Source organism: Rattus rattus, chromosome 2 (genome assembly GCF_011064425.1).
Source record: "Rattus rattus isolate New Zealand chromosome 2, Rrattus_CSIRO_v1, whole genome shotgun sequence".
NCBI lineage: Eukaryota > Metazoa > Chordata > Mammalia > Rodentia > Muridae > Rattus > Rattus rattus.
Genome location: NC_046155.1, coordinates 182266496 through 182338584, shown reverse-complemented (window position 1 = coordinate 182338584; position 72089 = coordinate 182266496). Strand labels below are relative to the sequence as shown.

General features: G+C 37.6%; 1 protein-coding gene across 1 annotated transcript; it reads left to right on the top strand.

The window, feature by feature from the left end:
* The first annotated feature begins 19614 nt into the window (after window positions 1-19614).
* Window positions 19615-53340, top strand: LOC116894606 (vomeronasal type-2 receptor 116-like). The gene is made up of 5 exons (XM_032896323.1): window positions 19615-19904; window positions 20241-21032; window positions 26835-27050; window positions 29350-29473; window positions 52412-53340. Exons 1-5 carry the CDS (start codon window positions 19749-19751, stop codon window positions 53338-53340), a joined length of 2217 nt encoding a protein of 738 aa, XP_032752214.1. The 5' UTR covers window positions 19615-19748.
* Window positions 53341-72089: the final 18749 nt, after the last annotated feature.

The window sequence follows — 72089 nt, the reverse complement described above, 5'->3', positions numbered from 1 at the left end:
ATTGAAAAATTAATTCCTGATATGACATACTAACTTGCTTTATACTTAACTACTCTTAACCCCTTTAACAGGGGCAGAACAAAACTAATGAGTAGAAAAAGAGATTTTAAAGGTATTGGTAAGAACTTACTTTGACAAACTATAAATGCTATAGCTGCTATAAATGATCTGGGTCCAAAGTTAATATTATAATTAGATGCAATTTGTATTGATGGCCTAGTAAATACCAGGTCAGACGTAGTGATAGTTTCACAAGACACTTGGAATTCAACTTGGCCACCTCAAAAAGTATTTATACTTCTGCTGGGAACTGGTACATTGTCTCAGATTTAAAAAATGGATGACTAAATGGAGAGACTAAAATGGATGAAATGTATTGTATCAAAAGGCCAGATATTGAAATGAAAGCTATATGTGGGAGATATGGCCTTGGGATCATGTGGAATGAATCTATTATAATAGTGAAAAATACAGACTAATATTTCTTCAAATTCATGAAGAAGCTACAAAGTAGGGCATTGTCTGGGGCCACCAGGCCTGATTATGCTTTTCTTTGCCTGAGCTAGGTGTTTTTCACTTCAAGGGCCCTTGTTTTCAAGTAGCATACACGGGGGTTACCACCAGCCAAGAATACTGGAGTCTTCCTGGTAGCTTGTTTCTGCACAAGAATGAGTTTCACTCTATTGTTAGTTAGAAAGTTTAGGAAATTGAAACTTATTGTAGGTAAGAAGTTTTTGGGAAATCAAAACTTATGCCATTGGTTTCTGATGTGACATATATTTATTGTTACCCTGACTACCAGTTTGTATTGTGGGATTTTTCTGCTTATAAGCAAGTGCTTTTTGCTAGATTAAATGAGACTTGATCAGAATACTTTCTTGTCTCCATTTCTCACGCCTCTTGTCCCATCCATCCCACTCCTCTCTCCAGAGTCTCCACTGATTTTCCAGCAGGCTGGGAAAGGGCATGCTCCTAAAAATGATTGAAAAATGTTATAAAAAACAATTAAATACAGACCACTAGCAGGAAAATAGCATGTATTCACTCTCTTAAATGCATGAAGTGTGTCACTGCCCTCTGCCATTAAAATGGTTGTGTAGAGGATCCTCCCGGTTTCTTCTTGAACATGGAGCTGACCCAGTCCCACAACTCTCTGTACCCAAATCTTATGGGTGAGGTAATTGGACTCTGTGAAGTGCTGACAATCCTGAGAGCTCAGGGAGACCAATACTCCTGCTCATATACCAGGCCCAAGAGGAAACTGACTAGAGCCCTTTGTACACAGGAACTCAGGAGCAGTCAAGGAGAGGATCCTTCCAGTCTTTGCCTGTGCACAGAGCTGAAAGCCAGTTGCCAGGAGCACTGACACACTTGAGAGCAGATGCAAGACCAAGTCTTCAGCTTCAGCCAACTTGCCTGGAGCCCTTAGTGACATACAAACCCAGGAGCAGTCTGGAACCAGATCCTTCCAGTTTCTGAATGTGCCCAGAGCTGACGAGGTCTCACAGTTCTCTGTATTCAGATCCCACTGGGAGAAAACAGTTCTATAGCAGTGCTGACACACAGGCTTACAGGAGGGTCAAGATACTGTCAGAGTCAGAAAGACCAGCTAACACCAAAGACAAGCTGATGGCCAGAAGCAAGCAGAGGAATCTAAGCAACAGAAACGAAGACTACTTGGCATCATCAGAGCTCAGTTTTCACAGTAAATCAAGTACTGGATATTGCAACACACCAGAAAAATAAGATTGGACTTAAAATTACATATCATGGTTATGATAGAGGACTTTAAGAAGGACATAAATACCTCCCTTAAAAAATACAGGACAACACAGGTAAAAAAAAAAGTAGAAGTCATTAAAGAGGAAACACAAAAAGTCCATTAAAGAATTATAGGAAAACACAACCAAAAAGGTGAAGGTATTGTACAAAACCATTCAGGATCTAAAAATTGAAATAGAAACAGTAAATAATCACAGAGGGAGACAACCCTGGAGATAGAAAACCTAAGAAAGAGATCAAGAGTCATAGTTGCAAGCATTACCAACAGAATACAATAGATAGAAGAGAGAATGCCAAGGCAAAAGATACCATGGAAAACATTGACACAGCCATCAAAGAAAATGTAAAATGCGAAAAGCTCCTAATACAAAGCATCCTGGAAATCCAGGACTCAATGAGAAGATCAAACCTAAGGATAATAGATATAGAAGAAAGCAAAGACTCCCAACTTAAAGGGCCAGTAAATATATTTGACAAAATTATAGAAGAAAACTTCCCTAACCTAAAGAAAGAGATGCCCACAAACAAGAAGCCTACAGAACTCCAAATAGTTTGAACCAGAAAAGAGATTCCTCCCATCACATAATAGTCAAAACACAAAATGCACAGAACAAAGAATATTAAAAGCAGTAAGGTAAACAGGTCAAGTAACAGATGAAAACAGACCTATCAGAATCACACAAGACTTCTCACCAGAGACTATGAAAGCCAGAAGATCCTGGGCAGATGTCGTGCAGACCCTAAGAGAACACAAACTGCAGCCTAGGCTACTATGTTCAGCAAAGCTCTCAATTAACATAGATGGAGAAAAAAAGATATTCCATGACAAAATCCAATTTACACAGCATATTTCTACAAGCCCAGCCCTACAAAGGATAATAGATGCAAAACCCCAACACAAAGAGGGAAACAAGAAAAAGCAAGAAAGTAATCTTCGTGCAACAATCCCAAAAGAAGAGAGCCACAAAAGCATAATTCTACCTCTAACAACAAAATAACAGGAATAGCAACAATCATCAATATTCCTTAATATCTCCTAACATCGATGGACTTAATTCCCCAATTAAAAGACATAAACTAACAGACTAGATATGTAAAGAGGACCGAGTATAAGAAACATACCTCAGTGACCAAAACAGACACTAACTCAGAGTAAAAGACTGGAAAACAATTTTTCAAGCAATAGTCCCAAGAAACAAGCTGGAGTAGCCACTCTAATATTTAATAAAATCAACTTTCAACCAAAAATTATCAAAAAAAGTAAGGAAGGACACTTCAAATTCATCAAAGGAAAAATCCACCAATATGACCTCTCAATCCTGAATATCTATGCTCCCAATGCAAGGGTACCTACATTCACAAAAGAAACTATACTAAAGCTCAACACACACATTACAAACTTAAACAATAATAGTGGTGGATTTCAACAAACCACTCGTGTCAATGGACAGATCATAGAAACAGAAACTAAACAGAGACATAGAGAAACTAACAGCAGTTATGAACCAAATGGATTTAACAGATATTTATAGAACATTTCATCCTAAAACAAAAGAATATACCTTCTTCTCAGAATCTCATGGTACTTTCTCCAAAACTGACCATATATAATCAGTCACAAAACAGGCATCAACAGATACTAGAGGATTGAAATAATCCCATGCATCCTATCAAATCACCTTGTACTAAGACTAGTCTTCAATAACAACAAAAACAGCAGAAAGCCCACAAACACATGGAAGTTGAAGAATGCTGGACTAAATGATATCTTGGTCAAGGGAAAAAGAAAGAAAGAAAGTTAAGACTTTTTAGAATTTAATAGAAATGAAGGCACAACATACCCAAACTTATGGGACACAATGAAAGCAGTGCTAATAAGAAAACTCATAGCTCTGAGTGTTTCCAATAAAAAAAAAAGCAGTGAACATACATTAGCAACTTGACAGCTCATCTAAAAGCTCTAGAACAAAAGGAAGCAAGCACACCCAAGAGGAGGAAAGGGCAGGAAACAATTAAATTCAGGTCTGAAATCAACTTAGAAGAAACAGAAAGAACTATAGAAAGAATCAACAAAACCAGAAGGTGGTTCTTTAGGAAAAATCAAGGAGATAGAAAAACCCTTAGTCAGACAAACCAGAGGGCACACATTTAGTATCCAAGCTAACAAAATCAGAAAGAAAAAAGATACATAACAAAAGAATTTGAGGAAAATAAAAAACTTAGCAGATATTTCCACAAAAGCCTATATTCAACAAAAGTGGAAAATCTGGATGAAATGAAAATTTTCTAGACCGGTACTAGGAAACAAATTCAATCAGGATCAGACAAAACATTTAAATAGTTCCATAACTCCTAAAGAAAAAGAAGTATAGAAATAGTCATTAATAGTCTCCCAACCAAAAAAAATAATAATACAGAATAAAAAAGCCCAGGACTAGATGATTTCAGTGCAGAATTCTATCAGTCAAAGAAGACCTAATATTAATACTCTTCAAATTATTCTTCAAAATAAGCCACAATATGAAGCCACAATTATGCTTATAAGTAATCCACACAAAGACCCTACAAAGAAAGAGAACTTCAACCTGAATTCCCTCATGAAAATGCACAAATACTCATAAAATTTTAAAAAACTGAATCTAAGAACTCATCAAACAAGTGATCATCAATCATAATAAAAAAGGCTTTATCCCAGGGATGCAGGGATGGTTCAATATTCAGAAATCCATCAATGTAATTCACTACATAAACTCAAAGAAGAAAACCACTTGATCATCTAACTAGATGCTAAAAAAACATTTGTCAAAATTCAACCATTCATGGTAAAATTCTTGGAAAGATCAGGAATCTTAGTCCCATACCTAAACATAGCAAAAGCAATATACATCAAACCAGTAGCCAACATCAAACTAAATGGAGGGAAACTTGAAGCAAACTCACTAAAATCAGGGACTAGACAAGGCTGCCCACTCTCTCCATACCTGTTGAATATACACTTGAAGTCCTAGACAGAGAAATCAGACAACAAAAGGAGGTCAAAATATCTGGAAAGGAAGAAGTCAAAATATCACTATTGGCAGATAATGTGATAGTATACTTAAGTGACTTAAATAAAAATTCCTGGAGACAATTCCTTCAGTCACAACTTCAGGAAAGTGGTTGGATACAAAACAGTCACATTTGGATGTATGGAGACAAAGTGTGGAGCATAGACTGAAGTAAAGTCCATCCAGAGATTCCCACATATGAGGATCCACCCCATATACATTCACCAAGTCCTTACTGACAGGAGCCTGATATATCTTATCTGCTTTCTGTGAGGCTCTGCCAGAGCCTGAGAAATACAGAGGCAGATGCTAGCAGCCAAGCATTGGAATGAGCACGGGGTTCCCAATTGAGGAGATAGAGAAAGGACTGATGTAACTGAGGGGTTTTGCAACTACATAGGGAAGAACAACAACATCAACCAACCAGATAACCTAGAGCTTCCAGGAACCAAACCTCCAACCAATGAATTTACATGGAGAGACCCATGGTGGCAGCCGCATATGTAGCAGAGAATGGGCCTTGTTGGGCATTAATATGAGGAAGGCAATTGGCCTTAGAAGGCTTGATGCCGCAATGTAGGGGAATGCCAGGGCAGGGAGGTGAGAGGGAGTAGGTGTGTAGGTGGATGAGCACGCTCACGGAGACAGAGCATGAGGGGATGGAATGGGGGGTTTCCAGAAAAGAAAGTGGGAGAGGGGATAGCATTTGAAATGTAAATAAAAATATTTTGTAAATTCTGTAACAATTATAGAGGTGGGTTTTCCTCAGGGTTGGGTAATGCCAGAATGCTGAAGTAGGAGTTGGAGTGCCTTCACAGAAGCAGGGGTGGGCTGGAGGGGAAATAGAAGATGGGGGTAAAGGAGATAAAAATTTTCAATTTAAATACATAAAGTATCTTATATATAAAAATAAAATTTTATATAAAAATAAAAAGTTAAAAAAGAGAAAAACAGGAAAAACAACCAACAACTAATGGTTCTAAACCATTTTGTCTTCATGCAATTAAAGGATAAACCATTCCTAGAAGAAGCATACAGATACCTACATTGGAAATGGAAAGGCAGGAGGTCACCCACTGCAATGCTTCAAAGGACCCTGCACTGAAAACTGCCCTCCTCCAAAGTATATTGTAAATAAAGAAAATATCTAAGAAAAGAAAAGAAAAATAGAAAAAAGAAAAGTACTCTTTGCTGGGCCCGCATGCGACAATAAAATATCCTCCAAAAAGATATCAATGAAATGATATGCATAAGGAATTTTAAAGAGCCTCTCATTTTTCAATAATTTTTAAAACAGACATCTGTAAAAATAGTAAAGTTTTTCTGATCTATAACATGTCATGAAATGGATGTTATACTATTGACTAATCCCAGTACTTATACCTTAAAATAATTGCTAATTGAAATAAAACAATTTTGCCTTTCTTGAGGTTACAAATGATTTCTGAAAAAATACAAAGAGGAGATTTTATTAACTTTTTAGGATTTAAAATAGGTATGTGGAAAACTCAGTAACATAGAGTAAAGATTAGAAAAGATCAGTTACAAACTGTTAATTATTTTACAAAATTACTTGTAGATATTAATAGGTTTTGGCTTATCACTGATATAAATCCTCAAGATTTTTTGACGGCGATAATGGGAATACATTTACACATTAAAACTGATAATGCTCTGGCTATGAATATAGTAAAATGAAACAATTTTTACATATTATAACATAAAACATGCTCTGTGTATTCTGTACAATCCTACAGATCAAACAATTGTGGAAAAATCTAACTGTACTATAAACAATATAATAAAACTGAAGGAGAATATGAGATCTCCTAGAGATGGATTACATTAATGCTTTACTAACTTAAAAATTTTTGAAAGTGAGTGAGTCAGTCTTAAAAATCTTGACTCCTGACAAGAAGCGTACAAAGGAGGAGACCCTAAAGACAGCAAAGCAGATGAAAATGTGAAAGTTGATCTCCTCACATGGGGACAACTGAAAAGAAAGAAAGGTGAAAAACCTGAGTGCTTAAAATCTCTTCCTTGTTATGGCATTATGGTACCTATCCATGTAACAATGGTCAACCTTTTTTCCTGAACACTTGTGACTATCAGTGGGACAAGGGGAAGAGACATAAATGTCTCTATAGTAGCTAATGAATCTTTCTAGCAATCCTAGTTTTCTTGATTTATTGCTACATGTCATCCATTCATATAGCATAATTGGGGATATGACCCACTGTTATGGTTTCTTTATGCAGTGCAACAGGGCTTACAAAGATGGGTTGATACCATTCACCTACTCATACATAGAGCAAAGTCTACATTAGCAGCTTGGTGCACATCACACCATTAATCCATACAATATTAATACAAAAATGTTCGTACAATGTTACTTTTAAACGTTTGAGCATTTTTAGAGCAAAACCACTAGAAACCAATAAAGTTAATATCAACCTGACAACATTCACCTTGAAGATTGAAAAATCAGCATCTCTTCCAGAGTCTTCCCTGGTAGAGGTGTTTCCTCAAAATCTGCATTCAGGCATCTTCCAAGAGGCTAGCTCAATGTGTTGCATTAGGTCGATCTGCAGTTCCCTATTCATGTGTGGTCCCAAAGAGTGAAAGAGCCAGCTCTCCTAAGATGTGGCCAGCACCCCAATTTTCCCTGGGTCTCCAACCATGTTATTGCCCCCACACAAAAGAAAACTTTCTATAGAGAACAAGTCTCTCTTTCCTTTGAGAGGTGGGGTTCCTGTTGTCAGTTTTGGTAATACAGAGAGGTTGGTTGCAGTTTGCTAATGGTCAAGGATGAAAGAAAAATATATATTCTGGGATCTCTTTCTCTCTCTGTCCTCTATCATTTCTCTTCTGTTTAGTGTTAGGGTGTGAAACTGGGGATAAATATATAGTGAAGAGGAAAAGAAGGGTAGAATATTTTATCTCCTCTTAGAATAAGAATATAGCAAAACTCTAAAATATCTTAGATTGGTAAGGATTTTGGGAAGATGTTTGAAAAATTTAATGTTATAATGATATAATTAGATCAACAATAATTAAGATGTATGTCTAATTAATTATGTCTTTGCTGTTTATTCCCAAGCTACTGAATACTTTAGATAAGTAACAACATGTTTGTTGGTCCTCTAAGAAATTCTTTTCACAAGGTCAGTGTCTTAGACAATAGCCCCAATCCATCAGAAGGTTGAAGAATGGTCTGCTTGCTAAAAAATGGAGTAATTCTCCTTATCTCTGAGAAGAGGAACTTGTGTCCCTTCCATTAATATAGGACTGGTACCTATTGCCATGTAAAAGTTAATGCTGGATACTAGTAGTTCTCCATGATTTTCTAGAAGACAGTTTTGTCAAATTAGAATTACCCTTTTCTATTTAACCCATGGAGTTTCTTTGGTTTCTTCATTGTGCCTACTCTTATGGTCAGTTAAGTGGCCTGTCTCCGTATGGACTATGTCCCTGATTAAACATTTAATTTGTTAATGAAAGTACTTTAATTTAAAAATCATATTTTAAATTTCTTGACATATAAAAGCTACTCTTGTTAACTGTTAGTAATAAGAAATTCATGTTGGAAATCAGTAACTATAAATTATCAAAAACTTCAATGAACTTAGAATTACCATTATAGTTATACTCAGAATTGATGTACATAATTATATGACTAAGCCTAATACTGTGAGCTGTATGTGTTTTGCAGCTTAAGTTTCAAACATTTAACAAGAAACAAGAAGCACACTTTTTCTATTTAGATAAACTTTAGATAGGTAGTTCTTACCTGCTTCAGAGATTTTCATAATGTACATTTAAAATAATTTAATGAAAAATAAAGCATTTTGTGGTAGAGAGATACATCAAGTAAAGGCAGCACTCTGAATTTCCTTAAAGAAGATGATTGGCAAAAAATCAATCTTCACTTTGAGTTTGCTATAAATGTGTCAAAACTGGCCACTAGGCTATTAAGTGCCCTTTGCCTTGACTAATGACAGTACAAAGTCCAAACATTTGACAGACAAGTTACTGCATAGTCAATTGCCCGATGTTTCCTAGACAAGGTAGGACATTCCTCCAAACTTTCTGCTTCAAATCAGGTCTCTCTGAACTCCTGGGCCTTACTCTCAAAGATGGATGTTCCCACTGCTATAGACAAACTGTCTAATAGCCAGTAAATCTCTGCCATTTTATTTAACACAGAAGCTCCTTGGTCTACATATCATCTTGCTTACTCAGGTGAAATTTATCACTCTCAGGTCTTTGAGAACTAGACTAATGATAGAGTTCATAAGTCCAGAACTTAATACTAATCAGTGAAGCTCTTTAGATATCATCATAGTCTCAAGCACCAAAACTGAAACTTCATTTGGCTTCTAATTATAAACTTTCAATGCACTTTTCCTTGTGTTCATTGAACATAACCAATCTATAGAACTTTGGACTCAACAAGATATGATAGAGTTTAGAAGTCCTTTGTTGAAAAGTTTTTAAATACAAATGAAGTGGACATTGTAACAATAATTCTAATCCTGAAAGTTTTCATAATTTTTGTATTGCATAAAATTTACAGATATTAGCTTTAAAGCCTCTTTCTTAGACTCTAAGTAGGAAATGTTGGGATATCCTACAACCATGCATATTGTATAAAATGCCTTGGAAGTTGTTACCCCTAATTCACACTTTGTAGTTGTCACCAAAAGCTCTTCAATATATTAATTTGAGTGGATATACCCACAATGCATTCTTTTTAATCTTTTCCTCTTTCACTTAGTTGATCTCTTCTGGTGTAACCTGTGATCAGCCCTAAATTGTTATTTTTATATTAAAAGTTTCTTGGATGCCAGGAGAACACTGAGCTCCTAATTGTTGTTTTATATGAACAAACATATTTCCCAATTTGTTTTTCACTTGAACAGAGGGTATCAGCAGCAGAGTCTAAGGGAAGGGATAGGTTCAAAATTCCCAATGGCACTTTTAATCCCTTGGAATAATTGGTGTGACAGACTGAGTCATCAACAAATTCAAAACATATATGGTCACAAAACATAAACCAAGATGTACTGGATACTGTGTTCTTCATCAAACAGACCTATGTACTAATATGCTCTTTGGCTCTTTTAGATTCTCAAAATCTGCTTTTGCTTTAATATGAAGTTATTACATAAACTGAAGAATTTTGATTGGTGCCTATTGGGAAAATGCCACATCCAACTCTACCATATCAATATTTGGACGGCTACATACAGTGAGTACAATTATTTATTTTTTGAGTTCAGAATTCTTATTGTTTAGATGGTGTAGTCATTAAAATTTACATATTGTTTATTTTTTATTTTAACAAATTCACTCTTAGAGATTCTAAAATGTTTTCATCAATTTTATTTTCCTTTTAGATTATTTTCCTTACTCAGGGGGAAATTAAATAGTAACTTTGACTGCAATGTCTGAGCTTTTCTGGCCTGATTTAGATGATTTATTCCAAACCTGGTTGATGATGGTGCCTGTGATATTAGAGGATGTACGAAGTGCAGTAGCCTGTGGTGAGTGTAATATTGGTTGAGTGAAAGAGCCCGTGTATTCTAAAAAATTCCCAATTTTCATCTATCTCATACTTTATTATGTGTTTGTTTGATAATTTAGTTTTATTTGCTTTTTTAATCAAACCATGGTGAATAATTGGTATGATTGCAGAAATACTGTGTTTTCTTCATCAATCCCAAGAAATTTATATCTGTATGAATATAAGTATGCAAGAAATAGAACAATAACATGTGAACATTATGTGAATACATGAAGAAATGTGTTGGAAACCAACAATTGGAAACTAGACCCAAAGAAATCCATGAAAGATCTTAGAATCTCTAAAACTGAAATTGTCAAAATTATAATTAAATAAAAACAAAAAAGGTGTCAAGGTGAATTATGTTCTATGAGACAATATTCTGTGCTTGGTAAAATCTTTTGAAGTATTAAGACATTAAATCAAGACAGTGGAGGAGAAAGATGTTTATATATAAATTAAAACTTCATGCTTTATTTCTTTGACAAATATAATTTTGAATTTTAAAAATACATCAAATATGGGTATATAAAATTTGTTGTTTGTATAAAATATTTCACAGTATTTCTAATTTTTAAGGAATCATATTTTGACTCAAAGTTAAATATTTTCTCATATGCATAGTAAATGGGGTAATATTTGGATGTTGGGTGGGGCCTCTTCTATTTCATTACATTTAGTGCTCTTTATAAACCAACTTTTTTTGGTGGTTTTTCCTCTCAGCAGTTGAGGCACCAATGTGTATGGGTAAGTGTTTCTCTTTATTTTATGCAGCAACAAGCCCTTCACTGCAAAGACTCTATTTCCAGATATGTGAGCAATTAATTTCTGGTCCGTTCATTACAAATAACAGGATTGATTCCTGAAAAAAAAATTGAACTTGCATGAAATCAGAAAAACATAAGCTAAATTAATGACAAAATTCAGTTACTTTTACTATAATATATTAAGAATATTTGTTATATGTAATTATCCTTATGATTGTGCACTTTTGCTCTTCATAGCTTGATATAGTTGATGAATCACAAGAATTAAATTATGCAATTTCGTTTTTAGACTATCATTTTTGGTAATTTTATATATTGCAGATTTAGAACATTTTCAAAGATTACCATTTTGATTCTTTTAAAGTTTTTTATTTATATTTGAATATTCCATAACTTATTATGATTCTGAATTGGCTTTTTATAATTTAACTTTCTTGTAATTTTAAACATGCAGAAGTATAAAAACAAGATGAAAAGTCTCTACCCATTGTAACCACTTTTATTAGTCCCATTTGCACTTTTTGGCAGTGAGATCTTGTTTGTGAGCTCTCCCTTTCTCTGTGTGTATTTTCAGGAAGTCATAATCTGCAGAGGTATATTCAATTAAAATTAAAAATACAAACAAAAGCAGTTCATAGCACATAGTGCAGGCTTTGTGGCCTTTTCAAGTTCTCACTCTGGGGATGACTGGTGACCTGTTTTTCAGCAGTGGATGTGTGCATCAACTAAAGCATTCACATTCCATAACTAATTAGACAGTTGTAGACTGATTCTATGGAAAATCTTTCTAGGGGAAGATTACAATCTTTCCTGTGGAAGAATATTATACCTTGGATAAATTAGATCAAATGGCACTTGTGTGTGTGTGTGTGTGTGTGTGTGTTTTGTTTACACATGGGCATTAAAGAGTTGTACAAGAAATTAAAGAAAGGATGTGCATAAGAATTTTTTAGAGAGAATGGAAGGGGGAAATGATGTAATCATTATATAATCTCAAGAAAAGGAATGATAAAAGTAGTTTTCATTTTCAAAATATATTTATTATAAAGCATGTGCTATAAAAGTTAGGTGTGCAAAAGTGAGTGATTGAATCTGTTTTATTAAAGTTGCCTCTGATAATTTGTTTGTTATGTCAAAGAACTTTATTAATCATTTAAATAAAAGATAATTAATTTCAAAATGCATGCATGCATTCACAAAATCACATTATAAATACTTTCAAAGATATACTCAAGTAGTAAATAATCAATTCTCCAGACAGGTTGTTGATTTTACTTTTTATGAAATACCACACAGATATTTCTCTGCTAGAATAATGGGAATCAAAGTTGGATTCTCTGGGATAATAACACACTTAATTGTTGAGCAAGCTCTCCTCCCCACCATAAAAATTTTCTTTGAAAATCTTAATAATAAAATATCTACATTTATAAGCAATTCAGTGCATTGTTCCTATTCTCCAAAGCCCCTACCTAGTTCAGTATCTACCCTCTCCACCTATATCTTTGATCCCCAACTTTAAGTTTTGTCAGGATCCATCATAAGACAAGCTGATATCTAGCAAGTAATTTTCCAGAAATGACTACACTTTATATTATATCTCTGTTGAAGCTCCAAATGCCAAGTCCTAGGAATAAATAATTTTAGGAAAGATTACTGCTTTTAATATACTTTTCATGTTATTATTAAACATATATAATAATGACTATGTATTTGCCCACCCCTTTGAGCAGAATCTCTGAAAGATCCAGTATTGTAGTGATGTTAGAGACAAATAGAATATCTTAATGATGATTTTATAGAAAACCCTTTGGAGGTCTTTTTAAAGTCCACACTAGAGAATCCTAAGACAATTAAGCAAGGTCATAAAACTGTGATTTATCATAGCTGTATGACCACCTTGAACCCCTTCCAGTGTGGGAAGCCAGCATGCAAAAGGGTGAACAGGGAACTTTTTAATATCGACAACTTAAGAAAAAGAAGCATCTGAGGAACTGGCTGAGAGAACTTTTTGGACAGAACACTTAGACAAAGGGAGGGAAAATTTTCCCTTGTCCATTAGATAGGATTTTGCTGCTTTTCATTTTTCAACTGACCTAAATGTATAATGAAAACCCTTTTCTTTGCAACTTCCAAGGGACTGAAATAACCACAGTCTCTGCTCAAAGGCCCTTACTTAATCCATAGCTGCATGGAGGGTGAACAAGAAAGTTTTTAGAGGGATGATCAGTATTTCAGTATAGTTAGAGAGCTAGAATATCTGGAAACCCTCAGACTTTAAAGCCACACTAGAATCCTACTCTGTGCCACCTCTACCCTTTCCAGTGTGGGAAGCTTCCAGCATCTAAATTGGTGCTTTGGAACAGAGACTTTTTAAGGTAAGACCACACAGATAGGACTCTCAACCGGACCTTGAAAACCGCTTGGCCAGGGAGTGCCTGGTTATGGAGGGTGAGAAATGGGAATTACTATGGCCAACAGTCATCAGCAGAGGCTGATATTTGGTACCATTAGTACCTGGGTTATGCCAGGAGCCATGACCTCTTTCTTGAAATTGCCTGCTGCAATCTGCAGAGGCAGATAGTTGGTGCTATCAGAACCTGGTTGGGTTGGCTGAGTAACATCAATGCCCAGGGTATACCAGGAGTCATTAGCTCTGGCTGTAATTGTCTGCTGTCACCAGGTAATTCTCTCATCAATTCTGTTGGGAGCTATCTGGACCAATCTTAGGTCAGGAGACATCATTTCTGGGTTGTGTGCATTTCATGAATTTCTCAGGAAGAGACAGAGTGAATCTACTGACAGAGAGTTATTTACAGATGCTATTAAGCATACTCTTAAAGAAAAATAGCATTTAGGTTAGCACTAGCCAGCTGACTGAGTTTCATCAGTTTGTACAAATGGTCAGTCCTTGATTTCCAGGAAGGAGAACTTTAGATATGGATATATGGTAGAAAGCAGGGTTAGATATTAAAAACTGGTTTAAGAGAATGGAGGAGTAGGTGTGCCCTTACAGAAACTGCTATTTGGCATGTGCTTAGGAAGGCATTGGCAGATAATGAAACAATAAAAGCCGTATGTGCTCAGGAGACATTAAATTCACCTCCTTGTGAGGGGATTCCGTTATTACTGCCTCTCTCAGGATCTAAGAAAAATGTTCATTCCTTGACAGAAAAGTCTGAAAAATAGCTCAGGAGAGGGTAGTGATAAATCAAAATAGGAACAATCAACCACAGAGAAGGAAACTGACTCAGAAAAAAAATTAACAAAATATCATAAACGTAAGTGGCCTACAAGTCACTCCAAAAGACTCCCTGAAAAAATATAAAAAGAAACTAAAGAGGTCCATTGTCTCTGCCTCCAGTGTACTCCAAGCTTAACAAAGGTGAATTGTTAGGCTCTTTTTCAGTGAATATGGAGAATAACAAAGAGAATAAGGATCCTTTATAGGAAACCTTTCCATTTAAATTATTTATGACTTCTCATGATTAGTTTAAAATAGCCAGAGTCTGCCTGACTATAGATGAATTTTTACTGTGGATGAATATGTATCTGTAAGAACTTGGCTCAAATAGTTATTTAAGATGTCTGAAAAAAACAAAAGGAAAATTGAGCATTTAACATGTGAAATGTTTATGGGTATGGGGGAATGGTTTGAAGAAGCAATTTACAAAAAAAAAAAAAATTTCAAGGTATGCCCATTACAACAACCTCACAAAACCAGAACACCATCCAAAATCTTACAAATCAAGTATAGAAAATATTTAATAAATCAGGCATAACTCACAAAATTATTCAAATAACCAACCTGTACATAGCAATAAACAATATCCCACTAAGGCAGAAGATGCCATAAATTTTAATGCTCTTGTTCCCACTCAAAGCAGAAATCCAAACATGTATCCTCCTTGTCTGAAATGGTTCCACTGGCTTAAAGAGTGTCAAACTAGGTTTTTTTTTTTTTATATAGCACTGCCTTATCTGGAACTACTGTAATCCACAATGTTTTGATTTAGTGAGTGGCACTATTAGGATGTTTGTCATTGTTGCAGTAGGCATGGGCATGTTAGAGGAAGTGTGCCATTCTGGTTGTGGGGACACATGTCTAAGAAGAACAAGTCTAGGTAGTATGTCCCAGTTTCTACCTTTGTTGCTTGTGGATTAAGATGTAAAACACTCAGATAAATTTAGAAGATTATTTCTGCTTGTTAACTGCCATGGTTTCCACCATGAAAATAATAGGCTAAAACTCTGAAATTGTATGCTAGCTCCATTTAAATCTTTTCCTTTATGAGAATAGGCATGCCCATTGCGCCTCCTCATAGTAATAAAACCCAAACTAAGAAGAATTCCCTCTTAAATAGGGGTTGGACTACCTGCTGACCTCCATTTTCCTTGCTGGTGTTTTGATCCACCTGAACATTCACAGGTCATTGCCTGTTATCATATTTAATATTTAATGTGAGATCATAAATATAATGTCCATCTTGTCTTGAGAATTCATTGTTTCCCTGAGGTTATTAATAACTTCTGGTTCTTAGTTGATTTCCTCTGCTTTTGAGCTAAACCTTTTTTAAAAAATTTTTATTAGATACATTTCTTTACTTACATTTCAAACATTATTCCCCTTCCCGGTTTCCTGTCCATAAGCCCCCATCCTCTCCTCTCCCCCTCCCCCATACAGGTATTCCCCACTATACATCCCCCTTACTCACCCCCCCCATATTTTCCTGCACTGGGGGTCCAACCTTAGCAGGACCAAGGCCTTCCCCTTCCCCTGGTGCCCCAACAAGGCTATTCTCTGCTACACATGCAGTTGGAGCCCTGGGTCAGTCCATGTACAGTTTTTCGGTAGTGGTTTAGTCCCTGGAAGCTCTGGTTGGTTGGCATTGTCATTTTTATAGGGATGCAAGCTCCTTCAACTCTTTCAATCTTTCCTCTAATTCCCCCCAAGGGGGTCCTATTCTCAGTTTGGTGGTTTGCTGCTAGCATTGACCTCTGTATTGGACATGCTCTGGATGTGTCTCTCAGGAGAGTTCTATATCCAGTCCCTTTCAGCATGCATTTTCTAGCTTTATCAATCTTATCTAGTTTTGGTGGCTGTATATATATGGGCCACATGTGGATCAGGCTCTGAAAGGCCATTCCTTGAGTTGCTGCTCTAAACTTTGCTTCCATATCCCCTTCTATGGATATTTTTTCCCCTTTTAAGAAGGAGTGGGAGCACCCGCATTTTGGTCATCCTTCTTGAGTTTCCTCTGGTCTGTGAATTGCATCTTGGGTAATTCGAGCTTTTTGGCTAATATCCACTTATCAATGTGTGCATACCAAGTGTGTTTTTTTATGATTGGTAATCTCACTCAGGATGATATTTTCTAGTTCATAAAGGAAACCTTAATGAAGTTTTATTTCTGTCATCAACTCACTTTGACAGAGAAACTAAATGATACTCTTCTGTCAGTGTGAAATATTGTTTTTTTAAGTTATTGTAAAACATGTGAAGAGATGATCCAGAGAGTGGATTATGCCAAGTTTGAGGAAATATTTTCATACTTCACAAAAGAATATGAGTACAAACCTGTAATCTAGTGATTAGGTGAAGGGTAGGAGAGAGAAACAGAGAAATTCGAGAAGATTGCTGTATTGGGATCTAGGTATACATGCTAAGAAAATTAATAAATCCAGCAGGCAGATATGCTGGTGCAAGACTTTATTGCCAAAAGTCTATAGAAAGAGACAAGTGGGTATTTCTGAGTTTAAGATCAGCCTGATATATAAAACAACTGACAGTCAGGTCATAGACTCTGTGTTACTGAGTAAAATAAGCAAGCAACTGAGACCAAAATGAATAAAATGCATGAATTCACAAATAAATATATAAATAAATACATAAATATATATAGAAATGAATCAGCTCTGACTGTGCCGAAGCTGAAAGCCAGTAGGCAGGAGCAGTGACACACATGAGAACAGAGGTACGACCATCACTTCTGCTCCCACAGACCTACCTGGAGTCCTAAGGACACACAAACCCAGGAGCAGTCTGGGACAGGACCTTTCAGCTTCTGCCTGAGCTGAGAGATGACCACATCTGACAGCCCTCTGTACCCAAATCCCATGGGGGAGTGAGCTGGACTCTCAGAAGTGCAGACAATCCTGAGAGCCCAGGGATGTCCACCACTTCTGTTCACATTCCTGGCCAAAGAGGAAGCCCCTAGAGACAGACCTAAGACACAGGAACCTAGGAGCAGTCAGGGGCAGGACAGTTCCAGTTTCTGTCTGCACCCAGGCTGACCAGGTCCCACAGCTCCCTGTACACAAATCCTGTGGGGTAGCGAAAACTGGACTCTCAGAAGTGTAGACCATCCTCAGAGCTCAGGGAGAGGATCCTTCTGGTGTCTGCCTGCTCCCAGAGCTGAAATCCAGTCTCCAGGACCCCAGATCCACCGTAGAGCAGAGGGAAGAATGCCACTCCTCCTCTGAGGGACCCATATGGAGCACTCAGGACACAAAAGTGCAAGAGCAAAGTGGAACAGGACCCTTCCTTTCTGGCTGCACAGGGAGTTCATGTGGTCCCACAGCTCTCTCTACACAAATGCCATGGAAAGAGGGGGGAGCTGGACTTTCAGATGTGTGGAAAAATCTGTGGGCTCAAAGGAGACCACAACTTCTGCTCACATTCCTTGCCCAAGACAAATGTGCACAGATCCCTCTGGACAGAGAAATCTAGAAGCACTCAAGGGAAGGATAGTTCCAGTCTCCGCCTGTACCCAGAGCTGAAAGCCAGCCACCAGGAGCTTTGACACAACTGAGAGCAGAGGTAAGATCACCATTTTTGGTCTGAGGAACCCACCTGGAGCCCTCAGGACACACAAATCCAGGAGCAGTCTGGGCCAGGATCCTTCCGGTTTCTGTTTCACCCTGACCTGACCTGGTCCAATTACTCTCTGCACCCAAATACAGTGCAAAAGAGCTGGATTCTCAGAAGTGTGGACAATCCTGAGATGTCAGGGAAAAGCACCACTACTCCTCACATTATTGGCCCAAGAGGAATCGGCTTAGGGCCCTCTGGTCACAGGAAAGCTGAAAGAGTCAGGGAGAGGATCCTTCCTTTCTCTGCCTGTGTCCAGAGCTAAAAGCCAGTCAGCAGGAGAGCTGACACACTTGAGAGCAGAGGTAAGACGATGACTTCTGCTCTGAGGGATGCACCTGGAGCCCTCAGGACACGCAATTCCAAGAGCAGTCTGGAACAGGACTCTACTGTTTCTGCCTGCAACCTGAACTGACCCAGTTCCAAAGTCCAGGTACCGAAATCCCTTGGTGGAGAGAGCTGGACTCTCAAAGTGTAGACAATCCTGAGGGCTCAGGGGAGAACACCATTTCTGCTCATATTCTAGGCCCAAGATGAATCCCACTAAGCACGGTGCAGGAACCTTCTGGTTTCTGCCTGTGCTCAGAATGTCACAGCACTCTGTAACCAAATTTCATGGAGGAGAGACATGGACTCTCAGAAGTGCAGACAATACTGAGAGCTCAGGGGAGACTATCACTTCGGCTCACATGCCTGGCCCAAGAGGAACTCGCCATGAGCCCTTTGGATGCAGGAGCTAGGAGCAGTCAGGGAGAGGATCTTTACGGTCTTGCCCTGCACCCACAGCTGGAATCTAGTGGCCAGTAGTGCTGACACACCTGAGAGCAGAAGTAAGACTACCACTTCTTCTCTGAGGGACACTCCTGAAGCACTCAGGACACACAATCCACGGGTCAATCTGGGACAGGATCCTTCTGATTTCTGATATGACCCAGTCCCATAGCACTCTGTACCCAAATTTCATGGAGGAAAGACATGGATTCTCAGAAGTGCAAACAATACTGAGAGCTCAGGGGAGACCACCACTTCTGCTCCCATTCCTGAACCAAGAAAAGCCTGCACATTGCCCTCTGGATACAGGAACCTAAGAGCAGTCAGGGAGAGGATATTTCTAGTCGTGGCCTGTGCCCAGAGCTGAAAGCCAGTCCCCAGGAGCGCTGATACTCCTAAGAGCAGATATAAGACCACAATATTGTTTTTTTAAAAGTTGTTGGGTTGATAATAGAATAGTGAATTTTCATAAGTGAAGACCCCAGAAGGTTAAAGATCTAGATTTCAACAAATCTGTTATGGAAGAAATACTATTCCTGATTTGTAAACAAAATATATAAAGAACCAACTTATAAAATATAAATAATATATGATTTGAGGATCTGTAACTAATGAGTTATAGTGGTAAAAGATATTACCTAATCCTAACACATTTACCTGACCTAGTTCATCAATTCATAATGAAGACATTAAATTACATGTTTTATAGAATCAAAATTGAACTGTAACATTTAGTGTACTAAATATGTGAATGTGTGTGGTATATATGATTATAATCTTGTGTGTTTTTATGTCACTTACACAGGTATAACTTTAGAAACTATCAGTATATTCTGGCTCTGCTATTTGCCATTGAGGAGATCAATGGGAACCCCAATCTTTTACCCAACATATCTCTTGGATTTGATTTCTACAATGTCAGATTCACTGAGAAGGACACACTTATGAACGCTGTTATTTGGCTCACTGCTCATATGCAGAGAAAGGATTTACCTAATTACAATTGTAAAAAGAAAAAATTTTCTGCTGCACTCACAGGAACATCATGGACTACATCTGCCCAAATTGGGACATTGCTTCAACTCTTTAAATTTCCACAGGTAAGAAAATTTGGATTTTGCAAACTGAGAGTCAATTCTCTTTGTTCATATTTTAGGTATCTTTAAACTGAAAGAGCAATTGATCAATTATCCAAACATCAAGGACATACCCAGACACATGGAGTTCAATCCAGATTTTTTTGCTTATATGAGAAAGGTTGGGTGTCGTAAATGAAACCAGGTAAATTCTTGAAAATTACAGGCTTAACAGAAATTTCTGTAAAATGTAGTAAATGGAATATTCTTTTAAAATGTTCTTCTGTTTTCATCTATTGCTTCAGGAATGAAATTTTATTTGATGTTAATATTCTTCATCTTCTTTCCAATTTGGTTCAGATTACTTTTGGACCTTATGATCCTCTCTTGAGTGACCATGGTCAGTATTCTTCTCTCTACCAGATGGCCCCCAAGGACACATCTCTTTCCCTTGCCATTGTTTCTTTAATGGTATATTTTAGATGGTCATGGGTCGGTCTCATCCTCCCTGATGACCACAAAGGAAATAAAATTCTATCAGATTATAGACAGGAAATGGAGCGACAAAGAGTCTGCATTGCTTTTGTAAAAATGATCCCAGCCACATGGACTTCATATTTTCCAAGGTTCTGGGAAAATATGAATGAGACAAATGTAATAATTATTCATGGTGACATTGATTCTCTAGAAAGTCTATTGCGGAATATTGGGCAAAGATTACTGACAAGGAATGTCTGGGTTATGAACATTGAACGCCATGTTAATGAATTTAGTGATTATTTCATGTTAGACTCATTCCATGGAAGCCTAATTTTTAAGCACAATTATAGAGAGAAGTTTGAGTTTACCAAATTCATTCAAACAGTTAATCCTAATCGATACCCAGAAGACATTTATCTTCCGAAGTTGTGGAATTTGTTATTCAAGTGCTCATTTTCTGATCGTAATTGTCAAGTTTTGGACAACTGCCAAACCAATGCTTCTTTGGATGTGTTACCTCGTCACATATTTGATGTAGCTATGAGTGAAGAGAGCATTAGTATTTACAATGGTGTGTATGCTGTGGCTTACAGCCTCCATGATATGAGACTCCATCAAGTTCAAATGCGACCATATGAAAATGGCGAAGGAATGATCTTCATTCCATGGCAGGTATAAACTTTCCTACTGATTTTATTGTCTGCCCCATGAGGTTTGAAACAACACTAATTCAGATAATGTAAAATTTGGTTTATCATGTCCACAATTACAGAATTTTTTGTTTTTCTAATTTTACCAAGAGGATACCATACCAAGTTAGTATCAAGTGTATGATGTTTTGTAATGGTGAACAATATACATGAGCAAATATGCTTAGTCCAAATCAGGTTCATGCATTAATATATGGTGTAGGATCTTTTTTTTTAGTTAATTCTCAGCCATTTTATATTCCTTGCTGAGAATTCTGTTTTAGCTATGAGCCCCATTTTTAATGGGGTTATTTGACTCTTTGGAGGCTAATTTCTCGAGGTCTTTGTATATATTGGATATTATCTCTCGGTGGGATGTAGAATTGGTAAAGATCTTTTCCCAACCTGTCAGTGGCCATTTTATCCTAATGATAGTGACCTTTGTCTTACAGAAGCTTTGCAATCTTATGAGGTCCAGTATGTTGATTTTTGATCTTAGAGCATAAGCCATGGGTGTTCTGGTTAGGAAGTTTTCCCCAGTGCCCATGTGATTGAGGCTTTTCCTCACTTTTTCTTCTATTAGTTTTTGTGTGTCTATTTTTTTTTGGGGGGGGAGGTACCTGATTCACCACTTAGACTTAACCTTTGTACAGGTCGATAAGAATGGGTCAATTTGCATTCTTCTACATGCTCACCTCCAGTTGAACCAGCACCAATTTTTGAAAATGCTATCTTTTTTCCACTAGATGGTTTTAGCTCCTTTGTTAAAGATCAAGTGACCATAGTGTGTGGGTTCATTTCCGGGTCTTCAATTTTCTTCCACTGATCGAACTGCCTATCTCTGTACCAATTCCATACAGTTTTTATTATCATTATTATTCTTTAATACTGCTTGAGGACAGGGATGTTGATTCCATGAGAAGGTCCTTTATTGTTGAGCATAGTTTTTGGCTATCTGTTTTTTTTTTTTTTTTTTTATTCCAAATGAATTTGCATATTGCTCTTTTTAACTGAAGAATTGAATTCGAATTTTTTTGGAGATTGTATTGAACCTGTAGATTGCTTTGGACAAAATGGCCATTTTTACTATATTAATTCTGCCAATCCATGAGCATGGGAGGTCTTTCCTTCTTTTGAGATCTTCTTCAATTTCTTTTTTTAGAGACTAGAAGTTCTTGCCATACAGACCTTTCACTTGCTTCGATAGAGTCATACCATGTTATGCTATTTGTGACCATTGTGAAGGATGTCATTTCCATAATTTCTTTCTCAGCCTGTTTATCCTTTGAGTAGAAGAAGTCTACTGGATTAAGTTAATTTTATACACAGGCACTTTGCTGAAGTTGGTTATCAGGCTTAGAAGTTCTGTGGTGGAACTTTTGGGGTCACTTAAGTATACTACCATATCATCTGCAAATAGTGATATTTGGACTTCTTCCATTTCAATTTGTATCCATTTGACCTCCTTTTGTTATCTGATTGCTCTGGCTGGGACTTCAAGTACTAAATTGAATAAGTAGGGAGAGAGTTGGCAGCCTTGATTTTAGTGAGATTGCTTCAAGTTTCTCTCCATTTAGTTTAATGTTAGCTACTGTTTTGCTGTATATTGCTTTTACTATGTTTATGTATGTGATTGAATTCTTGATCTTTCCAAGACTTTTATCATGAAGGGATGTTGAATTTTGTCAAATGCTTTCTCAACATGTAATGAAATGATCATGTGTTTTTTCTTTGAGTTTGTTTACATAGTGGATTATGTTGATGGATTTCTCTATATTTAACCATCCCTGCATCCCTGGGATGAAACCTACTTGATCATGTTGCATGATCATTTTGGTGAGTTCTTGGATTTGGTTTGAGAGAATATTACTGAGTATTTTTGGGGAAACATTTATAAGGAAAATTGATCTGAAGTTCTGTTTCTTTATTGGGTCTTTGTGTAGTTTAGATATTAGCATATTTGTGGCCTCATAGAAGGAATTGGGTAGTGCTCCTTCTCTTTCTATTTTGTGGAACAGTTTGGACAGTATTGGTATGTCTTCTATGAAGCTCTGATAGCTTTCTTCACTAAACCCACCTGCTCTTGGCCTCTTTTTGGTTGGGAGACTTTTAATAATTACTTCTATTTCTTTCAGCATTACTGACTTGTTTAGATGGCTTATCTGATCCTGATTTAACTTTGGTACTTAGTATTTGTCTAGAAAATTATCTACTTCATCAAGATTTTCCAGTTTTGTTGAATATACACTTTTGTAGTCAGAACTGATGATTTTTTTAATTTCCTCAGATTCTGTTGCTATTTCTCCCTTTTCATTTCTGATTTTGTTAATTTGATTACACTATCTGTGTCCACTGATTAGTCTGTTTAAGGAATTTTCTATCTTGTTGATTTTCTCAAAGAACCGCTCCTGGTTTTGTTGATTCTTTTTATAATCCTTTTTATTTCTACTGTGTTGTTTTCAGCCCTGAATTTGATTATTTACTGCCTTATCTTTCTCTTGGGTATATTTGCTTCTTTTTGTTCTAGAGCTTTTACATGTGCTGTCAAGCTGCTAATGTTTGCTCTCTCTTGTTTCTTTGTAAAGGCACTCAGAGCTATGAATTTTCCTCTTCGCACAGCTTCACTGTGTTCCATGAGTTTGGGTACACTGTGCCTTTATTTACATTAAATTCTAAACGTCTTTCATTTCTTTCTTTATTTCTTCCTTGACCAAATTATCACTGAGAGAACATTGTTCAACACCCATGTATATTTGGGCTTTCTTACATTATTTTTCTTACTGAAGACCAGTCCATTGTGATCTGATAGGATGCATGGGATCATTTCTATCTTCCTGTATATGTTGAGGCCTGTTTTGTGACCCATTATATGGTCACTTTTGGACAAAGTACCATGAAGTGCTGAAAAGAAGGTGTATTATTTTGTTTTTGAATGAAATGTTCTATAGATATCTGTTAAATCCATTTCGTTCATAACTTCTGTTAGTTTCTCTGTGTCTCTGTTTAGTTTCTTTTCCCACGTTCTGTCCATTGTTGAGAGTGGGGTGTTGAAATCTGCTACTATTATTATGTGAGGTGCCATTTGTGATTTGAGCTTTAGTAACATGTCTTTTATGAATGTAGTTTCCCTTGCATTTGGAGAAAATATATTTAAAATTGATAGCTCAGCATGATGGATTATTCTTTTGATGAATATGAAGTGTCCTCCTTTATCTCGTTTGATAACTTTGGTTGAAAGTCAATTTTATTCTATATTAGAATGGCTACTCCAGCCTGTTTCTTTGGATGGTTTGTTTGGAAAATTGTTTTCCAGCCTTTTACTTTGAGGTAGTGTCTCTCTTTGTTCCTGTGGTGTGTTTCCTCTATGCAGCAAAGTATTGGGTCCTCTTTTGTATCCAGTGTAGTACTTTATGTTTTTTTATTGGGGAATTGTGTCCATTGATCTTGAGATATTAAGGAATAGTGATTGTTGTCTCCTGTTACTTTTGTTGTTAGAGTTGGAATTATGTTTGTGTGTCTCTTCTTTTGGTTTCCTTGCAAGGAGATTACTTTTTTGCTTTTTCTAGGGTGTAGTTTTCCTCCTTGTGTTAGAGTTTTCCACCTATTATCCTTTGTAGGGCTTGATTTGTAGAAAGATATTGTGTAAATTTGGTTTTGTCATGGAATATCTTGGTTTCTCCATCTATGGTAATTGAGAGTTTTGCAGGATACAGTAACCTGGGCTGGCATTTGTGTTCTCTTAGGGTCTGTATGACATCTGTCCAGGATCTTCTGGCTTTCATAGTTTCTGGCGAAAAGTCTGGTGTGATTCTGATAGGACTGCTTTTATATGTTACTTGGACTTTCCCCCTTACTACTTTTAATATTCTTTCTTTTTTGTTTTGTATGCTTTGTGTTTTGAATATTATGTGATGGGAGGAAATTCTTTTCTGGTGCAATCTGTTTGGAGTTCTGTAGACTTCTTGTATGTTCATGGGTAACACTTTCTTTAGGTTAGGGAACTTTTGTTTTATAATCCTGTTGAAGATATTTATTGACCGTTTAATTTGGGAGTCTTAAGTATCTTTTATCCCTACTATCCTTACGTTTGATATTCTCATTGTGTCCTGGATTTCCTTTATGTTTTGGGCCAGTATGTTTTTCTGTTTTACATTATCTTTGACAGTTGTATCCATGCTTTCTATGGTTTTCTTCTGCCCTGAGATTCTTTCTTTTATCTCTTGTATTCTGTTGCTGATGCTTGCATCTATGACTTCTCATCTCTTTCCTAGCATTTCTATCTCTAGCATTGTCATTGTCTCCCTTTGTACTTTCTTTATTGTTTCTATTTCCATTCTTAAATTTTGGTTGGTTTTGTTCAAATTATTCACCTGTTTACTTTTGTTTTCCTGTAATTCTCTAAGGGATTTTTGTGTTACCTTGTTAAGGTCTTCTACTTGTTTACCTGTGTTGTCCTGTATTTCTTTAAGTGAGTTAAGGACCTCTATCATCATCTTCAGATATGATTTTAAATCCAAATCTTGCTTTTCTGGCATGTTTGGATTACCTGTATTTGATTTCATGGGAGAACTGGTCTCTGATGATGCCAAGTAGTCTTGGTTTCTGTCACTTTGTTTCCTGAACTTGCCTCTCACTCTCAGGTTTCCTGTGATGTTAGCTTGTCTTGCTGATTCTGAAAGTGGCTTGACCCTCCTGTAGGCCTCTGTGTCAGCACTCCTTTAGACCTGTATTCCTTCTGTCAGGTTCTGGGAATAGAGAGCTTCTCTTGGGTTTGTGTGACCTTCAGCCTCCAGGTGGATTGTTTGGCACAGAAGAGTTTATCTCTGTTCTCAAGTGTGTAGGCACTCCTGCAGACTTGCTTTCATTTCTGGACACAGGCAGAAACCCAAAGTGTCCTGCCTCTGACTGCTTCTTGATCCCTTTGCACAGAGGGCACAGAGGGCAGTAGGTGGGTTTCTCTTGGAATGTGCACAGGAGTACTTGTATCCTCTGAGCTCTCAGGATTGTCTGCACTTCTGTTAGTCCAGCTCTCTCACCCACAGGATTTGGGTGCGGGAGCTGTAGGACGAGTTCAGTTCAGTTCTGGACACAGACAGAAACCAGAAGGTTCCTACCATTGACTGATTTTATATTCATGTATCCCATGGCCACTATGCAGTTTCCTCTTGAACAAGGAATGTGAGCAGAAGTGGTGGTCTCCCCTGAGCTCTCAGGATTGTCCACAGTTCTGAGAATCCAGCTCTCTCCCTCATCGGATTTGGGTGCAGGGTTCTGTGGGACCAGTTCAGCTCCAGGCACAGACAGAAACCCTTTCTGTGTAATCATTTTGGATTAATTATTGTAATTAAAAATTCAATGCTCTATATATTTGTTACAGGAGAAATTAAAACAGGGACATTTAAGTGAAACAATGATGGTTAGTTTATATATAAATGATGCCTTTTAATTAATTTCCATACATTAGCACCGTCATTTTAGGCACTTAGCTACTGAAGATTTTCTGAAAGCAAATGGGTCTGGCAAGGTTTCAAAAAAATACTTGATCTTTTCATGAATCAATAGATAGTTATTGACTGCTTACATGAGTTTGGTTCAAAGTTTCATTTGAACAATAATAATTCAGAAGCAGAATGGCATTCTGATCACTTAGGTTTTCATACTAAGACAATCTTCATTAATTTTAATATTCATATCAGAAATTAGAAACAATAGGACACATTCTAAAATCCAGATTTTGTTCTGCCCCTTGGACACAATGGAATATAAAATTGTATTTCCCTTTCAGCTTAACACTTTCCTGAAGGACCTTGAGGTGAGAGACAACAGGAGTTTAAATTGGATACAGACAATAGATGCAGAATATGACATTCTTAACCTTTGGAATTTACCAAAGGGTCTTGGACTAAAAGTGAAAATAGGATCCTTTTCTGCAAATGCTCCCAAGGGCCAACAGTTGTCTTTATCTGAACAGATTATTCAATGGCCAGAAATATTTTCAAAGGTATGTAATGCATTATCTAAATGCTTTGTGCTTATATTACTAACACAATTAATATAATTTTCTGATATAATGATGCTTCATTCAAGTTCCATTACATTTCCAGTATCAATATAAAATACCATAAAGTATTACTAGTATACTGGCTGTTCAGTTTCCTTGATTCAAGTCAATTGAAATATATAGTGTTCAATAAGTCCCCTACTCTTAACTCAAAGGAGGATTAGGTTTCCTCCATTTGTCACAAATTAAAGTTGGTACATGTGATAAGAGGAAATTTTTATCTCCAAATTACTCATGTGTTAATGTGCTGGAAAAAATCTCTAATTTGGGATTAATATTATGAAAAATATTGACAAATTTTTATTATTGTATGGTCAAATATCATGACCAAAAATGAATTTTAGAATAAAGATTATATTTTGCTTCATTGTTCCAGAAGTATCAGAGTCCACCAAGGATAAAAGCATGGCAACAAATGGTAATACTGGAGAAAGACAGAGGAAATAGAAAGAAAATATTTATAACATTAATAAAAATTAGAAACCTGGAATTGAGGACACATTATAATGTTTCAATTCCCAACCATTGTGACATAATTTCACTAGCAAGTCTGAATCCTCAAAAGTTTCAATAACTACCTGTAAATATTCACCAAAAAGGAAATAAGCACTGAAATGCTTTAGCCACTATGAAATACTTTTCTTTCAAAATACCATATAATAACTTCATTAGCATGGCTTAACTGTCCTTCATGTCTCAATTTGTCCTTTCTCATCCAATGTTTGAGGATAACTTGAAATATTTTATAGAACAGTTTGAGGGTGTGGGACATTATATTTAAAAAATGCATGATTTTCAAATATAATATGGTGTTGATCATAATATCCTCTGAATGCAGGAAGTAATGAAAACTGTAGCTCCCTTTTATCTCCTCTAAAATTGAGACATGTGTACAACAAATTATGAAATTTCTAATTTAACTGACCTTTTTCAACTGAGCAAAATTTATCTATATATTTCATCCTACAGATATACATTTTTGCCTCGATGATAATTATAAATCCTCTCAAACTGACAGTCAAGACTCACAATAATGGTGGAAGTTATGATGCTCAACACAGATGTAAGAAAGTACAGAGATAGTGATAGATTAGACGAATCCTATGGCCTTCTATATCATGTTCCTAATTAACAGTGTTTTACAACTTGCTTTAATGCATTAACATTCCAAATCTTTTAACATTATGATAATTCTCAGATGAAAATTTAAACACATATACTTTCTCAAGGGCATAATATTTTATCTTATTTCTTTTTAATTTATTTACTTTTTAAACTTTTATTGGTTATTTTATTTACATTTCAAATATTATCCCCCTTCCAGATTCCTGTGAGCAAACCTCCTATCCATTCCCCGCTTCCCCTGCCTCTATGAGGGTTCAGTTCTTTTCTATATCCCCAACCCTGCACTCCTGCCTTCCAGCCCAGGTATTCCCATAGGGGCATCAAGCCTTCACAGGACCAAAGGCCTCTCCTCCCATTGATTCCAGATAAGGCCACCATCTGCTATGCATATGGCTAGAGCCATGGATCCCTCCATGTGTCATCTTTGATTGGTGGTTTAGGCCCTGGGAGCTCTGGGTTGTCTAGTTGGTTGATATTTTTGTCCTTCCTGTGGGGTTGAAATCCCCTTCAGCCTCTTCAGTCCTTCCCCTAACTCTTTTATCGTGTTCTCCATGCTCAGTCAGATGGTTGGCTGTATTGATAAGGCTCTAGTAGAGTCTCTCAGGAAACCGATATATCAGGTTCTTGTCAGCAAGCACTTCTTGGCATCAGCAATAGGGTCTGGGTTTGGTGGCTGCTTATGGGATGCATCTCTAGGTGGAGAAGTTTCTGGATGTCCTTTGTTTTTATTCTCTGTTCTATTCTTTGTCTCTGTATTCCCTTTAGACAGGAGCAATTCTGTATTAATATTTTCAAAATGGGTGGGTGGACCCATTCCTTAAATGGGAGCCCTTCCAACCCTTGGATATGATGTCTATAATTTCTTTCTTCCCTTTGCTGAGTATTTCAGCTAATGTCATCCCTGTTGGGTCATGGGAGTCTCTTGCTTTCTTGGTATTTGGATTTTCTGGTGGCTGCCCCCAGCTCCTCATCGTGAGTTAGTACACATAATCTTTTAAATTACTCTAGGTGTTAATAACATTATATCCCCCTTCACTAAATAACACTCAAAAACTGATTTATGATGTTTTTATAAAACCCTAAACATTAGATAACAATATTTCATTCTTCTCAGGTCCCTCAGTCTGTGTGCAGTGAGAGTTGTGGGCCTGGATTCAGGAAAGTAACCCTAGAGGGCAAGCCCATCTGCTGCTACAAGTGCACTCCTTGTGCAGAAAATGAGATTTCTAATGAGACAGGTAAATGCAGTTTTCTGGAAAACATTTTTATTTCCCCATAGGATTCCACAATATGCTAGCAAATAAAAAAGATATGAGAAGAAGTCAGATACAAATATTTTATTTCTCTTTTAGGGAATTTAAATAACACAGTCCACCACCATCCCCTTGAAATAGTTTACTACAGCCATTACAAGTCATACTTGACTTAACATCTTTCACCTAGTGCCAATATTGGTATTGGAAGATTAATTTTCCACTGTACTTCTCACTGTTTTCTGTTTCACTTTGCTATTTAACATGTATTAATAAAATATTAAAGATTGTTTTTCCAAATGTATTTCAATGATTATTTTTTTTGTTTTTCCTTTTTTCCCCATCTTTATTAACTTGGGTATTTCTTATTTACATTTCAAATATTATTCCCTTTCCCAGTTTCCAGGCCAACATCCCCCTAACCCTTCCACTCCCCTCCTACATGGGTGTTTCCCTCCCCATCCTCCCCCCATTATTACCCTCCCCCAAGAATCCCGATCACTGGGGGTCCAGCCTTGGCAGGACCAAGGGCTTCCTCTTCCATTGGTGCTCTTACTAGGCTACTCATTGCTACCTATGCAGTTGGAGCCCAGGGTCAGTCCTTGTATAGTCTTTGGGAAGTGGCTTAGTTCCTGGAAGCTCTGGTTGGTTGGCATTGTTGTTCATATAGGGTCACAAGTCCCTTCAGCTCTTTAAGTCCTTTCTCTGATTCTTTCAATGGGGGTCCTGTTCTCAGTTCCGTGGTTTGCTGCTGGCATTCACCTATGTATTTGCCATATTCTGGCTGTGTCTCTCAGGAGAAATCTATATCCAGTTCCTGTCAGCCTGCACTTCTTTGTTTCATCCATCTTATCTAATTTGGTGGCTCTATATGTATGGGCCACATGTGTGGCAGGCTCTGAATGTGTGTTCTTTCAGCCTCTGTTCTAAACTTTGCCTCCCTACCCCCTCCTAAGGGTATTTTTGTTCCCCTTTTAAAGGAGTGAAGCATCACCCTGTACAAAGATTAAGTTCAATGATTTTTTAAGAACTATATAAGGCTCAGATCTTTTGCATCTTCATAGGGATTAATTACAGTTCATTTTCCATTTTTAGTTGTTTGATAATTTCATACAATGGGATTTCATTACATTCACCACTCACACTCTTCCCATATTTAATTCCCCTTCCCTATATGCCAAAATTTGTAATTAAACTATCTAATACAGTTCATGATACTCATCTATACTTACTTGTGTGCATGTCACTTAAAGGTTGAAAACCAACCATGTACTGCACACTGAAAAAGAAAACCAATTTTCCTCCCAGTAGTTATAAACTGCTAGTAGCTCATTTTCCGGTGGGAGGGGTGTCTTTATAGCTACCTCCAATGTCTAAGCTCAAACTTGGTCTTGCCAGCATGCATCTTCCACATTGCTGTTGTGTTATGAATTTATGGAATTAACTTCTCTGTGTTGAGAAAACTGTTATTTTTTTAGTCTTCTATACGCTGAAGTCTTGCTAACTTTTTGGCTTCTCTTGGACTAGAGTTTTACAGAACTTTTTATTTTGTTACTGAGACAATAGGAAAGATTAGATGTTCTGATATTTAGGGTCTGGCTTTAGGTTTTAAAATCCATGAGACATCTGGTCTTTATTTTTTCTGCTGCTGCCTTCAAATCAGGATTTAAGCATTCAACTTGTGTTCCCGTGTGACCTATACCTGGCTGCTTCTATACTGACTGCTATTATGGAAATTAACAAGTACTCTAAATCTATAAGTACACACCACAATTAATGAAGTTATTTATTTATTTACAATCTTGTCATGGTCCCCACTCAGTGGTCCCCTACCATAGTTCTTTATTCCATTCATTCACCCCATCTTTCTCTGAGAGGAAACTCCCCACCACCAGAACTTCTCCCTCCCTGGGTTCTCAAGTATCTCAAGAATGAGAGTTAGGCACATGTCCCACTGACGTCAGAGCAGGCAGTTCTCTGCTCTGCTATATAAGTATCTAGGGTTCTGGAACTGGCTCCAGTATGCTACATGGTTGGTGTCTCAGAATCTAGGGGCTCCCAGGGTTCTGAGTTAGTTGAGATTGCTGGTTTGCCTATGGGGTACCCTCATCTTCTGCTTCCTTTCTTTCCCTAATTTAACCATAGGGGTTTCTAAGTAAATTCCAGTGGTTGGGTTTAAGTATCTCTATCTGTTGCAGTCAGCTATTGGATGAGCCTCTCAGATATGTCCATGTTCGGGTGCTGTCCTTAAGAACATCCTAGCATCAGTAATAATGTCAAACCTTGGTATCTCCCCGTGAGCTGGATCCCCAGTTGGGCCAGTCACTGGGCTGCCTTTCTTCAGTCTCTTTTCCATTTTTTGATACTACAGTTCTTCCTGACAGGAACACTTCTGGGCCAGAAATTTTGATTGCATGTGGGTAACACGATCCTCTCTCTTGAGGCTATGTATATCTACTTAAGGTAGATTTTCATGTTCCCTCTCCTCACTGTTAGTCATTTCATCTAAGGTCACTCCCATTGTGTCCAGACAGTCCCTCACCTCCCGGGTCTCTGGTACTTTCAAGGGCATCTCCTCACCTCACAGAATTTGAGGTCCTTTCATTCTGCAGGTCCTCTGCACTTCTCTTCTGCTCCCAACTCCATTCTTGATCCTGTTTCCCTTTTTCTCTCTCATCTGCCCAACTCCCTCCCTTTTTCTGCCTCTCATGATTGTTTTCTTCCCCCAATAAGTGGAATTGAAGAATCCTCCCTTGACCTTTCTGCTTCTAAAAGTTCTTAAACTCTGTGGGTTGTTTCTTAGGCATTCTGTGCTTTTTGGCTAATATCAACTTGTTAGTGAGTAGATAAGATGGTATGTCTTTTAGGGTCTGGGTTACGTCACTCAGGATGATATTTTGTAGTTTTATTTTATTTCAAAACTCTTGATGCCCAAGTTTTTAATAACTGAGTAATATTTATTGGGTAATTATAAAACATTTTATGTATCCATTCTTCTATTGTGGGGCATCTGGGTTTCTTCCAGCTTATAGCTCTAACAAATAAGGCCACTAGGAACATAGTCTAGCATGTGTCCCTATGATATGGTGACACATCTTTTGGGTATATGTCCAAGAGTTTTATAGCTGTGTCTTTAGGTAGGTCTATTTCCAATTTTCAGAGGACTTTCAAACTGATTTCAAGAGTAGTTGTACCAGATTGCAATCCCAAATGCAATAGAGGAGTGTTCCACTTTCTCCATATTCTTGCCACCATGTACTCTCACCTGAGTTTTTGATCTTAGCCATTCTAAATGGTTTGAGGTGGAATCTCAGGTTTGTTTTGATTTGCTTTTAACTGATTACTAATGACTTTAGTTCTTAAGTGCTCTTTAAAAAGCCTCTGTTGTGAATCCTCTGGTTTATGCTGAGTTCCTCGATCCTTTTGGTCTTGAGTTTTGTGTAAAGTGATAAATATGAATCTATTTTCATTTTTCTAAATACAGACTGTTAATTATATCAGCACCATTCATTGAATATACTTTCTTTATTTAATTGTATGATTTTGGCTTCTTTGTCAAAGATAAAATGTCCGTAGATATGTGGGCTTATTTCTGTATCTTCAATTCTATTCCATTGAATGACTTGTCTATCTCTGTAGCAATACAATTGTTTTTGTTATTGCTCATGCACAGTGGTACAGTTGTATGTTAGAGTTGGTAATGCCTCCAGAGGTTCTTTTCCAGTTAAGAATTGTTTTTGCTATCCTGGTTTTTTTGTTGTTCCATATGAAATTGAGAATTACTCTTTCAATATTTCTGAAGAACTGTGTTGGAATCTTGAAGGTGTTTGCTTTGAATCTGTGGATTGCTTTTGGTAGGATGACCATTTTTACTGTATTAATCAAACTAGTCTATGAGCAAGAGAAATCTCCCCTTTTTATGAGGACTTCTTCAACTTTTTAATTTTCGCATTTTTACTGGATATTTTTTTCCAGCTCCCCCTTTTTCCTCTCCCCTTCCTATATTCCTTCCAAGTCCCACTGATCCTCTACATACTGTGATTATGTTATTTCTACTTCTAAGTAGGACTGATATTCCACACTGTGATTTTCACCGTTCTTGACCTTTATATGGTCTGTAAATTGTGTCATAAGTATCTGAACTTTTTCCTATATCCACTTACCAGTACATACTATGCTTGTTCTTTTGTGACTATGTTTCCTCACTCAGGATATTTTCTTTTATTTTTATAACTTATTAAGTGCATTGTCAAATTTTCTTTGTATATCTTTACTTCTTGATTTGAAGAATTATGTTTCTTGTAATTTAAGAAAACTTGACTTTCATATATCCTTTTCTGACGTATTGAAAATAGTCTGTGTTTTACTTGATCTTTGTAAGCACTGCTGCAGTTTTATAAGTTAGTGTGGAGGCTTTGCACATATTTGTTTCTCTTCTGAAAAGAGCAGAATGATGACAGCCATCTTCAATTGTCATAATAATGATTTAGGATGTTGCCTATTTCTTTATTAAACTGAGGGATGTTCCTTCTGCTTTTACAATAACCAGAGCTCTCATCGTGATCTACTGTCATATTTTGCTCCAGGCATCTTATAAGTATATTGACATGGTTGTGAGCCTTCTCTCACTGTATGTATTTTGAGCCTTGACTTGTTTTGTTTGTGCCTGTTGAAACAATTTTGCATCTCTGGCAAGAAATCAGGTTGAGTTCATTTCTGCATCTATGAGAGAGAATCTTTACTCAATGGACATCATTGAACCTTTGCTGTTACTTTTGTTGTTGTACATATTTTTTGGTCATTTACTTTTGGATACAGATGAAACCAACTTTGTATGATAACTGTACAACATTCTTTTCTTTCTGTATTCTGCAATATCCTCTGAACATGATTATTGTGGGATTTTCTAAAGAAATTTGTAAATTCTGTGGTGCATCTGTTTAGTCCTCAGACAGTATTAGAAGAAACACTGAAGGCTTGGGTTTCAGCACTTGCTTATTTTCTGGCCTAGTGTAATGATAAAGAAAGCTTAGTTTTTTACTTGTATCTAGGAAATTATTATTTTTCTTTATAATTCTCATTAATTTTATATGCCTTTCCATGGCAGTCCATCTATCTGTTTTTTTCCCAGTGTCAATATAAGCTATTGAAGCAGGGCCATAGAAAATGACCATTCATATATCTGTTAAATGCTTTGAAAAATATTTGAAATGACAGAAATATGAAGTTAATGTAATACACAAAAGCACTTCATATTTGCTGATACCATTATTATGACAAGTTTGTTTACTAATAGTATCTTGACATTTAGAATGAGTTCTTATGTTTTTATTCATACATGAACATATGTATGTATATGAGTGTTGTGTGCATATATGTCTATATATTGGTATTTATGCCAGGAGACCCATATCATACATTCATATTTTCATGTAGATCTCCAACATAGCTAATGGATAAAATTGTTGTCTGTATTTCCTGACAACAGGACACACATGGAAAATAGATATACAGTATCTTCTACATAGAGTTAAGGGAAACTTCATCACAGGCTGATATATAGTACTGTAGGGTGATTTTTAATGAAATTCATTCAAGGCTGGGTATCAGGCTTGGTACCCACTAGCCATTGTCTTAGATTTTAGTCCAGGAAGATAAATTTTCAGTAATAACCTTGAGTATTAGTGTTCTGTATCAGGGATACAGGAGCTCTGTGTTTTGTGTTTGGGGACTGTTGAGGTTAAAAATATGCTTCAAGTTATACTCACATATTTTATTAGTCAAAATATACTATTTCATAATCTCATGTCTGTAGAAATATTATCAAAATCTTTTGTGTCATTTTGATTCTAATATTTTTATTTCATGTGGTCTAGTATTATCTAAAATGGAATTGTACTTATTTCATGTTTGAATTGTTCAATCCTTGATGTGACAGTTCCTTTTTTTTTCCTTTTTTTCACTTTCCTTCATCTTTATTAAATTGGGTATTTATTATTTGCATTTCAATTGGTATTCACTTTCCTGCTTTCCAGGTCAACATCCCCTAACGCCTACAAATCCCCTTCCACATGGGTGATCCCCTCCCCATCCTCCCCCCATTACCACCCTCCCTCCAACAATCCCGTTCACTAGGGGGTTCAGTCTTGGCAGGACCAAGGGCTTCCCCTTCCACTGGTGCCCTTACTAGGCTATTCATTGCTACCTACGACTTTGGAGCCCAGGGTCAGTCCATGTATAGTCTTTGGATAGTGGCTTTGTCCCTGGAAGCTCTGGTTAGTTGGCATCATTGTTCATATGGGGACTCAAACCGCTTTAAGCTCTTTCAGTCCTTTCTCTGATTCCTTCAACGGGGGTCCCGTTCTCAGTTCCTTCATTTGCTGCTGGCATTCACCTATGTATTTGCTGTGTCTCTCAGGAGAGATCTACATCCAGTTCCTGTCAGCCTGCAATTCTTTGCTTCATCCATCCTATCTAGTATGGTGGCTGTATATGTATGGGCCACATGTGGGGCAGGCTCTGAATGGGACTTCCTTCAGTCTCTGTTCTAACCTTTGCATCCCTATCCCCTCCCAAGGGTATTCTTGTTCCCCTTTTAAAGAAGTAGTAAAGCAGCTGCATTTTGGTCATCCTTCTTGAGTTTTCTGTGTTCTGTGCATTTAGGGTAATTCGAGCATTGGGGCTAATATCCATTTATCAATGAGTGCATACCAAGTGTGTTTCTCTGTGATTGAGTTACCTCACTCAGCATGATATTTTCTAGTTCATTCCATTTGCCTATGAGTTTCATAAAGTCATTGTTTTTGATAGCTGAGTAGATGTACCACATTTTCTGTACCCATTCCTCTATGGAAGGGCATCTGGGTTCTTTCCAGCTTCTGGCTAATATAAATTAGGCTACTGTGAACATAGGGGAGCATGTGTCTTTGTTATATGTTGGAGCATCTTTTGGGTATATGCCCAAGAGAGGTATAGCTGGGTCCTCAGATAGTTCAATGTCCAATTTTCTGAGTAACCTCCAGACTGATTTCCAGAATAGTTGTACCAGTCTGCAATCCAACGAACATTGGAGGAGTGTTCCTCTTTCTCCACATCCTTACCAGCATTTGCTGTCACCTGAGTTTGTGATCTTAGCCATTCTGACTAGTGTGAGGTGGAATCTCAGAGTTGCTTTGATTTGCATTTCCCTTATGACTAAAGATGTTGAACATTTCTTTCGGTGCTTCTTAGCCATTCAGCATTCCTCAGCTGTGAATTCTTTGTTTAGTTCTGAATCCCATTTTTTTTTGTGCTTTTTTTTTTTTTTTTTTTATTATCTTGAATATTTCTTATATACATTTCGAGTGTTATTCCCTTTCCCGGTTTCCGGGCAAACATCCCCTTCCCCCCTCCCCTTCCTTATGGGTGTTCCCCTCCCCACCCTCCCCCCATTGCCGCCCCCATTTTTTTTATATTTATTTTTTATCTTTATTAACTTGAGTATTTTTTATTTACATTTCGATTATAATCCCCCTTCCCAGTCTCTGGGCCCAAAACCCACCAACCCCTCAACCTCCCCTTCTATATGGGCCACCCCTCGCCATCCTCCTCCCATTACCACCCTCCCCCCAACAATCATCTTCACTGGCGGTTCAGTCTTGGCAGGACCAAGGGCTTCCCCTTCCACTGGTGATCTTACCAGGCTATTCATTGCTACCTATGAGGGTGGAGCCCAGGGTCAGTCCATGTATAGTCTTTGGGTAGTGGCTTAAGCCCTGGAAGCTCTGGTTGGTTGGCGTTGTTGTTCAAATGGGGTACCGAGCCCCTTCAAGCTCTTCCAGTCCTTTCTCTGATTCCTTCAACGGGGGTCCCGTTCTCAATTCAGTGGTTTGCTGCTGGCATTCACCTATGTATTTGCTGTATTCTGGGTGTGTCTCTCAGGAGAGATCTACATCCGGTTCCTGTCGGCCTGCACTTCTTTGCTTCATCTACCTTATCAAGTTTGGTGGCTGTATATGTATGGGCCACATGTGGGGCAGGCTCTGAATGGGTGTTCCTTCTGCCTCTGTTCTAAACTTTGCCTCCCTATTCCCTGCCAAGAGTATTCTTGTGCCCCTTTTAAAGAAGGAATGAAGCATTCACATTTTGGTCATCCGTCTTGAGTTTCATGTGTTCTGTGCATCTAGGGTAATTCAAGCATATGGGCTAATATCCACTTATCAACGAGTGCATACCATGTGTGTTTTTCTGTGATTGGGTTACCTCACTCAGGATGATATTTTCCAGTTCCATCCATTTGCCTACGAATTTCATAAAGTCGTTGTTTTTGATAGCTGAGTAATATTTCATTGTATAGATGTACCACATTTTCTGTATCCATTCCTCTGTTGAAGGGCATTTGGGTTCTTTCCAGCTTCTGACTATTATAAATAAGGCTGCTGTGAACATAGTGGAGCATGTGTCTTTGTTATGTATTAGGGCATCTTTTGGTATATGCCCAAGAGAAGTATAGCTGGGTCCTCAAGTAGTTCAATGTCCAATTTTCTGAGGAACTTACAGACTGATTTCCAGAATGGTTGTATCAGTCTGCAATCCCACCAACAATGGAGGAGTGTTCCTCTTTGTCCACATCCTCCGCAGCATTTGCTGTCACCTGAGTTTTTTATGTTAGCCATTCTCACTGGTGTGAGGTGAAATCTCAGGGTTGTTTTGATTTGCATTTCCCTTATGACTAAAGATGTTGAACATTTGTTTAGGTGCTTCTCAGCCATTCAGCATTCCTCAGCTGTGAATTCTTTGTTTAGTTCTGAACCCCATTTTTTTTAATGTGAATATATTTTATTTTATTTATTTTTTTATTAACTTGAGTATTTCCTATATACATTTCGAGCGTTATTCCCTTTCCCGGTTTCTAGGCAAACATCCCCCTCCCCTTCTTTATGGGTATTCCCTCCCCATCCTCCCCCTTGCCCCTCCCCCAACAATCTAGTTCACTGGGGGTTCAGTCTTAGCAGGACCCAGGGCTTCCCCTTCCACTGGTGCTCTTACTAGGATATTCATTGCTACCTATGAGGTCAGAGTCCAGGGTCAGTCCATGTATAGTCTTTAGGTAGTGGCTTAGTCCCTGGAAGCTCTGGTTGCTTGGCATTGTTGTACATATGGGGTCTCGAGCCCCTTCAAGCTCTTCCAGTTCTTTCTCTGATTCCTTCAACGGGGTCCTATTCTCAATTCAATTGTGTTTGCTGTATTCTGGCTGTGTCTCGCAGGAGAGATCTACATCCGGCTCCTGTCGGCCTGCACTTCTTTGCTTCATCCATCTTGTCTAATTGGATGGCTGTATATGCATGGGCCACATGTGGGACAGGCTCTGAATGGGTGTTCCTTCTGTGTCTGTTTTAATCTTTGTCTCTCTATTCCCTGCCAAGGGTATTCTTGTTCCCCTTTTAAAGAAGGAGTGAAGCATTCACATTTTGATCATCCGTCTTGAGTTTCATTTGTTCTAGGCATCTAGGGTAATTCAAGCATTTGGGCTAATAGCCACTTATCAATGAGTGCATACCATGTGTGTTTTTCTGTGATTGGGTTACCTCACTCAGGATGATATTTTCCAGTTCCATCCATTTGCCTATGAATTTCATAAAGTCATTGTTTTTGATAGCTGAGTAATATTCCATTGTGTAGATGTACCACATTTTCTGTATCCATTCCTCTGTTGAAGGGCATCTGGGTTCTTTCCAGCTTCTGGCTATTATAAATAAGGCTGCGATGAACATAGTGGAGCATGTGTCTTTTTTATATGTTGGGGCATCTTTTGGGTATATGCCCAATAGAGGTATAGCTGGATCCTCAGGCATGAACCCCATTTTTTAATAGGGTTATTTGTCTCCCAGCGGTCTAACTTCTTGAGTTCTTTGTATATTTTGGATATAAGCCCTCTGTCTGTTCAAGGATTGGTAAAGATCTTTTCCCAATCTGTTGGTTGTTGTTTTGTGCTAACCACAGTGTCCTTTGCCTTACGGAAGCTTTGCAGTTTTATGAGATCCCAGTTGTCGATTCTTGATCTTAGAGCATAAGCCATTGGTGTTTTGTTCAGGAAATTTTCTTCAGTGCCCATGTGTTCGAGATGGTGCCCTAGTTTTTCTTCTATTAGTTTGAGTGTATCTGGTTTGATGTGTTTGGAGGTCCTTGATCCAATTGGACTTAAGCATTGTACAGGGTGATAAGCATGGATTGATTTGCATTCTTCCACATGTTGACATCCAGTCGAACCAGCACCATTTGCTGAAAATGCTATCTTTTTTCCATTGGATGGTTTTGGTTCCTTTGTCAAAAATCAAGTGCCCATAGGTGTGTGGGTTCATTTCTGGGTCTTCAATTCTGTTCTGTCTATCTATCTGTCTGTCTCTGTACCAATACCATGTAGTTTTTATCACTATTGCTCTGTAATACAGCTTGAGTTCAGGAATAGTGATTCCCCCTGAAGTCCTTTTATTGTTGAGAATAGTTTAGTTATCCTGGGTTTTTTGTTATTCCAGGTGAATTTGCAAATTGTTCTGTCTAACTCTTTGAAGAAATGGATTGGTATTTTGATGGGGATTGCATTGAATCTGTAGATTGCTTTTGGTAAAATGGACATTTTTACTATACAAATCCTGCCAATCCATGAGCATGGGAGATCTTTCCATCTTTTGAGGTCTTCTTCAATTTCTTTCTTCAGAGTCTTGAAGTTCTTATTGTACAGATCTTTTACTTGCTTGGTTAAAGTCACACCGAGGTACTTTATATTGTTTGGGTCTATTATGAAGGTGTCATTTCCTAATTTCTTTCTCGGCTTGTTTCTCTTTTGTGTAGAGGAAGGCTACTGATTTATTTGAGTTAATTTTATACCCAGCCACTTTGCTGAAGTTGTTTATCAGCTTTAGTAGTTCTCTGGTGGAACTTTTGGGATCCTTAAATATACTATCATATCATCTGCAAATAGTGATATTTTGACTTCTTCTTTTCCGATCTGTATCCCCTTGATTTCCTTTTGTTGTCTGATTGCTCTGGCTAGAACTTCAAGAACTATATTGAATAAGTAGGGAGAGAGTGGGCAGCCTTGTTTAGTCCCTGATTTTAGTGGGATTGCTTCCAGTTTCTCTCCATTTATTTTAATGTTAGCAACTGTTTTGCTGTATATAGCTTTTACTATGTTTAGGTATGGGCCTTGAATTCCTATTCTTTCCAGGACTTTTATCATGAAGGGGTGTTGAATTTTGTCAAATGCTTTCTCAGCATCTAATGAAATGATCATGTGGTTTTGTTCTTTCAGTTTGTTTATATAATGGATCATGTTGATGGTTTTCCGTATATTAAACCATCCCTGCATGCCTGGGATGAAGCCTACTTGATCATGGTGGATGATTGTTTTGATGTGCTCTTGGATTCGGTTTGCCAGAATTGTATTGAGTATTTTTGCATCGATATTCATAAGGGAAATTGGTCTGAAGTTCTCTTTCTTTGTTGGGTCTTTGTGTGGTTTAGGTATAAGAGTAATTGTGGCTTCATAGAAGGAATTCGGTAGCGCTCCATCTGTTTCAATTTTGTGGAACAGTTTTGATTGTATTTGAATGAGGTCTCCTATGAAGGTCTGATAGAATTCTGCTCTGAACCTGTCTGGACCTGGGCTCTTTTTTGTTGGGAGACCTTTAATGACTGCTTCTATTTCTTTAGGTGTTATGTATGAACCCCGGTTTTTAATAGTTATTTGTCTCCCTGCAGTCTAACTTCATGCGTTCTTTGTCTATTTTTTATATATATGAGCCCTCTATCAGTTGTAGGGTTGGCAACGATCTTTTCTCAATCTGTTGGTTGCCGTTTTTTCCTAACAGTGTCCTTTGTCTTACAGAACCTTTATAGTTTTATGAGATCCCATTTGTCGATTCTTTTTTTTTTATAGCAATAAACTTTATTTTTTTCTCCATTTTATTAACTTGGTTATTTCTTACTTACATTTCTTTTTTTTATTTTTATTAACTTCAGCATTTCTTATTTACATTTCAATTGTTATTCCCTTTCCCGGTTTCCAGGCCAACATCCCCCTAGCCCCTCTACCTCCCCTTCTATTTGAGTGTTCCCCTCCCCATTCTCACCACATTACTGCCCTCCCCACAACAATCACATTCACTGGGGATTCAGTCTTGGCAGGACTAAGGGCTTCCCCTTTCACTGGTGCTCTTGCTAGGCTTTTCATTGCTACGTATGAGGTTGGAGCCCAAGGTCAATCCATGTATGGACTTTGGGTAGTGGCTTAGTCCCTGGAAGCTCTGGTTGTTTGGCATTGTTGTTCGTATGGGTTCTCAAGCCCCTTCAAGCTCTTTCAGTCCTTTCTCTGATTCCTTCAACGGGGATCCCATTCTCAGTTCAATGGTTTGCTGCTTGCATTTGCCTGTGTATTTACCATATTCAGGTTGTGTCTCTCAGGAGAGATCTAGATCTGGTTCCTGTCACTCTGCACTTCTTTGCTTCATCCATCTTATCTACTTTCATAGCTTCATATGTATGGGACACATGTGGGGCATGCTCTGAACGCGTTTTTTTTATGCATCTGTTCTAAACTTTGCTTCCCTATTCCATCCCAAGGGTATTCTTGTTCCCCTTTTAAAGAAGGAGTGAAGCAATCGCATTTTGGTCATCTATTTGTCGATTCTTGATCTTAGAGCATAAGCCATTGGTATTTTGTTCAGGAAGTTTTCTCCTGTGCCCATGTGTTCGAGAGGCTTCCCCACTTTTTCTTCTATTAGTTTGAGTGTATTTGGTTTGAAGTGGAGTTCCTTGATCCACTTCAACTTAACCTTAGTACAGGGTGATAATCATGGATCGATCTGCATTCTTTTACATGCTGACCTCCAGTTGAACCAGCACCATTTGCTGAAAATGCCCTTTTTTCCATTGGATGGTTTTGGCTCCTTGGTCAAAAATCATGTAACCTTAGGTGTGTGGGTTCATTTCTGTCTCTTAAATTCTAATCCACTGGTCGATCTACCTGTTTCTGTACCAATACCATACAGTTTTTATTACTATAGCTCTGTAATACTGCTTGAGCTCAGGGATAATCATTCCCCGGGGAAGTCCTTTTATTGTTGAGGATAGTATTAGCTATCCTGGGTTTTTTATTACTCCAGATGAATTTGCAAATTGTTCTTTCTAACTGTATGAAGAATTGGATTGGAAATTTGATGGGCATTGCATGGAATCTGTAGATTGCTTTTGGTAAAATGGACATTTTTTTGCTGTATTAATCCTGCCAATCCATGAGCATGGGAGATCTTTCCATCTTCTGAGATCTTCTTCAAATTCTTTCTTCAGAGACTTGAAGTTCTTATGATACAGATCTTTCACTTGCTTGGTTAAAGTCAAACCAAGTTATTTTATATTATTTGGTACTACTATGAAGGCTGTAATTTCCCTAATTTCTTTCTCGGCTTGTTTCTCTTTTGTGTAGAGGAAGGCTACTGATTTATTTGAGTTAATTTTATACCCAGGCACTTTGCTGAAGGTGTTTAGCAGGTTTAGTAGTTCTCTGGTGGAACATTTGGGATCACTTAAATACACTATCATATCATCTGCAAATAGTGATATTTTGACTTCTTCCTTTCGATCCATATCCCTTTGATCTCCTTGTGTTGTCTGATCGCTCTGGCTAGGACTTAGAGAACTAAATTGAATAAGGAGGGAGAGAGTGGGCAGCCTTGTCTAGTCCCTGACTTTAGAGAAATTGCTTCAAGTTTCTCTCCATTTAGTTTAATATTAGCTACTGGTTTGCTGTGTATGACTTTTACTATGTTTAGGTATAGGCTTTGAATTCCTTTTCTTTCCAGGACTTTTATCATGAAGGGGTATTAAATTTTGTCAAATGCTTTCTCAGCATTTAATGAAATAATGATCATGTGCTTTTTATCTTCAGTTTATATAGTTGATTACGTTGATGGTTTTCCACATATTAAACCATCCTTGCATCCCTGGGCTGAAGCCTACTTGATCATGATGGATGATTGTTTTGATGTGCTATTGGATTCGGTTTGCAAGAGTTTTATTGAATATCTTTGCGTCGATATTCATAAGGGAAATTGGTCTGAAGTACTCATTCTTTGTTAGGTCTTTGTGTGCTTTAGTTCTAAGAGTAATTGTGGCTTCATAGAAGGAATTGTGTAGTGTTCCTTCTTTTTCTATTTTGTGGAATATTTTGGAAAATATTGGTATGAGGTCTTCTATGAAGGTTTGAGAAAATTATGTATCAAACCTGTCTGGTCTTGGACTCTTTTTGGGTGAGAGACTTTTAATAACTGCTTATATTTCTTTAGGAGTTATTGGTTTGTTTAGATTAAATGGTTTGTCTGATCCTGATTTAACTTTGGTACCTGGTATCTGTCTAGAAAATTGTCCATTTCAACCAGATTTTCCAGTTTTGTTGAATATAGACTTTGTAGTAGGATCTGGTAGTTTTTAAATTTCCTCAGATTCTGTTGTTGTGATTCCATTTACACATTTGATTTTGTTAATTTGGATACTCTCTGTATGCCCTATGGTTAGGGTGGCTAAGTGTTTATCTATCTTTTTGATTTTCTCAAAGAACTAACTCCTGGTTTTATTGATTCTTTGTATAGTCCTTTTGTTTCTACTATGTTGCTTTCAGCCCTGACTTGTACTCCTCTTTGGTGTATTTGCTTCTTTTTGTTCCAGAGCTTTAATGTGTGCTGTCAAGGTGCTAATGTATGGTCTCTGTTGTTTCTTTGTGGAGGCACTCAGAGCTATGAGTTTTCCTCCTAGCACTTCTTTCATTGTATCCCATAAATTTGGGTATGTTGTGTTATCATTTTCATTAAATTCTAAGAAGTCTTTAATTTCTTTTTTTATTTTTCTTTGAAGAAGTTATCATTAAGTAAAACTTTATCCAACTTTCATATACATTCTGATTTCTGTTGTGATTGTTGTTACTGAAGACCAGCCTTAGTCCCTGGTGATCTGGTTGGGTGCATGGAATTCGTTCAATTTCCTTTGAGGACTGTTTTGTGACTGATTATATGGTCAGTTTTGGTGAAGGTACCATGAGGTGCTGAGCAGAAGGTATATTCTTTTGTTTTAGGATGAAATGTTCTATAAATATTCGTCAAATCCATTTGAATCATAACTTTTGTTAGTTTCGCTATATCTGTGTTTATTTTCTGTTTCCATAATCTGTCTATTGATGTGGGTCTTCTGCTATTATTATGTGAAGTGCCTTGGTTGCTTTATGCTTTAGTAAGGTGTCTTTTATCAATGTAGTTGCCTTTGCATTTGGAGAATAGAGATTTAGGGTTGAGAGTTAATCTTGGTGGACTTTTCCTTTGATGAATATAAAGTGTCCTTCCTTATCTTTTTTATAGCTTTGGTTGAATTTCGATTTTGTTTGATGTTAGAATCATAACTCCAGCTTTTTTTCCTTGGACCATTTGGTTGGAATGTTCTTTTTCAGCCTTTTACTCTGAGTTATTGTCTGTCTTTGTCGCTAAGGTGTGTTTTCTGTATGCAGCAAAAAGCTGGGTCCTGTTTATGTATCCAGTGTGTTAGTCTATGTCTTTTTATTGGGAAATTGAGTCCATTGATGTTAGGAGATAGTAAGGAATAGTGATTGTTGTTTCTTGTTATTTTTGTTGTTAGAAGTGGAATTATGTTTCTGTGTCTGTCTTCTTTTGGTTTCGGTGGAAGAGATTACTTTCTTGATTTTTCTATGATGTAGTTTCTCTCCTTGTGTTGGAATTTTCATCTATTATCCTTTGTAAGGCTGGACTTATAGAAAGATATTGTCTAAATTTGGCTTTGTCATGGAATATCTTGGTTTCTCTCTCTATGTTAATTGAGAGTTTTGTTAGATATAATAGCATGGGCTGGAGTTTGTGTTTTCTTAGGGTCTGTATGACATTTGCCCAGGACCTTCTGACTTTCATTATTTCAGCTGAGAAGTCTGATGTAATTCTGATAGGTCTGTCTTTATACGTTTCTTTTTTTTTCTTTCTTTCTTTTTTTTTTTTGGTTCTTTTTTTTGGAGCTGGGGACCGAACACAGGGCCTTGTGCTCCCTAGGCAAGCGCTCTACCACTGAGCTAAATCCCCAACCTTTATATGTTTCTTGACCTTTCTCCATAACTGCTTTTGATATTCTTTTTTGTTTTGTGTGTTTGGTGTTTTGACTATTGTGTGACAGATAGACTTTCTCCTGGTCCAAGCTATTTGGAGTTCTGTAGACTTCTTGTATGTTTATGGGTATCTCTTTATGTTAGGGAAGTTTTCTTCTATAATTTTCTCGAAGATATTTACTGGACCTTTAAGATGGGAGTCTTCCCTCTCTTAATGCCTATTATCCTTAGATTTGATCTTCTCATTGTGTCCTGGATTTTCTGCATGCTTTGTGTTAGTAACTTTTTGTGTTTTATATTATCTTTGACAGTTGTTTTGATGTTTTCTATTTTATCTTTGGCCCCTTAGATTCTCTCTTCTATTTCTTGTATTCTGTTGCTCTTGCTTGCATCTATGATTCCTGATCTCTTTCCTAGTTTTTCTGTCTCCAGGGTTGTCTCCTTTTGTGCTTCCTTTATTGTTTCTATTTCTATTTTTAAATCCTGTATTGTTTTGTTCAATTCCTTCACCTGTTTACTTGTGTTTTCCTCTAATTCTTTAAGGGATTTTTGTGTTACCTCATTAAAGGCCCCTTCTTGTTTACCTTTGTTGTCCTGTATTTCTTTAAGGGAGTTATTTATGTCCTTCTTAACGACATCTATCATCATCATGATATGTGATTTTTAATCTAAATATTGCTTTTCTGGTGTGTTTTGATATCCAGTATTTGATTTGGTGGGAGAACTGGTCTCTGATGATGTCAGGTAGTCTTGCTTTCTGTGGCTTAGTTTCCTGTGCTTGCCTCTTGCCATCAGGTTGTCTCTGGTGTTAGATTGTTTTGTTGATTCTGACAGTGGTTTCACCATCCTGTAGGCCTGTGTCAGCACTCTTGTAGACCTGTTTTCTTTCAGCTGGATCTTGGAGCAGAGAGCTACTCCTGGATTTGTGTGACCTGAAGCCTCCAGGTGGGTTCCTTGGTAAGGAAATTTTGGCCTTACCTCTGCTATTAGATGTGTAGGTGCTCATGGCAACTGGCTTTCATCTCTCAGCACAGGCAGCAAATCCGACAGGTCCTGCCCATGACTGTTCCTAGGTCTCTGTGCCCAGAGAGCTCAGAATGCACTAGGTGGGATTCTCTTGTGTCAGGAATGTGAAAGAAGTGGTGATCTCCCTTGAGGTCTCAGGATTCTTAGCATTTCTGAGGGTCTAGCAGATGGGTGCAGGGAGATGTGGGCCTGCTTCAGCCCCAGGCACAGTCAGAAATGGGAAATGTCCTGTCCAAGATGACTTCTCCCTTTGTGTGCCCTGAGGCCACCAGGTGGCTCCCTTGGAGCAGAAAAGTTGGTCTTTGCTTTGCTTTCAGGTGTGTAGGTGCTCCTGGTGACTGGCTTTCAACTCTGGGCTCAGATATAAACCTGACCCTCACTGCTCCTAGGTTCCTGTATACAGAGGGAACTCTTGGGTCAAAAATATGGACTGAAATAGTTGTCTCTCTTGAGGTCTCAGGATTGTCCAAGTTTCTAAGAGTCCAGCTCTCTCTTCTAAGAGATTTGGGTGCTGGGAGCTGTTGGGCTGTTTCAGTTCAGTTCTGGTCATGGGCAGAAACCAGTTCACCTTCTGAGATCTTTGATTTCTTTCTTCAGAGACGTGAAGTTCTTGTCATACAGATCTTTCATTTGCTTGGTTGAGTAACACCAAATTATTTGTTTTGTTTGTGAATATTTTGAAGGGCATCATTCAATTTCTTTCATGAAAATTTTGAAGTTCTTTTCATACAGATCTTTAACTTGCTTGGTAAGAGTTACACCAAGATATTTTGTATTATTTGTGCCTATTGTGAAGGGTGATGTTTATGTGATCTTTTTATCATCTGTTTATACTTTGTGTAGAGGAAGGCTACTAATTTATTTGAGTTAAATTATTATTCCCGCCATTTTGCTTAAGTTGCTTATTAGATGTAGAAGGGCACTGGTAGATTTTTTTTTTGAGGTCACCTTTTTAAACTATTGTATCATCCACAAATAGTGATACCTTGACTATTTTGTTTCAAATTTATGTCCCCATTCTATTATTATTATCTTATTGCTATATCTAGAACTTTGATTAATATATTTAGGAGAGATGGAGAGAGTGGGCATCCTTGTCTTTTCCCTTAACTTAGTGGGGTCACCTCAAGTATCTCTCCATTTAGTTTAATATTGGCTGATGGTTTGTTGTATATTGCTTTTACTCTGTTTAGGTAAGGGCCTTAAATTCCTGATCTCTCCAAAACTTTTAACATGAAGGGGTGTTATATTTTCTGAAATACTTTTTCAGCTTCCAATGAGATGATTATGTGATTTTTTTCATTGAGTTTGTTTATATAGTGGATTACATTAATAGATTTTTGTATATTGAACCATCTTTGCATCCCCAAAAACTATACAAGAGAATTTTTACAGCAGATATAACCATTCAAGTAGGTGGCTGAATATAAAATTAACTCAAGGAAACAGTAACCTGAATAAAATATTTGATAGTGATGATAGGGAAACAATACCATTCACAAAAAACACAAATAACATCAACTTCATGTAGCTCTAAGCAAGTAAGTGGAAGATCTGTATAACACAAATTTCAGGTCCCTGAAGAGAGAAACTGAGGAAGATATCAGAAGTTGGAAATATCTCCCTTGCTTTTGGATGAGTAGAAATAACATACTGGAAATGTCTATCTAACCAAAAGCAATGCCCAGATTTAATGCAATCCCTATCAAAACTCCACACAATTCTTTCCATATTTGAAACAACAATTTTCAACTTCATTTGGAAACTTCTGATTCTCATGAATTATCTATACTATCTTTATTTTAATACAAACCTTATATAATAATAAAATTTACTGTCACAATTTCACCCAATGAAATCCTTGCACACACACACACACACTCACACACACACACACACTCACACACACACACACATGAATATATAAAGTGAATTTTTCAATGTATCCTGTGCACAATAACAATAGTTCACACACTAAGAACAAATTGTGCAGTTTATGTTAATTATATTGTACAACAGGATGCAGCTCAAAGAAATGCTAAATTTTATAAATTTGAAAATATTACAGATAGAATGTTTAACAGTAAGGTAATATACTGTTTTTTATATGTTAAGATACCAATTGAATAATATTAATGAAATAAAACTGATATCTTGTTATCAATTCTATTTTAGGAAATATAGAATTAGTTCATACCCCATGTGTCTGTTAGGGTTTTACTGCTATGAACAAATACCATGACAAAGGCAACTTTTCATAAGGATAACATTTAATTGGAGGCTGGTATACCAGTTCAGAGGTTCAGACAGCTATCATCAAGGTGTGAACATGGCATCATCCAGTCAGGCATGAAGCAGCAGGAGATGAGATTCTACATCTTCTGAAGGCTGCTAGGAAGAGACTATCTTCATGGTAGGTAGGACAAGGGTCTTAAAACCCATGCACATAGGACATATTTCTTCCATCAAGGCCATTCCTACAGATAGTGACACTCCCTAGTCCAAGCTTATTCAAACAAGGACATTCCACTCCTTGGTTTCCATAGGCTTATTTAAACAGTTGAGTCTATGGAAGCAATACCTAGGCATAGCAGTATAAAAAAGTACATTTTGTCCAATTTACAACATCCATATCATCTATAACAGTTTCACTAATGTGAAAAATGCAAGGTCAAAATCTCTCCTGAGATTCATTTAAACTCTTAACTGTAATGCCCAAAGCAAGACACAAGGCAAACTCCAAACTCTGGATCTCCAGGTCTGATATCAAGGAAGTCTTCATACCTCCACACTTTTTTTCATCTTTGTTGACTGAAACAAACGTCTTTTCTTCTTATCTGGTTCCAATCCCTGTTAGCAGCTTTGCTCAGCATATATCCTATGGCTCTGTTTTTCGGTGTTTCCAAGGCAACTTCAGCATTATAGCTTCTCATTCCAATATCTGGGATCCATATATGATCTTCTAGGCTCCTCTGAAAGGCTTGTATTACTTCTATAGCTCTGCCCTCCGTAGCACTCCAGGCTCTGGTTGACTCCACTCTACTCTTACTGGTGTTCTTGGTGATAATACCATGCTTCTGGCATCTCCAGAACATTTGGGTCTCCCATTGCCGCTAGGCTTCACCAATTAATTTCCTTTCATAGGCTTTGTTCATGCTGCTAAGCCTCAATGTCTTTGTACGACACCTGCAGGCCTGGGCTAACAACTGCAACTGATGCTTTATCTTCACCAATGGCTTTTCTGGCCTTCCATAGTGCCAAGTCTCAGCTACTCTACATGATTCCTTCATACTTTCAAAATCAGTATCACTTGTGTGACTCTAACATCAAGTCCAGCTGCAGCACTAGGTAAAACTTTGAGTATACAGCTTCTATGTTCTCACAGAAAACACTTCCCAGATGAACTCACCTCAGTGATGATGCTCTTTTCTTAACTGTTGCTAATTTTTTAGCTCCAGCTAACCAGTCTCAATTGTTCCAGTAATCTCCTTCTCTTATTAACCCATAGGCCAGAGCCCCATGGCCAATGCTGCCAAGTTTGTCTGCTTACTAGTACTGGAATATGGCTCTCCATTTTCTATTACCAGGTTTTGTTTTACAACTTTCTAGCTGCATAAGCTTGGCTGTACTGGGGCTTGATCTGTAGATTGATCTTCAACTCAGAGATCTGCATGGCTCTGTTTCCAGATTGGATTTGGATTTGACTCTGTCACAGGCTGGACTTAAACTCAAATACCTGCTTGTTTTGGCACCATGCTTTGGTCTATGTTTTTTCATAGCTACTGTTCACCACATGTGGGTCAAAGGCCTGTGTCTTCGAGTTTGCCCTGTATTTCAGGATTGTACTCCATTCCTTTTTCAACTGAAAATACAAACAATAAGTTTTGTTGGGTGGGATCTTACCTGGAGATCCATTCTCTTAATACACTCATTCTCTCTTTGAACATAGGACTCAACTTTATTTCACTTTTTGGTGCCCTTTTATTTTTACTGGAACCATGTGTTTTATATATTTTCTTTCTAATCTTGCTATGCTTGCATGAAAATGTTCTTCATGAGACTTAACTAGAGATCAAAGCATATGTTCAGCTCTTTGGAGATTCCTTTACCAATCCAGTTAATATAATTCTTTTTATCTTAGCCTCAGTTAGGCTCTTTAGACAAGGGAAAAAGGCAGACACATACTTCATCAAAATATCACAAGAGCAGTCCCATCTAAATATTATTTTCCTCTTTTACTTCTAGAACTAAGCTTCTGCAGTTCAAATCACCCTCAGCAACAAAGTCTTCCATATTCCTACAAGGATGGCCCATTAAGCCCCACTTAAAGCATTGTATTGCTTTCCAAATCAAAATCTCAAGTTTCACATTCTTATAACCAAAAACACAGTCAATCTTATTTCAACAATACCTCACAAATGGGGTATTGCCTATGTTTTAGTTTGGTTTTTACTGCTGTGAACAAAAACTTTGACAAAGTCAACTTTTAAAAGAACAACATTTAATTAGAACTACCTTACAAATTTTCAGTAAGTTATCCTCAAGTCAAGAGCATGACAGCATCCAGGCAGTCATGACACAGGAGTAGGTGAGGGTTCTACATTGTCAGGTGAAAGATTCTAAGAAAAGACTGACTTCCAGGCACCTAGGATGAGGGTTTTAAAGTCCACACTCACAGTGACATACTTTTTTCAACAAGACCACATTTCCAAATAGTGGTACTCTCTGGACCAAGTATGTTCAAACTAACATACCCAGATAATACAATTTATAAATATAGTAGCATCTATTTTGTGTTAATCATAATATTTCCAAAAATATTTAAAAAGATTCACAGCAGAGGATTATAATGTTTTTGAAAATTCCCTCACATCTTCTGGGAATAATCTATTTATGAGAAAATATATTCTTGCTTCAAATGGTAAGAAAACATATTATTGACTAATATTTGAGTACTACCTAATGTAATAGCGTGTATTTCATAAGCTCCAGCAGAGAATATACAGAATTTGAGAGCACAAAGAGTTTTGAGGAAAAAATGTAAATTTAGGATTCACATAGAAGAAAACATTATCTGAAAAGTTTTGTAAAGAATACGTCCTCTAATCTAGAGTTTCTATGTTTAAGTTAAAAGGGATATGTGACTTATGAGTACTATCAGGGCCCAGGTAGGTTTTTGCAGTATAATTTATTATTTCAGTTACTTTCACAAGAGGTACAGCATTGTCACTAAAGGTAAAAAAATAGTACAAAAGAGAACAAAATCATTAAGTTAGTAAAATTTAAATTACAATTAAGAACATCGTTAAGGAATTTACTAGAAGGTGATCAGTACCTGAAAAGATAACAATACTATTCTTTACAAAGTTAGAGCTTGAAAGTCTACATATTTTCCCACTGAAACCATTCCAGTTGTACATACACTAGCTCTACTAAATGGATTGAGTAGTTATTAAAATGTAAAAAGTAGAGATACAGAGCACATTGAGTAGTGAGTAAAAAGTTAGGGAAGGAAATGAGTGTGATGATAGTAATTAAAGAAGGATTGGATCAAATTCTATTACATGTGAATATAAATATGGAAAGAAATAAGGAACAAGGTGTCCTTTATAAAATTAGAATTATACATACCAGTATATTAATTAATTTGTCCCTGAGAAAACAAAGTACAGTGACTTCTGTGACAGTCCCTGTATTTAGAAATGTCTCATAATAAAATCTTAGCCTGGACGCATGACCTCATGATAACATATATTTCTGAACAGATTCTGACCAGTGTGTGAGGTGTCCAGAAAGTCATTATCCAAATACAGAGAAGAGCAACTGCTACCAAAAAACTTCGAGCTTTCTGGCCTTTGACGAACCCTTGGGGATGGCACTAGCCAGCATAGCTTTGTGTTTATCTGCACTTACAGATTTTGTTATAGGGATCTTTGTGAAATACAGAGACACTCCCATTGTCAAGGCCAATAATCAAGCTCTGAGTTACATTTTGCTCATCACACTCAAATTCTGTTTTCTATGTTCTTTGAATTTCATTGGTCAGCCCAACACAGCTGCCTGCATCCTTCAGCAGACCACTTTTGGAGTTGCATTCACTGTGGCTCTTGCCACTGTGTTAGCCAAAGCTATTACTGTGGTCCTTGCCTTTAAGGTCAGTTTTCCAGGAAGAATGGTAAGGTGGCTAATGATATCAAGGGGTCCATACTACATTGTTCCTATCTGCACCCTGATCCAACTTCTTCTTTGTGGAATATGGATGGCAATGTCACCACCATTCATTGACCAAGATGCTCATACTGAACATGGACACATCATCATTTTGTGCAACAAGGGTTCATCTCTTGCTTTCCACGCTGTACTGGGATACCTCTGTCTCTTGGCCCTGGGAAGTTATACCATGGCCTTTTTGTCTAGAAATTTGCCTGATACATTCAATGAATCGAAATTTCTGTCATTAAGTATGCTAGTGTTTTTTTGTGTCTGGGTCACCTTTCTTCCTGTCTACTACAGCACTAAAGGGAAGATCATGGTGGCTATGGAAGTATTCTCTATCTTGGCTTCCAGTACAGCACTCCTTGCCTTCATATTTGGGCCCAAGTGTTACATTATCTTGTTGAGACCAGACAAGAATTCTTTTAATCATGTAAGGAAAAAAGCACATTCTAGACGGAAGAATTCTCCTAAAATATAGTTGAAAAAAAGAAGTGTAGCTTTTATGTTAACAACTTCATAGTAATCATTAATATATCATTCTAAAATATGTTATACAGTTATAATATGAGTGCAATTATAACAGGTTTTATTTCTTTACCTAACTATATTATAACATTATAGTATAAAAGCCATTTACTTTTCATGTTTTTGGTCATTCAACTTTTCTGAGTCTAAGATCTGATGGCTCTATTCCTGGATCATTTCAAATGTTTGTATCCTTTCTTGATATAAACTCTTCCTTTTTATTTATTGTTTCAACTTTTTTTTGAACTTCATAAATATTCTTCTTTCTGCTTGAAATAGCAAAACATTTAGTTTGGAAAGTCCATTGGAATATATTTTCTTAATGTCCATGAATTAATCATACTAAAAACTTAATTTCCACATAAATAGCATATAAATTTATCATGTATTTAATTTTCAATATATCATGTTAGAATATGAACAAGATATATGTAAAGCTCTCAAGGTATTTAATTTATAATGGTCTGTTTGAATTTATGTTTTTATATTGAAAAGCAACAGCTATCTGTCATAATTTAAATGCTATCTTTTATAATATAATGGCTTTCTAGTCAAGTGAGTTATTTAAATCTGTGTCTAAAGGAGTTACAATGTGTAATGGAATGCTTCAAGATAGAACTTTCTGAGTCATGAAGAACATCTCTCCAGGAAGAAAATGTTTTAGTTTGGAAGGCTATGCCTACCCTATATCCAAAGTCCTCTGTGTTTTGTAAACAGTCCTTATACTTTTGAAACTGCACAGTCTGTCATCCCAAGGAGTGGAAGATTTCCACAGTATATAATATTCCACAGTATCACCTGGGAATAACCATCAGTTGTAAGAAGAATGTGTTCCTCTTAAAATATAGAATTTAAGAATTTAAGTTTCCAAAGTATTTACAGATATGGAAAATGTTTTTTTTGATATCTTTACTTGTTTCAATCATCATTTGAAACTTTTGAGCCAGTTGCAGAACCACCACCAGATAGCTTTGTGAGGAAGATTACTTTATATTTTCTCTGATGTTGCATTCCCTTTTAAAAAACTTGCTATTGATGCATCCTAAATGTAAAATCAGGCACACAAAATTCCATTCATCTCCCTATCCGGTTGTACAACCATCTCCCTTGTGACATTCTCCCTCAAAATGAAAAACAAACAAACAAACAAAGAAACAAAAACAACAATGTCTATGTGGAAAGAATAGACTGCCAGTATGTCCCACTGCATAACATTTGCCCACATTTCTTTACTTACACATATTCATTGTATTGATTCATGTATTGACGCTGAGTTCTATGACTTGTACTATACTATCCATATGGGTTACATACCAGGACTGCTCTGAAATATCATGTTCTTCCCATTTGTAATTGACATTCTGAAACTTTGAATCTGTAAGTTTGGGTCTTTCATGTACTCCAGAAGATCATAAAGCAAACGTGTGGGAGGACCAACTGAAAGCTCTGGATCTATCTATGACTGGATAGTTGCTAATCCACACCCACATCATCAGAAAGAGCTCCCCAGCTATGTCTTAGATATTTTACTTAATGCTGAAACCAGTAAGAGGCAGAGCAAACACTCCTGCTCTCATGTCCTAAGGGTTATCTGTTCTTTAATATGCAGAGCCATGACCAACTGTAGTGTGCTCACAAAGAGAGATGCTGGCCATGATCTTCCAAGTGTTGTATCCAGGAAGAGATAGGGACAGTTTTCTTGCTCTCATTACTTCATGTCAGCAATCTTCCATGCCATAGTTGATGGGAAGGAAATACCTTATTGGCGTCTATCCATAGCCCACACCAATGCATAATAAACAAATTACAGGGCCAGAAATGATACAATCACACCATCACAGGTTACTTACCTTTGTCCACACTGCCAACCTTATCTCTACTGTGCTACTCATGTGAAGTTCTTCCTTTCAGAGTGGCACAGTGGGTGAGGGTTAGGGAATGCTCTGCTATTCTCATGAGCACAGAAATAGGTTCCCATCTGAATGAATGTAGTGAACAATTGTCCTTTTCTTTTGTACTGTTTGTTTTGTTACAAATGCCTTTTCATGTAAATTATTAAAACAGTGATTTGGAAAAATATATTGAAGCAATGATATTGTTATATAGAGTTTTCTCTTCCTTTTTTCATATTATATTCTATTGGTTAAATTATATAACATTTACATCCTGATAGAGTTATTCTCTTCCTTTTTTGATATTATATTTTATTGGTTAAATTATATAACATTTACATTCTGATCACAGTCTCCCTTCCCTCCTCTACTCTTCGTCCCCACATCTTACCTCCTGTCCTCCACTGAACATCACTGGTGTGTACATTGTTGTTCACTGGCCTCTATATGTGACTTGTGCATAATCCCACATAGTTTTTTATGGAGACTTATACTTATGAAATTTTGAGTGTGACTTAGGTTTTTGCCCACTTCAATGACTTTGCCTAAGAAATAACATATAGTCTGTCCACTAGCAGCGAGAGAATTAGTCAATCTTCTAGATTTTGTACTTGTCTTCCTAAAAGATCTTATTACTGCTTTCTAATGGATTTCCAGATGTCTCACCTGGACATAGGCTTCATATAGCAAGCAAAGATCATTTGTTTCCATTGACTTCTCAAATGGTCTACTCAAAGTCTTGCTTAAGGTTTTCATTGGCTCCTGCCAATTTTTTTTCCCCATTCTTTTCTAGCTTTGGTTATTGTGATGGTTTCTTTATGCATGGCCCAGGGAATGGCACTTTTAGAAGGGGCTACCTTGTTCGTAAAGGTGTGTTACTATGGCTGTGGTCTATTAGCCCCTCAACCTAGATGCCTGGAAATGAGTCTTCCACTAGAGGCCTTCAGATGAAGATGTATAGCTCTCAGTTCTGCCTGCACCTTGCCTGCGTGTATGTTGCCATGTTTCCACTTTGATGACAATGGACTGAACCTCTAACCCTGTAAGCCAGCCATAATTAAATGGAGTCATTATAAAATTTTCCTTGGTCATGGTGTCTATTCACAATAGTAAAACCCCAAATAAGACAGTTATGTTAGGAATAATATGGATTCTGAAACTAATCATCCTTGCTCTGAGTGATTTGGTCCCTCTTCTCTTAAACTTATTTAACACTGTATCTGTTTTCTGGAATACATCTTCTAAAAGGTCCATGTGGCTCAGTGTCCCAAATAGAGATTTATGCCTGTCCATGAATGCCCCTTTTAGACAAAACTCCCCAAATAATCATTAGCTTAGTACAAACATTTGCTTTTGCTCTGAGTCCACTTTGATATATTCTTATGAGATACAGCTTTCTATACATCTGGGGGTTTTTCCTTCTCTACATGTACAAAGTTTCACATTCATCAATGTTGTACCTCCTGTACCACACCAGGGAACTTGTAATTATCCCAAGTTTCAGTGAGAGACCCTTTTTTCAAAATTCACAAGAGCTACAGTTTCCACTTTTTTTTCTTTGAGAAATGAAAATCATAGCTTGGTGACAATATTCTTTTGTCAGAATCACTGACAAAACTATTCCTCTCCCTACAGAATGATATTACCTGTTTAACTTTTACCCAGTGCATAGGTAAATTCAAATACAACTAGAACTATTCACTCCATGTCTGAATGAATGAAATTTCCATAAGGAAACAGAGAGAATGTACTTGAAGATTCAGATACAAACTCTCTGAAAAAGATTTTAGCAAGTAGTGCTAAAATCATCTTCAAAACACCAACAAAAGAGATTTCATAAAATTAGTTTATCTACCACAAAAGAAACTGTTTCTATAGAGACAAAGCAGCCTATGGAATGAGAGAAAATAATTTCAAAGTATATATCTCAGAGTGTTTCATATCTATAATATACAATGAAATGACAAAGACAAATACTTAGGACACAGACTTGTTCATCAATAAGTACTGTAATTGAACAAAAAGACAGCTGTAAAATAAGGAAACATAAAGCCCAATAAATATTTCTTTGCAATATTCAACTTTATTAACTATCAGAGAAAACTAAAATATACTAACTTACTATTCCATTTCATCACAGTAGAAATGGCTACTTCAAAGACATTAAAGAGATCATATTGAGTGTAGCATTTTGAAATATCAGAATACTTAACCAGCCTTGACCGACTTAATGATTACAGAGTAATTATGGAAACATTAGTGAAAATTCTTAAAAGCTTTACAACAACACCATTTCTAAGCAAAAAAGCCAAAGTAGTCTTTATCCAACATAGGAATACTAACTTATCTATGTTCTTTGCTAAAATATTTCTATGCATCAGTACCCAACTGATATTCATAAAAAAGTGAATAGATAAGAAAACTATAATAGATATACACAAAAATTGTTAAAGTGTTAAATATGACTGTAATCATGACTCGATATTCTATCCCAAATATCAAAGTATTTGCTGGAGACCATGCCAGCACCACAGACCCAATTAATAACCCTGTTATATGCCACACCTCCCATTAAAGTACACCCAATAGAATTATCCTCTATACCAAAACCTGGGCCCCATATTCTGGCACAAAAATTTTTCAGATGACTTCTGCATTTCAGGAGACCACACTCAATTTAAGGTTCTCAGAGGCAACATGCCAGGGTCAATGTAGGCCAAATCAAAACAAAACAAATGCAAAATGAATCCAGTGGAGACACCCTTACTGGACCTGAGTATTTACTGATTATACAAACCATCGGGTATGAAGGTCAGAGAACAAGAGAAGAAACAGAAAGTAATAAAGATAGACATTATTACAGCAAACTGGAAACAAGCTAGTTATCCCTCAACTTAAGAATGGAAAAAGAGGCCTGCACCCAGAAATGAGGGAATGCCACAGCTCTCTGTACCCAGATTTCACTGGGACAGAGCTGGTCTCCCAGTGGTTCTGACACACAGGCTTATAGGAGGAACAAACCACAGTTAGAGACAGCAAAACCAGATAACACCAGAGATAAGCCGATGGCTAGAGGCAAGGGCAAGGACCTAAGAAAGAGAAACCAAGGACACTTAGCATCATCAAAACCCAGTTCCCACACAAACCAGAAAAGCACGATTTTGATTTAAAATCACCAAAATGCGAATGCTTCACCCCTTCTTTAAACAAAGGGAACAAGAATACACTTGGGAGGGAATAGGGAGGCAAAGTTTAGAACAGAGGAAGAAGGAACAGCCATTCAGAGCCTGCCCCACATGTGGCCCATACATATACAGCCACCAAACTAGATAAGATTGATGAAGCCAAGAAGTGCAGGCTGACAGGATCCGGATGTAGATCTCTCCTGAGAGACCCAGCCGGAATATAGCAAGTGCATAGGCGAATGCCATCATTAAACCACTGAACTGAGAATGGGACCCCCGTTGAAGGAATCAGAGAAAGGACTGAAAGAGCTTGAACGGGCTTGAGAACCTATATGAACAACAATGCCAACCAACCAGAGCTTCCAGGGACTAAGACAGTACCCAAAGACTATACATGGACTAACCCTGGGCTCGAAACTCATAGGTAGCAATAAATAGCCTAGTAAGAGCACCAGTTGAAGGGGAAGCCCTTGATCCTGCCAAGACTGAATCCCCAGTGAAAGTGATTGTTGGGGGGAGGGTGGTAATGGGGGGAGGATGGGAAAAGGAACACCCATAGAGAAGGGGAGGGGGAAGGGTTAGGGGTATGTTGGCCTGGAAACCGGGAAAGGGAATAACAATTGATATGTAAATAAGAAATACCCAAGTTAATAAAGATGAAAAAGTCATGATGATGTTAGAAGTCTTTAAGAAGGACATAAATAACTCCCTTAAAGAAACAATGACAACATAGCTCAACAGGCAGAAGCCATTAAAGAGGAAACACAAAAATCCCTTAAAGAAATTACAGGAAGACACAACCAAACAGGTAAAGAAATTGTGCAAAACCATTCAGGATCTAAAAGTAGAAATAGAAACAATAAAGAAATCAAAAAGAGAGACAACCGTGGAGATAGAAACCTAGTAAAAACATCAGGAGACATACATGCAAGCATTACCAACAGAATACAAGAGAGATAAGAGAATCTCAGGACAGAAGAGACCACAGAAAACATTGACAAAACCGTCAAAGAAAATGTAAAACTCAAAAAGTCCCTAGTCCAAAACAACCAGGAAATCTAGGACACAATGAAAAGATCAAACCTAAGGATAATTAGGCCCATCTGACAGAGGGCTAATATCCAATATATAAAAAGAACTCAGGAAGTTAGATTCCAGAGAATCAAATAACACTATTAAAAAATGGGGAGCAGAACTAAACAATGCATTCTCAGTTGAGAAATATCGACTGGCTAAGAAGTACCTAAAGAAAATTTCAATATCCTTAGTCATCAGGGAAATGTAAATCAAAACAATTCTGAGATTCCCCTTCATAGCAGTCAGAATCTGGTGACAAAAGATGCTGGCAAGGATGTGGAGAACGAACTCCTCCACTGTTGCTAGGATTGTAAGCTGCTACAACCAGTCAGCAAATCAGTCTGCCGGTTTCTCAGAAAATTGTACTTGGTACTTGAGGATGCAGTTATACCACTAGTGGGATTATACTCAAAAGATGCTCTAACATATAACAAGGACACATGCTCCACTATGTGCATAGCAGCCTTATTTACAATAGCTAGAAGCTGGAAACAGCCCAGATGTTGCTCAAGAGAGAAATGCATATAGAAAATGTGGTGCATTTACACAATGTAGTTCTACTCAGCTATTAAAAACAATGACTCTCAGCTTTGCCTGCACCATGCCTGCCTAGATTCTGCCATGTTTCTGCCTTGATGATAATGAACTCAAACTCTGAACCTACAAGTCAACCTGAATTAAATATTAATTTATGAGTTTCTTTAGGCTAATATCAGCAGCTTGGGTTACCTCACTGTGATAATTTGTATATGCTAGGCAAAGGGAGTGGCACTATTAGAAGGTATGACTGTGTTGGTGTAGGTGTTTCACTGCGATTCCGGCTATAAGACGCTCATGCTGGCTGACTGGAAGCTGGTATTCTGTTGGCAGTCCTCAGATGAAGATGTAAAACTCTCAGCTCCTCAAGTAACATGCCTGCCTGGATGCCTCCATGTTCTGTTCTTGATGTTTATGGACTGAACCTCAGATCCTGTAAGCCAGACACAAGTAAATGTTGTTTTTATAAGAATTGCTTGGTCATGGTGTCTGTTCCCGGCACAAAGACCCAAACTAAGATAGAAGTTCCTATCAGGGATTGGGGTATTGCTCTGATAGACCTGGTCATGCTTTTGTCTGCAAAAATGTAGATTGGGGACTTTGAATTTGGAAAGCAGTGGAATGTTAAATGAGGTTTAATGAGCTATCCTAATAAGAATATTAAAGACTTTGTTGCTGAGTTTGAATTGAACTGTGCAGACAGGACCCCCAAAAGGGTTCAGTGGAGAAGAATTTCAGTATGTGGCCTAGAGACTGCTTTGTGATATTTAGTTGAAGAATGTGGCTGCTTTCTGCCCTTGGCTAAAGAATTTACCTGAGACAATGGTAATAGATTTATATTAATTTCATTGTCAAAAATTTTCAAAAAAAGCCCAACTGAAATTTTGTTCTCTGGTAAGTTTCATGAAACACATTTTGAACAAACATAGCAAGCTCAGAAAGGAAAAATATAAAATATATGATTCAGTAATTAAAAGGGCACTGGGAAGTGAAACAGAGATGAATTCTGTACTCAGTGATTTTAAATTAAGGGAGTGGGTGACCTTGGGCAAGATCACATGAAGCTAAGTTTAGGACCAGACATGGGAGTATATATCTTTAATTCTAGAAGACTGAGGAAAGCAGAGGTCTGCATGCAACAAAGCAAGTTTTAGATCTAGGCATAGTGGGACACACTTTAATCACAGCACTCAGAAGACTGGCAAGCTCTTTACCCTATTTTTAATAGAGTCATTTGATTCTCTGGAATCTAACTTTGAGGTTTTTGTATATATTGGATATTAGCCCTGTATCAGATATAGGATTGGTAAATATCTTTACCCAATCTATTGGTTGCATTTTTGCCCTATTGACAGTGTCCTTTGCCTTACAGAAGCTTCACGATTTTATGAAGTCCCATTTGTCGATTCTTGATCTTAGAACATAAGCCATTGGTGTTCTGTTCAGGAAATTTTTCTCTTTGCCCATGTGTTTGAGGCTCTTCCTCACTTTCTCTTCTATTAGTTTCAAGTATTTGTTTTTTTGTGTGAAGGTCCTTGATCCATTTTTAATTGAGCTTTGTACTTGAGCTTGGTCCTAGAAAAGCATGTACTGATTTGCATTCTTCTGACCACCAGGTGAACCAGCATTAGTTATTAAAATGCTGTCTTTTTTCCCACTGGATTGTATTAGCTCCTTTGTCAAAGATCAAGTGGCTGTACATATATGGATTCATTTCTGGGTTTTCAGTTCTATTCCATTGATCTACCATTCTCAACTGACGAATATTAAATGGCTGATAAAAATTAAATAAAGTTTCAACATCTGCAGTCATCAGGGAAATGCAAATAAAAACAATTTTGAGATTCTAATTCTCCCCAGTCAGAATATCTAAAATCAAAAAGTCAGGTGACAGCAGGTGCTGGCAAGAATGTGGAGAAAGAGTAACTGCCCTTCATTTTTGGTAGGATTGAAAGCTGGTATGACTACTCTGGAAATGAATCTGGAGTTTCCTCAGAAAATTGGACATTGTACTACTTGAGGACCCATGTATACCAATCCTGGGCATGTAACCAAAGGATGCTCCTAAATATAGCAAGGATCCACACTCCATTATATTCCTAGCAGCCTTGTTTATAATAGCCAGCAACTGCAAATAAGCCACATGCCCTTCACCAGAAGACTGGAAAGAGACAATGTGTACATGTACACAATAGAGTACTGCTCAGCTATTAAAAACAATGACTATGTAAAATTCTTAGGCAAATGGCTGAAACTAGAAAATATTGAGCTGAGTGAGGTAACCTAATCACAATGGAATACATGTGGTACGCACTCACTGATAAGTGGATATTAGTTGAAAAGCCAAGAATACCCAAGATACAGTTCACAGATCACATGAGTCTCAAGAATAAGGAAGGCAAAAGTGTGGATGATTCAGTCCTTCTTAGAAGGGGGGATAAAATACTCATAAGAGGAAATAAGGAGACAAAATTTGGAATAGACTGATGGTAAGGCCATCCAGAGATTTCCACACATGGGGATCCATCCTATGTACAATCCCCAAACCCAGACACTATTACAGATGCCATGAAGTGCTTGCTGACAGAAGCTTTATATATCTGTCTTCTGAGAGACTCTGCCACAGCCTGACAAATACACAGGCCAATGTTAGCAGCTAACCATGTGAATAAGAATGAGGTCCAACCTCCGCATCAAACCAGACACACTCAAACTAATAGAAGAAAAACTAGGGAAGCATCTGGAACACATGGGCACTGGAAAAAATTTCCTGAACAAAACACCAATGGCGTATGCTCTAAGATCAAGAATCGACAAATGGGATCTCATAAAACTGCAAAGCTTCTGTAAGGCAAAGGACACTGTGGTTAGGACAAAACGGCAACCAACAGATTGGGAAAAGATCTTTACCAATCCTACAACAGATAGAGGCCTTATATCCAAAATATACAAAAAGAACTCAAAAAAGTTAGACCAAGAGGGAGACAAATAACCCTATTAAAAAATGGGGTTCAGAGCTAAACAAAAGAATTCACAGCTGAGGAATGCCGAATGGCTGAGAAACACCCTAAAGAAATGTTCAACATCTTTAGTCATCAGGGAAATGCAAATCAAAAACAACCCTGAGATTTCACCTCACGCCAGTGAGAATGGCTAAGATCAAAAACTCAGGTGACAGCAAATGCTGGCGAGGATGTGGAGAAAGAGGAACACTCCTCCATTGTTGGTGGGGTTGCAAACTGCTACAACCATTCTGGAAATCAGTCTGGAGGTTCCTCAGAAAATTGGACATTGAACTGCCTGAGGATCCAGCTATACCTCTCTTGGGCATATACCCACAAGATGCCCCAACATATAAAAAAGACACGTGCTCCACTATGTTCATCGCAGCCTTATTTATAATAGCTAGAAGCTGGAAAGAACCCAGATGCCCTTCAACGGAGGAATGGATACAGAAAATGTGGTACATCTACACAATGGAATATTACTCAGCTATCAAAAACAACGACTTTATGAAATTCGTAGGCAAATGGTTGGAACTAGAAAATATCATCCTGAGTGAGCTAACCCAATCACAGAAAGACATACATGGTATGCACTCATTGATAAGTGGCTATTAGCCCAAATGCTTGAATTACCCTAGATGCCTAGAACAAATGAAACTCAAGACGGATGATCAAAATGTGAATGCTTCACTCCTTCTTTAAAAGGGGAACAAGAATACCCTTGGCAGGGAAGAGAGAGGCAAAAGATTAAACAGTGATGAAGGGACACCCATTCAGAGCCTGCCCCACATGTGGCCCATATACATACAGCCACCCAATTAGACAAGATGGATGAAGCAAAGAAGTGCAGACCGACAGGAGCCGGATGTAGATCGCTCCTGAGAGACACAGCCAGAATACAGCAAATACAGAGGCGAATGCCAGCAGCAAACCACCGAACTGAGAATAGGACCCCCGTTGAAGGAATCAGAGAAAGAACTGGAAGAGCTTGAAGGGGCTCGAGCCCCATATGTACAACAATGCCAAGCAACCAGAGCTTCCAGGGACTAAGCCACTACCTAAAGACTATACATGGACTGACCCTGGACTCTGACCTCATAGGTAGCAATGAATATCCTAGTAAGAGCACGAGTGGAAGGGGAAGCCCTGGGTCCTGCTAAGACTGAACCCTCAGTGAACTAGACTGTTGGGGGAGGGCGGCAATGGGGGGAGGGTGGGGGAGGAACACCCATAAGGAAGGGAGGGGGAGGGGATGTTTGTTGAAACCGGAAAGGGAATAACACTCAAAATGTATATAAGAAATATTCAAGTTAATAATAATAATAATAAAAAAAAACAGACAGCATGGCCTAAATCGCAAAAATACTAGGACATCCAGAATTGCATGATATGAGCCTGTCTTGAATAAAGAAAAAAAAAAAAAGAATGAGGTCCAAAATAGAGGAGTTAGAAAAAGAACTGAAGGAGCTGAGGGGTTTTTCAACCCCATAGTAAGAACAACAATAACAATCAACCAGATCTCCGGAGCTCCCAGATATTAATTCATCACCCAAAGAGTACACATGAGCCCTTCCTTCTGGACTTGTGCCTTGAGCATACCTTGGGTACTGGTCCCGTACTCATTCCCACAACACCCCGAGGAAGCCTGTCACCCAGGTTCTCTAACACACCCAGGATCACAGGTGAGGTGGGCATAACATCTGCCCCAACAGTTGGAGAAACTGGGTCCCTCGGGATCCAGTGATGCAAGAATCCTCACCTAGCTACTGGGGTTGGTCCCTTCTGATCTGAACTTGTGCCCTGAGCAGACCTTAGGAGCTGACTCTGCATCCACTTCCATAACACCCATTAGAAGCCTGTCACCCAGGTGCCCTAAGAAGCCCAGGATCACAGGAAAACAGGATCACAGGATCACAGGGGTGATAACAGGCCCAGGATCACAAGAGCACAGAACCGCAGAAGAAGCTCATCTCCCAGGAGATCCAACACATCCATCAGCACTGGAGTTCAGAGAAACTCAAGGTCACATTTGAGGCCCCAACTTCTTCCCAACACCCAACATAATTGGGGCCCACTTAGAAACCTGGGAAACACAAACTCCCACTTACCTAGAGGCACAGGTTCCTTGCAAGTATTATCTGTGCTTTTAGAAAACTCAGGGATCTGGCCTTTCCCCTTCTACTCCTGTAATACTCCCAGGAGGTCTCACTCAACAGGAACTCAGGAGCTTGTTCACAACAGGACTTCAGTATCTCAGTCTAAGCTTGATTTCCAGGAGGATCATAGATGCACACATCAACAATAGAATACACAAGCTAGAAGAGAGAATCTCTGGTACAGAAGATACCATAGATAATGATGTCACAACCATCAAAGAAAATGCAAAATGCAAAAAGGTTCTAACCGAAAATATCCAGGAAATCTAGGACACAATGAGAAGACCAAACATATGAATAATAAGTATAGAAGAGAGCAAATATTCCAAACTTAAAGGGCCAGTAAATATCTTCAATAAAATTATAGAAAACTTCCCTAACCTAAAGACACCAATGCTCGTGAACATACAAGAAACCTAGAGAACTCCAAATAGACTGGGCTAGGAAAGAAATCCCTCCTGTCACATAACAGTCAAAATACCAAATGCAGAAAACAAAGAAAGAATATTAAAAGCAGTAAGGGGAAAAAGTCAAGTAACATATAAAGGCAGACCTATCAGAATTACATCAGACTTTTCAACAGAGACCATGAAAGTTAAAAGATACTGGACAGATGCCATTCAGAATCTAAGAGAACACAAATGGCAGCCCAGGTGAAAATGCCCAGAAAACCTTTAAATTAACATAGATGGATAAACCAAAATATGCTTTGACACAAAACAATTTACACAATATTTTCTACAAGTCTGACCCTACAGAGGATAATAGATGGAAATCTCCAACACAAGGAGAGAAACTACACCCTAGTACAGCAGGAAAATAATTTTGCAAACCCAAAAGAGGAGAGCCATACAAATATAATTCTACCCCTAACAACAAAAATAACAGGAAATAACAGTCACTACTCTTTAATGTCTCTTAACATCAATGGACTCAGTTCCCCAATGAAAAGACACAGATTAACAGACTGGATACTGAAAGAGGACCCAGCATTTTACTTCTTATAGGAAATGCACCTCAGTGACAAAGACAGAGACTACTTCAGGCTGGAAAACAATTTCCACGCAAATGGTCCCAAGAAACAAGCTGGAGTAGCCATTCTAATATCGAATAAAATTGACTTTCAACGAAAAGTTATCAAAAAGGATTAAGAAGAGCACTTCATGCTCACCAGAGGAAAAATCCACCAAGATGAACTCTCAATTCTGAATATCTATACTCCAAATGCAAGGGAAACTACATTCATAAAAGAAACTTTAATAAAGCTCAAAGCATACATTGCAACACACACAGTAATAGTGGGAGACTTCAATACCCCATTCTCATCAATGGACAGATCATGGAAATAGAAAGTCAACACAGACACAGTGGAGCTAACAGAAGTTATGAACCAAATGGATTTGACAGATATCTATAGGACATTTTATCCTAAAACAAAAAGAATATATCTTCTCAGCACCTCATGATACCTTCTGCAAAACTGACCATATAATCATTCACAAAAGAGGCCTCAACAAATATAAGAAAATTGAAATAATCCCATGCACCCTATCAGATTACCATGGTCTAAGACTGGTCTTCAATAACAAAAATAATGTCAGAAAGCCCACAAACACATGGAAGCTGAACAGTGTTCTACTCAATGATAACTTGGAGAAGGAAGAAATAAAGAAATAAATTAAAAACTCTACAGAATTTAATGAAAATGAAGGCACAACGAACCCAAACTTATGGGACACAATGACTAGATAAGATGGATGAAGCAAAGAAGTATAGGCTGACAGGAACCAGATGTAGATCTCTCCTGAGAGACACAGCCAGAATATGGCAAATACATTAGCGAATGCCAGCAGCAAACCACTGTACTGAGAACGGGACCCCCATTGAAGGAATCAGAGAAAGGACTGAAAGAGCTTGAAGGGGCTCGAGAACCCATATGAACAACAATGCCAAGCAACCAGAGCTTCCAGGGACTAAGCCACTACCCAAAGACTATACATTTACTGACTCAGCTCCAACTGCATAGGTAGCAATGAAGAGCCTAGTGATTGCGCCCGTGGAAGAGGAAGCCCTTGGTCCTGCAACGACTGAACCCCCAGTGAACAGGATTGTTGTGGGGAGGTAATGGGAGGAGGATGGGTAGGGGAACATCCATATAGAAAGGGAGGGGTTAGGGTTAGGGGGATGTTTGCCTGGAAACTGGGAAGGGTAGTAACAATTGAATTGTAAATAAGAAATACCCAATTTAATAAAGATGGAGAAAAAAAGAAGAATATAATAAACAGATAACTGAAATGAGTGAAACTACTAAAGACATGAAAATAGAAATAGAAAGTATAAAGAAAGCATAAAAAGAGAATCTGGAGGTCGCAAATATAAGTAAGTATAAAGAAACATGAGACAAAATCCTCATCAATTAAATACAAGCTATGGAAGAGATAATGTCAGGTGTAAATGTTACAATGGAAAAAATTGATACACTGGTCAAAGAAAAAGATAAATATAAAAAGGTCCTGAAAGAAAAGGAAAACATTGAGAAAATCTAGGACACTATGAAAAGATAAAGTCAAAGAGGAATGCAATCACAAGAACAGAGGAGTCCTAGATCTATGACACAGAAAGTATTCTCAACAAAACCATAGAATACAAATTTCTTTAACATAGAGATGTGTATAAGCCTACAAGAAGATTAGAGAGTATGGAATTTCCACATAGCATATAAAGCAGACCTTTTAAAATTACTCCTGATCTCTCAAGAGATAATCTAAAATACAAAAGGGCCTTTATAGCTGTCTTGAAGTATGAAGGAGACACAGACACCAGGCATGACTCACCCAATAACAGTTTATATCAGAATGGGCTGAGATATCAAGGCATTCCATGCCAAAATGAAATTTATACAATATATGTCCACAAATTCATCCCTACAGTAGATATTAGAAGGAAAACTGCAAACAAAGAAGGGTAACTAAAATAAAAAATGGTAAATAAATAATTTCCCACTAGTAAAACCAAAGGAAATGATACACACACACACACATGCACACAGACAAACACATACACATGCACACACACCACCACTACCACCATAAGTACTACTACGACCACCACCCTCAATATAACAAGAATTAACCATTATTTTTCATATATTCATCTCAACTTAGTCTCAATTCTTAACTTACAAACACAAGCTAAAATATTAACATGAAAACTGGATCAATCACTCTGCTGAATAAAAGAAACAAAGTTATACATTAATGCCAGTCATTTCCTCTGAAATCAGTTTTGGAAATGATTTTTCAAGCAAATAAATGCAAGAAATAATTCCTAACAAAGTAGTTGTTCAACCAAAATTAATCAAAGTAGAAGGAAAAGACATTTTACTTCATCAAATGTAATATTCACCAAGATGACTTCTTAATTCTGAATATCTATGTTCCAAGTGAAAATGAATCCAAAGAAAGCCCACTAAATTTTAACGCACCCAATAACACCTTCTCATTAATAATAGGACACTTGACTACTCCACATTAATAAATGGAGTGGTCATATTGAGAGAAATGATAAAATAAATAATGGAACTAAGAAACAAACTTTTGAATCAAATGGACCAAATGGACACTATCAGAAAATTTCAATGAAATATAATATGCTATGTCTTCTTCTCAGAATCTCAAATAACAGTCTAAAACTGTCCATGCACTCAGTAACAACAAAACTCCAATCACATACAAGAAATTTGACATCACACCCTGTAACTTATCAGAGCACCATGAATTAATGCCGTACTTCAACAACAACAAGCAACAGAAAGTCAAGCAACACATTGTTTCTGAACAATGCTCTTATCAATGAAAAAAAGACAGAAAGTACTGACTTCAAAATTAAATGAAAGTGAATGAGCAGCATGCCCAAACTCAGGGCACACCATGATAGCAGTGATAAGATCAAAGTTCAAAGCATTAATGACCTTCATAAGAAAAAAAAAAAAAACAACAACAACAACAAAAAACGCTGAGAGATCTATACTAGCAATTAGCGGTATCCCTAAAAGCTATAGAATGGAAAAAGGCAGGCAATCTCCAGAGACATAGATGGCAGGAAATAATCAAAATCAGGACTAAAGTAAATAAAATGGAAAGAAAAAGAACAATATGAAGAACCCACAAAACCCACAAGGTTGGTTCTTCTTGAAAAGCAACAAGATACAGCAATCCTTACACAAATTAACTAAAAGTAATAGAGAGGAAATCAAAACTAACAAGATCAGCAATGAAACTGGTAACAGAACAAGTGAAATAAAGGAAATCCTAAGAAACTTTGGGTACTACTTCAAAAATATGTAGTTCACACATTTGAAAATATCTAAAAATTGGGCAATGTTTTTGTACATGATTCTGACAGTTTGTATATACATGGCCCAGGGATGAGTGGCCTTATTGGAGTAGGTATGTCACTGTGGGCATGGTCTTTACCCTAGTCCTAGATACCTGAAAGGCAGTATTCTGCAGGCAGCCTTCATATGAAGAAGTAGAACTCTCTCAGCTTTGCCTGCACCATGCCTGCCTAGATTATGCCATGTTCCTGCCTTGATCACAATGGACTAAACCTCTGAACCTGTAAGACAATCCCAATTAAATGTTAATTTTATGAGTTGCTTTGTGCTAATATCCACTAATCAGTGAGTAGATACCATGTGTGTTTTTTGTATCTGGGTTTCCTCGCTGTGATGATTCGTATATGCTAGGCACAGGCAGTGGCACTACTTGAAGGTGTGACTGTGTTGGAGTAGGTGTTTCATTGTGGGTCTGGCTATAAGAGACTCATCCTAGCTTTTGGAAGCTGGTATTCTGCTAGCAGCCTTCAGATGAAGATGTAGAACTCTCAAGTACATGCCTGCCTGGATGTGGCAATGTTCCAGCTTTGAAGATTATGGACTGAACCTTTGAACCTGTAAGCCAGGCCAGTTAAATGTTGTTTTTGTCAGAGTTGCCTTGGCCATGGTGTCTGTTCACAGCACTAAAAACCCAAACTAAGACAAAAGTTGACATCTGACATTGGGGTATTTTTGTGATAGGCCTGGGAATCCTTCTGTCTGAAAAAAAAATGTGGATTTGGCATTTCATTAGATGCTGAGAAAGCATTTGACAAAATTCAACACCCCTTCATGATAAAAGTCCTGGAAAGAATAGGAATTCAAGGCCCATACCTAAATATAGTAAAAGCCATATACAGCAAAACAGTTGCTAACATTAAAGTAAATGGAGAGAAACTTGAAGCAATCCCACTAAAACCAGGGACTAGACAAGGCTGCCCATTCTCTCCCTACTTATTCAATATAGTTCTTGAAGTTCTAGCCAGAGCAATCAGACAACAAAAGGAGGTCAAGGGGATACAGATCAGAAAAGAAGAAGTCAAAATATCACTATTTGCAGATGATATGATAGTATATTTAAGTGATCCCAAAAGTTCCACCAGAGAACTACTAAAGCTGATAAACAACTTCAGCAAAGTGGCTGGGGATAAAATTAACTCAAATACATCAGTAGCCATCCTCTACACAAAAGAGAAACAAGCCGAGAAAGAAATTAGGGAAACGACACCCTTCATAATAGACCCAAATAATATAAAGTACCTCAGTGTGACTTTAACCAAGCAAGTAAAAGATTTGTACAATAAGAACTTCAAGACACTGAAGAAAGAAATTGAAGAAGTCCTCAGAAGATGGAAAGATCTCCCATGCTCATGGATTGGCAGGATTAATATAGTAAAAATGGCCATTTTACCAAAAGCAAACTACAGATTCAATGCAATCCCCATCAAAATACCAATCCAATTCTTCAAAGAGTTAGACAGAACAATTTGCAAATTCATCTGGAATAACAAAAAACCCAGGATAGCTAAAACTATCCTCAACAATAAAAGGACTTCAGGGGGAATCACTATCCCTGAACTCAAGCAGTATTACAGAGCAATAGTGATAAAAACTGCATGGTAATTGTACAGAGACAGACAGATAGACCAATGGAACAGAAGTGAAGACCCAGAAATGAACCCACACACCTATGGGCACTTGATTTTTGACAAAGGAGCCAAAACCATCCAATGGAAAAAAGATAGCATTTTCAGCAAATGGTTCTGGTTCAACTGGAGGTCAACATGTAGAAGAATGCAGATCGATCCATGCTTATCACCCTGTACAAAGCTTAAGTCCAAGTGGATCAAGGACCTCCACATCAAACCAGATACACTCAAACTAATAGAAGAAAAACTAGGGCAGCATCTGGAACACATGGGCACTGGAAAAAATTTCCTGAACAAAACACCAATGGCTTATGCTCTAAGATCAAGAATCGACAAATGGGATCTCATAAAACTGATGTGATTCTGATAAGTCTGCCTTTATATGTTACTTGACCTTTTTCCCTTACTGATTTTAATATTCTTTCTTTATTTTGTGCGTTTGGTATTTTGACTATTATGTGACGGGAGGTGTTTCTTTTCTTGTCCAATCTGTTTGGAGTTCTGTAGGCTTCTTGTATGCCTATGTGTATCTCTTTTTTTAGGTTAAGGAAGTTTTCTTCTATGATTTTGTTGAAGATATTTACTGGTCCTTTGAGCTGGGACTCTTCACTCTCTTCTATACCTATTATCCTTAGGTTTGATCTTCTCATTGTGTCCTGGATTTCCTGTATGTTTTGGACCAGTAGCTTTTTCCGCTTTACATTATCTTTGACAGTTGAGTCAATGATTGCTATGGAATCTTCTGCTCCTGAGATTCTCTCTTCCATCTCTTGTATTCTGTTGGTAAGCTCGTATCTACAGCTCCTTGCCTCTTCTTTTGGTTTTC

Excerpts from the sequence above, each read along its gene's own strand:
- LOC116894606 (XM_032896323.1), top strand. The coding sequence starts at position 19,749 with ATGAACGCTGTTATTTGGCTCACTGCTCATATGCAGAGAAAGGATTTA. Across the intron at positions 19,905-20,240 it reads AACTCTTTAAATTTCCACAG|ATTACTTTTGGACCTTATGA; the intron begins GTAAGAAAATTT and ends AATTTGGTTCAG. Across the intron at positions 29,474-52,411 it reads TGAGATTTCTAATGAGACAG|ATTCTGACCAGTGTGTGAGG; the intron begins GTAAATGCAGTT and ends ATTTCTGAACAG.